This window comes from Ciconia boyciana, chromosome 21, assembly GCF_034638445.1.
Source record: "Ciconia boyciana chromosome 21, ASM3463844v1, whole genome shotgun sequence".
In the NCBI taxonomy this organism is placed as follows: Eukaryota; Metazoa; Chordata; class Aves; order Ciconiiformes; family Ciconiidae; genus Ciconia; species Ciconia boyciana.
Genome location: NC_132954.1, coordinates 3,922,592 through 3,983,539, shown reverse-complemented (window position 1 = coordinate 3,983,539; position 60,948 = coordinate 3,922,592). Strand labels below are relative to the sequence as shown.

The 60,948-nt window shown below is 56.7% G+C and overlaps 6 protein-coding genes and 1 long non-coding RNA gene across 13 annotated transcripts; 3 read left to right on the top strand and 4 right to left on the bottom strand.

The window, feature by feature from the left end:
- Positions 1-224: 224 nt before the first annotated feature.
- Positions 225-6,168, bottom strand: GPN2 (GPN-loop GTPase 2). 4 transcript variants are annotated; one of them, XR_012046006.1, is made up of 7 exons: positions 5,997-6,087; positions 4,597-5,042; positions 2,883-3,039; positions 2,522-2,682; positions 1,706-1,836; positions 643-1,210; positions 225-555 (listed from the first exon to the last, which is right to left on the bottom strand). XR_012046006.1 is itself a non-coding variant. In XM_072885293.1 (6 exons), exons 2-6 carry the CDS (start codon positions 5,011-5,013, stop codon positions 1,138-1,140), a joined length of 939 nt encoding a protein of 312 aa, XP_072741394.1. In that variant the 5' UTR covers positions 5,014-5,042; positions 6,050-6,168; the 3' UTR covers positions 225-1,137. The 4 variants fall into 4 exon arrangements, 2 of the variants coding, with proteins under 2 accessions (XP_072741394.1, XP_072741392.1); XR_012046007.1 differs by having other exon boundaries at positions 225-463; XM_072885293.1 differs by having other exon boundaries at positions 225-1,210; positions 6,050-6,168.
- A 763-nt stretch (positions 6,169-6,931) lies between these two features.
- On the bottom strand, positions 6,932-11,573 carry GPATCH3 (G-patch domain containing 3). The gene is made up of 7 exons (XM_072885239.1): positions 11,196-11,573; positions 10,489-10,907; positions 9,000-9,174; positions 8,575-8,634; positions 8,163-8,284; positions 7,852-7,979; positions 6,932-7,273 (listed from the first exon to the last, which is right to left on the bottom strand). The coding sequence occupies exons 1-7, from the start codon at positions 11,545-11,547 to the stop codon at positions 7,054-7,056; spliced, it is 1,476 nt and encodes a 491-aa protein (XP_072741340.1). The 5' UTR covers positions 11,548-11,573; the 3' UTR covers positions 6,932-7,053.
- LOC140662143 (uncharacterized) lies at positions 10,823-16,634 on the top strand. 2 transcript variants are annotated; one of them, XR_012045985.1, is made up of 3 exons: positions 10,823-10,961; positions 13,376-13,529; positions 13,992-16,634. It is a non-coding gene; the product is annotated as an uncharacterized lncRNA (long non-coding RNA). The 2 variants fall into 2 exon arrangements; XR_012045986.1 differs by lacking the exon at positions 10,823-10,961 and adding an exon at positions 12,643-12,917.
- On the bottom strand, positions 13,965-15,655 carry NR0B2 (nuclear receptor subfamily 0 group B member 2). Its single transcript, XM_072885240.1, has 2 exons — positions 15,048-15,655; positions 13,965-14,573 (listed from the first exon to the last, which is right to left on the bottom strand). Exons 1-2 carry the CDS (start codon positions 15,589-15,591, stop codon positions 14,293-14,295), a joined length of 825 nt encoding a protein of 274 aa, XP_072741341.1. The 5' UTR covers positions 15,592-15,655; the 3' UTR covers positions 13,965-14,292.
- A 1,056-nt stretch (positions 16,635-17,690) lies between the features above and the next one.
- Positions 17,691-27,220, top strand: NUDC (nuclear distribution C, dynein complex regulator). The gene is made up of 9 exons (XM_072885250.1): positions 17,691-17,859; positions 19,178-19,255; positions 21,541-21,741; positions 22,217-22,300; positions 22,647-22,760; positions 23,216-23,410; positions 24,033-24,116; positions 24,436-24,554; positions 26,274-27,220. Exons 1-9 carry the CDS (start codon positions 17,764-17,766, stop codon positions 26,323-26,325), a joined length of 1,023 nt encoding a protein of 340 aa, XP_072741351.1. The 5' UTR covers positions 17,691-17,763; the 3' UTR covers positions 26,326-27,220.
- A 4,683-nt stretch (positions 27,221-31,903) lies between these two features.
- Positions 31,904-41,693, bottom strand: KDF1 (keratinocyte differentiation factor 1). 3 transcript variants are annotated; one of them, XR_012046011.1, is made up of 6 exons: positions 41,586-41,693; positions 39,172-39,345; positions 35,967-37,080; positions 34,936-35,010; positions 33,560-34,259; positions 31,904-33,353 (listed from the first exon to the last, which is right to left on the bottom strand). XR_012046011.1 is itself a non-coding variant. In XM_072885373.1 (5 exons), the coding sequence occupies exons 3-5, from the start codon at positions 37,060-37,062 to the stop codon at positions 34,177-34,179; spliced, it is 1,254 nt and encodes a 417-aa protein (XP_072741474.1). In that variant the 5' UTR covers positions 37,063-37,080; positions 39,172-39,345; positions 41,586-41,693; the 3' UTR covers positions 31,904-34,176. The 3 variants fall into 3 exon arrangements, 2 of the variants coding, with proteins under 2 accessions (XP_072741474.1, XP_072741475.1); XM_072885373.1 differs by having other exon boundaries at positions 31,904-34,259; XM_072885374.1 differs by lacking the exons at positions 39,172-39,345; positions 41,586-41,693 and adding an exon at positions 37,251-37,290 and having other exon boundaries at positions 31,904-34,259.
- Positions 41,694-45,040: 3,347 nt separating this feature from the next.
- On the top strand, positions 45,041-45,529 carry TRNP1 (TMF1 regulated nuclear protein 1). The gene has a single exon (XM_072885483.1). The coding sequence runs from the start codon at positions 45,041-45,043 to the stop codon at positions 45,527-45,529; it is 489 nt and encodes a 162-aa protein (XP_072741584.1).
- The last annotated feature ends 15,419 nt before the right edge of the window (positions 45,530-60,948 follow it).

Here is a 60,948-nt window from a genome sequence, read left to right as displayed (position 1 = left end):
TGCCTGCAGTGAGGATGCAGAAGGTGGCACGTGAGGCTGGGAGCTGCTGCCGTCACCATCAGGAGCTGCAGCCGGCTGGCGAGAGGGAATTACATGGGGAGGAGGGGAAGCCCCAGGATTTGGGATCTGGGAAAGCAAGCCCAGAAAAAGGAAAGTGGATGAGGGCAGACAAGCCAGCTGCTGAGAAAGGCCCTACATGCAAATGATGTCCTCCAACCTCTCGCTGAGTCACACAGGGTCTTTCTTAATCAAAAGCCTACAAAAGCCGAGCTTGCAGTTTGCGCGTTGCTGTCAGCACGCTGTGTGCACACCAGCCGCCAGCGTTCAGCCCCTGGATAAGCGCGCACGAGGAGTGACCTGCTTTCACGTCCCACAGTCGCTCTTCCTCGCTCCCTCCAGCAAAGTCTTCGTCTGTTCTCAGGTAGATCATAGAGGAGCACGACGTCGCAAACACGGAGCCTTTCTGCAAAGTACACAACACACCAGCTGCTGTGACGTTCCCACCAGCCTCAGGCTTTGTAGCACTCTTGGTTTTATTTATTCAGGTTCAGCAAACTCACAAGATGAAAGCGAGATGAAGGAGTGTTTTATTAAGAAAGAGTCCATCATTATTTAAAAAAAAAAAAAAAGAAAAACAACCACCTTTCTGTCCTCCTTGAGACAGACTGGAGGCTTCTTAGCCTGAATGCTCCTCCAGGTACGAGGCCCGTGCACACTCCTCCTATGCAGTAAACCAAGAACTTTTGTCTCAAGTCTCACTGTTCAAACTGATTTTTCTTTCTCTGGATCCATCTTGGTCACGATAGGGAGGAGGAGCCTTGGCAAAGGTCAGTCTCCTTTATCTTGTTTCTCCTCTCTTGCTAACCATGCCTTCACCTGGCCAAATCTCTCTTGTTCCTAAGGAAAGACCCGGCTTGCCTCGCACTCAGCCATCGCTTTTCTGCAAAAACACTGCTCTGTGCAGCGGGGCTGAAGCACAAGAGGTCAAACCCCTACAGAGAGGGAGTCCAGCAGCCAGACCTCTGCCTGGAAAGGCTTTCACTTGGTCTGAGTCACACGATGCAGAGATCCCTTAAGCTCCTGGTAGGAAAAGGAGAGGTGTCAAAACCGAGAGCAGCTGTGGAAGAGGTGGGTGTGTTACAGATCCATCACTTCTTCTTCCACGGCTTTGTCCTGAGATTGCACATACTTCTCCTGCACTGCAAGTGTGCTGATAACGCAGTAATTAAGGCAAACAAGGGGCTGGGCTCAAACACTCCCTTCTGCAAGGAGCTCTTAACGTTCTCAGCGAGGAACCAGCCCCACATTAGCCTGAAGGCTGGCAGGAAGACAGCAGTACTGGCAGCAGCATGCATCACCTGAGTTATTTCTGGCTCTGGCTGATCCCAGACCCGACAAGTACAGAAGAATCAACTGTATGGTTTGGATGAAGTGGAATGAACCAGTCCAAGTGAGAATGAGGGAGAGGAAAGTTGTCAAAAGATTCCTCCCACATTCACGGTATCAATTAGCAACAAATGTGGTGGCTTTGGTGTGGACAACCGTCTGCTAAGGTCTGGGCTGAGCCCTACTCGCTACCGAACAGCATCAGGTGATGTTAGTAACAACCTGGGCCTGCAAACTGCCAGCCCCACCTCCAGCCTCTCTTCCCCAGGGAAGGAGAAATTAAAACTCAACACAACAGAGGATCGGTGGAGAAGGATACGAAGTAAAGTGGAAATCGGCTCCCACTGCTGCCGACATCAGAGCTTCCAGGCTCCTGTGCTCCTGGTCTCCGAAGGAATAGCCGTTGGCTTTGTCCACCGCCTGCATCACCTGCCGCATGCTCTCCTTATCCTGCAAGGGAGGGAGATGACGCACAGGGAACATGGCCCTTCCCTGGAGGCAAGAGCTCACGCTGGGCTTTACCACGGATTTTCTCTGAGGCTCTGGGCCACCCACGCAGCACCCAACGCCCCGAGCACACTGCCGGCCTCCCTGAGCCCAGAGGGGCCACAGGACAACCAGGGGCACCCCCTGTGGAGCCCGAATACCTGATGGGCTGACACCCTCCACCCTCTCACTCCCTTTCATCACCTCTTGTCTCAGCCCATTTGCCTTTGTTGACGCTTCTGCAAACTACAAGATGAATGTTTTCAGCCCTTCCTCCCAAATGTATTCCTCCCAATCTTCTAATTATTCTGTGCTCCCTAATTTAACAACGTTTTAGGTAATACTTTACCCCGATTTGAAATGCAGGCACAGAAGAGCTGAATGAAGGTGGAGTCTTAATTCCCCACCCCAGGGCACAAGGCCCACATAGCCCCAAGCTCATTAGCCTTTTCTTTTCCTTTGGCTGCCACAGATCATTTACAAGTCTGGGTGCGTTCCACTGTCCTCCTCCGTCCCTGAGTCTCTTCACAGTTGAGCTTTTCAGCCCTCATGGCTCTAAGCAGAGGTAACCTAGCTGCTGCTACCAAACGCGCTGACTACGTATCCAACGCTCCCTGTTCTCCCTGCCCCACTCCTCCTGCTGCATCACCTGGACGTTGAGCGGAACGAAGGACACCAGGCTGTAGTCCTCGATCACCTCCACCAGCTTCTCATTGAGGCGGCGGTAATTTCTGAAGAAGGGGTCGGAAGCTAAATGGTCAACCAAGTATGAGAGGTCCAGGACCTCTGTGTAATAATCCAGGTTGAAAGCTGCAGGGAAACACCAAGAAGCTCTGAAAGCAATCTGTAAATATTGGGGCTTCTCTGGCCAGAGCATGCCACCGAGAAGCCGGTGAGATTTACACCAGTTCCCCCGCCGTCTCCCAGCCATACATCCCCGTACCCCAGCAGCTAATCTGCACCCAATTCCCCAGCCCAATTCCACGTGTCTCTCTCGCAAAGGCTCTTACCCAGCTTGCCGTACTGCTCGATCAGGTCCATCTTGGAGAGGATGTTGACATGGGGCAGTTCCACGTGCAGCATGGTGGAGAGCGAGGTGCAGAGAACAGAGATGAACTTGCCAGGGTCCGTGCAGTAGTGAGAATCCACCAAATGCACCGCAGCCAGCTGGAGAGCAAAGGCACAAAGGGACAGCGCAAGGTCAGGCCCGGTGATGAGTCCATCTGCTTGCTTTTGGGACACTCTGAGAAGTGGCTATAGGACAATCTGTTCAGACCTGACTATAAATGCACAGACTCCCACGTAGGGAAAGTTACCACCTACCTTCTAGCACCTGCATATAAAACATCCTCATATACGAGCACACACATATATACAGAAGTATATATCGCCACATTCACACCCATGGACCGCCTGGGGACTTCGGGACCCAGGGTGCTGGTGCGCAGAAAGGGCTGTGGGGAGGCTTAGAGGGGTGCTGAGCTCCACCAGCAGTACTGAAAGACACTTAAACCTGCAACTGCTCCCCCTTTTCTCAGGGCTTCTTTCTTTGCAGATGAAGTTTCCACGCTTGTCTGAACTCCGCAGGCTTTTTGGGGTGGGAGCTGGGGTTAACTCTCATTCTGAAGGACACGACTGCCTCCAGATTTCCACCTTCCCCACAGGAATGCTCACTCACAGCGTACACTCAGGAGCAGTAACTGTAGCACACCACGTTCTGCTGGGAGAACCAATTGTCGTGTGGTTTGAAATAATGATTAAAAATTAGATTAATGAGCAGTTTGAGTCCCTGTGTTTCATGCAGCTGTAACAATGTGGTTGAGATCTCTGTTCAGTTACTGCCTGTTACACAATATTACTCAAAGTCAGGGCTCTGTAGTCGAGCACGGTTGAGTCACAGCTATGCTTCTGCAGCAAAAAAGCCAGTTTAAAGCTCACAGGCAGGTGTAAGCACTCGAGTGAACGTGAAAACAGCCGTGTAACTATCTTTTTTTAGTAACTACAATTTCATGTATGTTTATTTGAACAAAAATAATTTCTAATGTGCAGATTCCCAGTGACATTCTCAAGCAAATGAACTTGCCCTTCTTGCTCACACCATACATGGTTTGCACATTCATGGTTTGGCCCAAATGCAAAACAAATGCAACGTAAGCAAGTTAGCTTGGTTATGGGACTCTTCTCACCTGCGCTTCCTCATTTGCATCTTCCATTGTGCAAGAAAGCACAGAGCACGTACTACAGCATGCAGAGCGATTCGGCTTGGCGGCAGGAGAGCCAGGCAGGGCCTGAGACGACGCCTGAATTTCTCACAGCGCAGCGCAAAGGGTCCCCCGCTTGCCCAGAGCGCACATCTACTGCCCCGCTCCGAAATACAGCACACACTCGGATAAAACACACAAGGTCTGTGGAGAGGACCCTGGAGCACAGCGAGAGTGCGTGAGGACAGAATCCTTATTTCTGTTCATGATAATCCCACTGCATTAAACGCCTTGAACAAGCCACTCTTTTGCCAATCCCTCTGAGCATAAAACGGGGCAAAATTCCCCTCCTTCCCTGATAAAGCTGTTTCACGTGAAAGGCCAAACAGGTTAGTAAAGAAAACAGTCATTAGTACCCACAATCAAAAGCTCTGACCACGCGGCGTACGGCTTCCGAGCCCCCGGCACAAGCACATGGGGTGCCAGGTGCTGATCCCAGCTCCCTGCAGAGCCCCAAACCTACCCTGAAATTCCACTTGGCCAACTGCGCGAAGACGTTCTTCAGGGCGTCGTGGTGGGTGTAGAGCTCCACCTGCCCTGGGCAGTCAAACAAGTAGTAGTGACCCCTGAACGCAGCCAGCTTCTCCTGCAGCCAGTCGAAGTTGGCCTCCAGGTACTCCATGCAGTAGATCAACCCCCCGTTGGGCCCCAGCTTCAAGTTCTCCATCACGTCGGGCAGGGTGATGAGCTCGGCGATGTCCACGGCACACTGGTAGGGCATCGCCTCGTTGGCGGGGTCCAGGTTCACCACCGTCACCTTGCGCCCGATCCTGCCCATGAACTCCTGCATGCCATGGCAGTAGGTCGTCTTCCCGGAGCCCGGGGGCCCGATTACCACCTGGCCGAAGGCCAGCGAGCTCCCCTTGCTGCCCTCAGACATGTCGGCTCATTTCTTTCTCTTTCTGCTGACTGAGAAAGGAAAAGCTCCCAGTTACCATTTTATTTGCATCTATACAAATGCGATCTGTTGGAATTCACACCCAGGGAGCGGGTGGAGAGGAAGGGAAAGTGCCATTGTGTCACTGCTGCCTCCCGTCACTCCTTGCACAGCTGAGCCCCACGCCGGGGCAGACGTTACCCTGTTACCCACAGCTGGTGATGCCGTGGCTGAAAACAGGCGCAAACCCCAACCAGACCCACAGGGCTGTGCCTGCGGGACGCAGATCCCTACTCCTGCCCGCGTGGGGGGTGAGTTTTACCCTAGCTGGGTGCCTCCTGATGTGGCAGCTCCCACACGTTCCCTCCTTCGCCCCAGCATGTCCCCATGTCCTCCCCTCCATTTCTCCATATCCCCATGTCCCTTTTCTCCTCCACATCCCCTCTCCTCCCCATGCAACCCCCATATTCCCACTCTCCACACATCCTTCTCCCCACGCCAGCCTCTGTCCCCTCTCCCACACGCTCCTTCCCCACCCCATATCCCTTCTCCCCGCCATATCCCCTCTCCCTCCATGTCCCACATCTCCCGTGTCTCCTCTTCCTGCCGTGTCCTATGTACTCTCTTCCTCCATCTCCTCTTAACCTGCATCTCCTCTTCTCCCCCACATCCCCCCACGTCCCCTCTTCTCCCCATGACCCCCCTTTCCCCATGTCCCCCTCTTCTCCCCACATCCCCCATGTCCCCCTCTTCTCCCCACATCCCCTCTTCTCCCCCACATCCCCTCTTCTCCCCATGACTCCCTTTCCCCATGTCCCCCAAGTCCCTTCTTCTCTCCCCTTTCCCCCACATCCCCCGCTGCCTGCACCCCCATATCCCTCCTTCCCCCCATGCCTCCCTTTCCCCACGTCCCCTCTTCTCCCCTACGACCCCCGTTCCCCCATGCTCCCCCTTCTCCCCCAGGTCCCTTCATCCCTCATACCCACCCATCTCCCTCCTCGCCCCGGTAGGCCGCCCTCGCTCCCGGTAGGCCGCTCACCGCCTGCCGCCGTCGGTGCCCCCGGCACTGGGTCCGGGTCGCCGCGGGCCCCGAGCGTCGCGTTCCGGGCTGAGGAACGGCCGCCGCCACCACGGCGCCCCCTGGCGGGCGGAGGGACGCGCAGCTCCTCCAATCGCCGGGACTCGAACCCGGGACCCGGACCCCGGAATCGGGGTCCGGGTCCCGGGTTCGAGTCCCGGCGCCGGCCCTTGTCCCTCCAGCACAACCGCATCCCCAGCTCTGTCTCCAAGAGAAGGGGAAATCACTCTCTGCACCCCCCCCGACACAGCAATAGCCTTAAGGAAGGCGCACAGGGCCAAGCCGGAGCCTGCCAGCAGAGCATTCACCAATTCACATTTAACCCTCCAGTACTGGGTCACTGGGACGAAGGCTCTCCCCCCTCCCCCCACAGAAGAGTGCCTGCGTCAGGAAAACGGGGCAGAGCACATCGGAGAGCCGTGAAAGGAAGCACCCGCTACGCCCGACCGCAGGGAAACGCCTCCCGCAGAATTCCTCCGGAGGCTGCCAGGACAAGTCTTTCATCCCGATGAGTTTCTCCCAGGAGTGTGGGATCGTCACGCCCAAGCAACGCGAAGCTGCGGGCCAGCAGCAAGCTTTCTGCAGGACAGTTACCGTGCCACGGCTGGCCCTGTCTGTACTTGTCCTTCCCTAGGTCTCAGGAAGCCATGAACTACAAGTTCTGGTTTTTTAGGCTGACCTAGCACACAAGCTCGGTTGATCCAGGCAGTAGTATCGGCTTTAAACCACCAGTCAGAAATGCAACACCCTTCCCCATTCCCACTGACCAAACAGGATCAGCACTATTTCCCCTCATTTCAATGGTTCAATGAGGGGAAAAAAAACCCACTGAGGCAATTTTTGTTACAAGTGTATATTTCTTCCAAAAATAAATATATGAACACCCTGCTCCAAACCCGAGATCAGGAGCCAGCCTGTGCTCGACAGGAGCAGAACCAGTACAAAGGCTCTGTGACAGTCTCTGCTCAGCGTGACTGGGCGCTGAAGCTCTCCACCGCACCGTGTGACGCCCGGACAAACGCCATGTCCTGCCTGTACTTCATGGCAGTGGGTGGCTGGCGCCTGAGCAGCTGGTCACCGCTGTCCTTTGGGTCAGGGTCATCATAGATGGTCGAGATGAGGATGGGAGTGTCCCGCCGGGGCTTTTTCACCTTGCTGAAAGTTGGCAGTTTCTCCCCGTGGTACCTAGAGGGAAGCAGGAAACGTTTGGTCCAACACTGCTGAGGCAGTCAGACATCCCTGTGCGTCCCAGCTCATTTCCTTCATGTGCTGCAGGGAAAAAGTGGACCAATACCGGGCAATAAGGATTCTTGTCCTATTCCTGGCTGCGAGACTGCTCTAGAACGAGAGCCAGCCCTCACAGTGAAACACCGCACCGCACAAAGCCTCCAGAAACCCCACAGAGAAGGTAGGGGTGAGGTGCACAGCTACAGCTCAGGTCACTTGGGCTTTCCCCCGTAGCAGAGGTGACCCTCAATCCTCAAGCACAGCTCTCCCTCTACTTGTGTGCTGCATGAACCTACAAATGGTTCCACTCCTACTCTAACACCACAAGCTCCTCTAAGGAGCGCTGGACCGTCAGGAAGAGCAGCGTATTTAGCTGCCCTGCCACCAGCTGCGCAGAGAAAGGCAGATCCCTAGGACGGCCTTAGGGTTCTGGTTCACGCTCCGCTCCTTTTGCGGCCAGTTAGCTGCTGCCTCAGCCCAGAGAGCTCGGGCAGAGGCTCTGAACACAGGCTGGCAGGGCAGGGCAGGGTACTTACCCCAGCCCCCTCTTGCATCTGGGGTTCTGACCCTCGTTGTCCAGAGCTTCGGCCATTCCAGAATTGCTGGTCCCCAGCCCCAGTCCCTCCGTCCAGCCCTGCTGCTCCAGCACCTTCCTGCCAAAGCCCTGGGAGAGGGGAAAAAAGGTCACAGAGTTGCTGGACAAAGCCCAATCTCATCTTCCCAGAACCCTCTGCCCCCTCCCCACATCCAAGACCTCTCCTCCCCCTAACCCACATCCTCTGAGCATCACCGCCACGGCCTTCCCTGTCCTGCCCCATCCTCTCCTGAGCACATATCCAGAGCTCACCTTGGTGTATCTCTCGAAGGTGCCAATCTGTTGCCCTGAAACAGATCCATCCTCCAAGCCGTCCCAGAGTCGCTGTTCCAGACACATCTGGACCAAGTCCCGAGCATCCTTATCACCTCCATCTAGGGAGAAAGAAGCAAGAGTCAGAGCAGCACAGCTCAGGAAAGCTGTTCACTACCGTCATTTCCCCCAGAGCACCACACAACAAGGAGGCAGAACCTGTTCTTTTTGGCAACTCTCGCTGCCAGACAAGAAAAACGTCGTTTCAAGTACACCGACACCTTGGACGCTTTCAAAGGATGACAGTGCCAAGGAGTTCCCCACTGCAGAAATTCTGCAGGGTCAGAATTTCCCAACCTCCCTGGTTTCCTGGGGGGAGGGGGGGGGGGGGGTGGGTGTTCAGCTCAGGTACCTTTGTCATAGTAGATGCTCATGTCCACATCCCAGTCATCCGCAGTCTGCTCATCGAAGTCTGCCAAGAGAAGAAAAGCACCAGTTTTGGTGATGGTTGTAGAAGTCTGACACAGAAGAGGTGTTTGCTGGTGGTCCAGCTCCCTATTTTCTCTAATAAAATGGGAAGGAAATGGTATTAGAAACTCCGCAAACAACAGCGCTTATACAACAGGCTGCCAGTAGGACACTGGGGTCTCTGGTGACTGGATTGAACCACTGCAGGTTCTGTGATCAAGGGAAGGTTTAAAAAGTGATGGCAAGATGCCCGTACCTGTAGCTGATCTGGAATGCTCAAATGGGGTTATACCTGATTTACCTGCAGGGCCAGGCCCCCCAGCTTGCGGTGGTTAGTTTGTGGCTCAGCGACACAAACACCAACGTTACCTCCATTCTTCTCCTGCCAGTACTGAGCGTCCGTGTAGAAGACAAGGCCAGAGCCGCCTTTCTCCCACTTCAGCTCAATCTCCTCTTCAAAGAGCCGCTCCTCCACACGGTCCTGCTTGGTCACGTCCTCGTGCAGAGCCTCGTGTCGCTCCCACTCCTCACAGGTATCGTTGTCCTGCAAAGGAGCCGGCGAAAGGTGGGCGACGCCAACGGCACACAGCCTCCTCCCTGTTTCCCTGACCCTCGCGGCCCATCGCAACGCCTTCCCTACGAAACAGCTTTGTCGACAGAGCTCGTCTCAGCCTGCTGTTTTCAGGCACTAACACGACCGGCACTGATGACCTCATTCCCCTGACTAATGCCATCTTCAGAGTCAGCAGACAGAAGTGGTGAAAAATACCACATCACACCCACTTCATGGCATGCTTTCAGCAGCGTACCCAATCTCTAACACAAAGATGCCCATTTAAGGAGCAGGTGTGTTGTACGTAAAGTCAGCACTAGCAACAAATTAATTCCACTCAAGTCGATCCCTAAAGAGATTGTGTCGGTTCCAGTGAAGCAGCTCGCTGGCACAGACACAGGTCAGACTGACAGCTTTACTGCTGCCTGCCCAGTTCTGGGCAGAGCCCTCCGAGGAAGACATTAACCCACTAAGAAACAGCCAAAAGAATGACTCGAGATCCAGGAAACAGAGCCTGTGAGAAACAGCTAGAGGAGTCTGTTTAGTCTGGAGAAGAAAAGACTGAATAAAAAGTTTGTAAAGGAGGGAACAAAGCTTCCTCTGTGTCCGCTGTTGCTAGGAGAACCTAATGGGATAAAATTGCAGCAAAGATTTGGCATCTGAGTTAACTCTGCTATAGCAAAGAACGGGAATGGCTTGCCTCGGGATTGTGCTGCCTCTGTAATGACAGAGGTTTGTGAGAACAGGCTAGACAGGTGTCTCAGCTGGAGGGAGCGAGATAGTCTCCAGAGAGCCTGTCCAGCCCAGTTTTCTAGGAGTCTTTGTCACGAAAGACACTTTTCTCAGAATGACTAACTTCAATCACAGGAGCATTCAAGGTCAACCATTTGTACAGCTCCGTGTGTCGTCTCCAGCACACAAACGTGCTCCCGGATCTCCGGTCACCTCATTTACAAGCAACAGCAGAGCCGGGCCAATCCTCCATGCAGCAGGGCAGAGATCTGCTCCCGCAGCACCAGCCTCCACCTGCGCTCGCTCCTCAGGACCAAACCCTTTGGGCTTAACCCCTACAACCGGCTTGATTTGGACAAGCAGTTTTGGAGGCGTTAATGCCCACACCGTTCACGCGCCAAGGGGCTCAGCGCACCAAGACGTGAACAACCGTATTTTAACGCCATTTTTAGACAAACGATTTATACAATACAATTAAAAGATTAAAAATGAGCTCTGGGAGAGTTATAGAGGCCATCCTAGCTTCACAGCTACAATAGCTAACCTTGGACGGTGCTAGAAAAATCCACTTACGTCATCTGAATGCGACTCCTCTTTCTCCTTCTCCTGCCCCTCCTCATCTTCCTCAGCACCGGCTGGGTGAGTCACCTCAGATCTTGCCACAGGCCCCTCTTCCTCTGTGATCTCATCCCCCGTAGCAGTGTAAACTCTTTCTTCTTCTATAACTGTCTCAGTGTCCTGGTATTCAAAAGGCACATTCCCATACCTACGGGATGAGCCTGTCTTTGGAAAATCCAGCTGCAACTTCTTGATAATCCGGGGAGGCAGCCTGCAGGCCCGGATCAGCTCCAGAAAAACTTTCAAGGGGGTGCCCACGTTCCCGTAAGGCATGAAAGAAGGGGGGTTGAACTCAGGCAGCCGCTTCAAGTCTACCTCTGCGACAGATTCGCCTGCGGCCGTCTTGTCGCTGCTGTAGGGAAACGTCTCCGTGCCTGGAGGAGAGAAGGAATGGCTTTGTGGGGGAACACACCCTCCACCAGGGAAGGGTAAATCAGGGCCCCCCCGGGCGGGAGAGGGATGGGCACACCCCAAACCGACTCTTTTTGCCTCAGAATGGATTTAAAGCATTAAGGAAACTCCCTGAGGGGTTTTAACCACCCGGTGCCCTCAGGTTGCCTGCTGGGACCCGCAGACGTGGGAGCCGGTGCCCAACGGGCCCTCCGGACCCTTCCAGGCCCGCGAAGGGAGGCCCGGCCCGGCCCCCCGGTGCCCGCTCGTACCTGTCCCGGGGCCGAGGCGGACCCTGCGGATGAGGCAGCGGCCGGGCAGCGAGGCGCCGCCGGGCCCGACCCAGCGCTTGCCCGAGTACATGCGGACGAGGCGGCGGGCGCGGCCGGGCTGCACGGCCACCAGGCAGGAGCAAGTGCGCGGCGCCGCGGCCTCCTCGCCGCCGCCCGCCGGCGGGCGCTCGGGGCGGTGACGGTAGTGGAAGCAGAGGAAGCCGCCGGCCTCCACGAACTGGCTGAAGTAGGCGCGGAGCTGGGCAGAGCGCAGCGCGGCCGGGATGCCGCTCACCAGGCAGTAGCGGGCGGCGGCGCCGCCATTACCGGCGCTACAGCTAGGCGCCGCCATCTTGCCCCACCGGGCCGTCGCGTCACGGCAGCTGAGCGCGCGGTGATGACGTCGCTCCCGAAGCGCGGGGTGGGCGCCGCCTGGCGGCGGGGGAGCGCCCTGCAGCGGGGCGGGGTGGCCGGGGCCCGGGGGGTCACAGGCCCTGGGGTGGCCAGGCCCCGATGGGGGTCACAGGCCCTGGGGACACAGCCAGGCCCCAGTGGAGGTGACAGGCCTTTGGGGTGTCCAGGCCCCAGGGGGGGTCACGGGCCCTGGGGGTGGCCAGGCCCCGATGGGGGTCACAGGCCCTGGGGACACAGCCAGGCCCCAGTGGAGGTGACAGGCCTTTGGGGTGTCCAGGCCCCAGGGGGGGTCACAGGCCCTGCAGGTGGCAGGGGGCTGAGGGTGGCCAGGCCCCAATGGAGGTGACAGGCCCTGGGGGTGGCCAGGCCCCAGTGGGGTTCGTGAGCCCTGGGGACAGCCAGGCCCTGATGGGGGTCACAGGCCTTGGGGGTGGCCAGGCCCCAGCAGGGGTCACAGGCCCTGGAGGTGGCCAGGTCTCAAGGCGGGTCACAGGCCTTGGGGGTGGCAGAGGGTGGCCAGGCCCTGAGGGCGATCACAGGCCTTGGAGGTGGCCAGGCCGCAGTGGGGTTCACGAGCCCTGGGGACAGCCAGGCCCCGATGGGGGTCACACACCCTGAGGGTGTCAGGGTGCTGGGGGCGTCCAGGCTCCCCCTGCCATGCAGCGCAACCCCGTGTGAGGGGTCCTGGCCTCGCCCTCTTGGTAAAGTCCCAGCGCTGTGTGTCCCACAATGGACGGGTGGCCCTGTGGTGTCAGACCTGCCTCATGGGAAGCGACACGGGCGGGTGCCACGCCGGACGGGGGAGCCCACGGTGATCCCCTGTCCCCAGGGGCTGGTGGGACCGGTGGCAGGATGGAGGGTCCAGGGGCTCTCCCCTGGGCCGAAGTGTCTGCGTGCCCGGTTTGGGGTAAGTCTGGCAGCGGGGCTGTTTGGCATCCCATGTGCCGTGACTCACGCACGCGTCACTGGGCTGCGTGGCTCAGGGCTGCCCGTGGCTGGCGTGGGTCTGCGGAAATCATCTGGTGACTCACGCGCTCCCTTCCCCGTGGAAAACGGCTGCCACGGGGCTGAGATCACCTTGGAAGCCGTCCGTCACCGTTCGGCAGCAGCGGTGAGAGGCGGAGGGACAGACTGACAAAGCAATCCTTCCTCCCACCGGGCTGCTGGCTAAAATTCGAGGTGTTTCCATGCGTAGGAGGGTGATGGGGCATAGGGAGGCTTCATGCGGCTTTACCTGACACCTCGGCTGGGTCGGGCACAGCAAACGGGATGGTGGTTGTGCCTGTTGGCAGCTGCGTGCGTGTCCAGGTGAGTCAGAGCATCCACCTCCGACATCACCGCTGGGCCGGGAGCCCTCGGGGCGAGGCTCAACGCCTGGAGAAGGGCACAACGTGGGGACAAGCTGCGATTCCGCTGCCGCTGCAAATTTCTGTCTCCTGGGCGCACTGAGGGTTTTTGTGCTGCGGGGCTGTTCAGCAGACGGCTCCCGCTGGCGGTGATCGACGTGTGTCCTTATCGCAATGCTCCCTCGCCGTGGCGAGGTAGATGGATTTTTATGGAAAGCCCCTTTTCATTCGAGTGTCCTTTCCACACCGGGCCTACAGCCGGTTTTCCTAACCCCCCCCCCGAAATTTAACACTGTCTCTAAAAATTCACCACCATGTTCCAAAATGTAAAACATTTTATTAAAAAAATAATATACTGCATCTTATATACAAACCGCAAGAATGTTCACTTATTAAATACTGACATTTAACTTGTTGCAGAAGCTGCAGGCAGGAGGAGCAAGTTTCCCAGGCATGCTACGCGTGCACCCGGCTGTAACTCCAGGGAGGGATGTTTGGTTCTACCACTAAACCAGCTCCGCTCGTCTCCGCAGCGTTCACAGCTCGGGGGGTCACTTATTGTCGCACAAACAAGGTAAGCCCACAGCCTGAGATGATGCGCAATAGGTTTAGGCGCTTTTAGGTAACCCATTGCTCTGCGAGCAGTTCTGTTGGGTTTCATGGCGTTACGGAGAAAAGATACAATCTAAGAAAAGGTAGGAGGGGTGAATCTGTACCCCCTGTAAGATTTAATACTCTGGCTTTTTTCCTTTTGGTGCCTGAGGAAGATCCTTCAGCAATATTTCTAAGATTTCAAGCACAATAGACAGACCAAGACGTCACCCAGACCTAATTCCATAAGGTTTGCGCTCAGTAAGCGATCCCACCAAAGACGTGTTACTCAGCGTGCCTCAACGCTGCAGAATCAAGCTGTTAGTTGAGGACAAACCTCATCTCTTGGAGTTACAGCAAAATGCACATTGATTTCAACAGGACCAAGGATTGATTAAAAACTGGGACTGGGCTCTAACCAAACTGCTCTGTGGTCTGTTCACAGGCAGCTGAGCAGCTCCGGCTACACAACGGGGAAAGAAACCCGTCACCCGCACACACGCTACCTGAAACGGAGACCGGCACGGGCGGAGCAGGAGCTGCTGTAAACATCTGCTGAACCGGAGGCGTTTCTCCGTGCGCTCTGCTGCAGCCTGGCTCAATCCTCCGGCCTCAGCCCTACCGAAATGCGCAGTTCCCCGCAGAGTCCAGAGCGCCTGTCTGGCTAAATTCCCGCTCCCAGATTCGCTTTGCTGCCCGGCGAGGCGTGGGGAGCATCCACGGGGCCGGTGGCCGAGCGCGGCTGCTCAGCATGCCACGCGTGCCGCGGGAGCCAGCTGCCTGCCGGTTATTTCGTACAGCATTTCCGCGATGAGCTCGACGATGTCCGCATTGCCGATGACGGGTCGGAAGAAGAGATCCGTGATGAGGGCGGGAGGGATCGATTTTAAGGTGGAGGCGATCAGCAAAATGCGGGCAAAGCGGCCCTGGTCCTCGGGGTGCAGGGGCTGCAGGACCTCCTGAAGCGCTCTCTGGGCTTCCCGCTGGAGGCTCTCGATGTACAGGGAGGCCCTCAGCCCGGGGACATCTGCCGAGGGAGAGGAGGACAAGCCGGTGATGAGGGAGGCTGGAAAACAGCCTCAGGTTTCTCCCATTCCCACCCTTCCCCTTTCCCATTTCTCAGAAAGGATCTCCGAGGCACGCTAACGAGATGTACGCAACACTACTGAGACGTAGCGATGCCAGGGCTGCCGTTTTGAGGGAGCAAAATTAGTTAACTGGGCAAACTCGTGCTTTACAAACAAAATCCCGGGGTCCTTTCTTGTCTGCGGGGCAGGCAAAGGTCTCTCTGGCTCCGACCACTATGTTGGACATCCCTCCTCCCCGCTTGCCGGTGCATTTTGTAACGCTCGGTGATAAGGATAAGGTAACCAGCCCTCCCCGCTCTCACGCCTGCCCGCGCTCTGAATGTCTACAAGCCAAGGGGTGCACGTTCAGATGCTGAGGTGTGCGGGACGTGCTCTCCCGCCGGCAGGCAGAGCCGCGAGGGCTGGGCACTCACCGGGATTGAAGAGAATGGCTCCCTTCAGGTAGGCATATTCCTTGGGGCTCAGGTCCAGGCTCCAAAAGGCGTTCAGGCAGCACTGCAGCCGCTGCACGGCAGCCAGCGTGGGCTGCGTCCGCTCGGGCTCCTGATGTTTGCTTTGGCCGTCGAGGAGGATCTTCTTGAGCATGCTGGGGGCCGGGGTCTCCATCACCTCGAAGGTCACCATCTCCTGGACCAGCCCCAGGAGGAAAAGGGGAACCCAGCAGCTGTTCAGCAGCAGGAGTTGATCCTCTCGCGGCAGCAGGTGGAAGGAAGGGAGGTTTTTCATGAAGCTGATGGTTTTTACCAGCACGTTGGAGGCCGCCTGGCAGGTGACGTGGGGTGTGCGGAGGCAGACGGTCCGGCGCTGGTGGCAGAGGCAGCGCTGGTGGGCTGGGCTGCGGCCGCCCCGGCCGTGGTTGAGGTTCTGGCTGAGGAGGGTGTAGAGGATGGCGGTGCGCTTGTCTTCGCCGTGGCACTGGCACCTCTCACAATCCACGTCCATGCCGCTGGTGGTCATAGCTGAGCCGGGCGGCCGGATCCTCAGGGAAACTCAGCTCCTGCTACAGCAGACGGGAGAGAGATGTAAAATCCCTCCCAAACCCTCTGTCACAGGCTGGATTCTCCCCGTCCTCCCAACTCTGCCAGCTCACAGCTGCTCGAACCAGCTCTTATAAGGCTGGGTCACCAGTGAAACACCCCTCCACAGCCTTGACCGCTCTGTGATTAAGCGGTCCTCATTAAAAAAAAAAACAAACCAACCAGCCGTCCCTGGGCTGATTGGCTGGGGCAAACGAGTTCTCCGCGTGGCATCAACGGCCGTTTTCTCAATGAAGCGCCAGCAGCGCAGGGAGGGGGACAGCGGGTTGGGCATCCTTATCGCGATTACCCAAAGAGTATAAACAAAGTCATTAACCCAGCCTGTACCATGGCACCAAGGCCCCGCGCTGTCATCGGGCAGTGCTATGTGGCAGGTGTCGCTGCCAGGAGGTTCACACACGGGGCACTCGTCTGGGCCCTGCGTTCAACGGCCTGGGTGCTCCGGCCTTGGAAAGAGCAACCTGGAAGTTGTTTTATCAGCGGCCGTTTGCCTAACCTTGCTGACAGGAGACTCGTGTTGTTACGGTCGAGGAAGAGCCGATGGACGGTAGTATTCAATCCCGGGCAGGGCCCAGCGGTTTGTGTCTCTCAGAGGAAACGCAGGGCAGGGGAAGGGGAAATTCTTGTATTTTCACCTTGAATTACCAGGGATGAGGTTCAGCAAGGCTCAGTGCCGGGTCCTGCACTTGGGCCACAACAACCCCATGCAACGCTACAGGCTTGGGGAAGAGTGGCTGGAAAGCTGCCTGGCGGAAAAGGACCTGGGGGTGTTGGTTGACAGCTGCCTGAATGTGAGCCAGCAGTGTGCCCAGGTGGCCAAGAAAGCCGATGGCATCCTGGCTTGTATCAGGAATAGCGTGGCCAGCAGGACTAGGGCAGTGATCGTCCCCCTGCACTCGGCACTGGTGAGGCCGCACCTTGAATGCTGTGTTCAGTGTTGGGCCCCTCACCACAAGAGAGACATGGAGGGGCTGGAGCGTGTCCAGAGAAGGGCAACAAAGGTGGTGAAGGGTCTGGAGCACAAGGCTGATGGGGAGCGGCTGAGGGACCTGGGGTTGTTCAGCCTCGAGAAGAGGAGGCTGAGGGGAGACCTCATCGCTCTCTACAACTGCCTGAAAGGAGGGTGTAGAGAGGTGGGGTCGGTCTCTTCTCCCAAGTGACAAGCCATAGGACGAGAAGAAATGGCCTCCAGTTGCGCCAGGGGAGGTTTAGACTGGATATGAGGAAATTTTACTTCACCAAAAGGGTTGTCCAGCACTGGCACAGGCTGCCCAGGGCAGTGGTGGAGTCGCCATCCCTGGAGGTATTTAAAAGCCGTTTGGATGAGGTGCTCAGGGACATGGTGTGGTGGTGGGCTTGGCAGTGTCAGGTTTACGGTTGGACTCGATGATCTTAAAGGTCTTTTCCAACCTATACGATTCTGTGATTCTGTATTTTTATCCATTAACCGGCAGAAATTGAGACAGGAATCGAGGACTTTCTAGTCACTGATTCCAGGAGCTGGCGGCAGGGTGAGGGATGCCTGCGGCAGAGAGGGAGAACCGTCCCCCCCGGGGATGGCGGGGGCTCAGCGGGGACAGGCCGGCTGCAGGCCGTGGCGCGCCAAGGTGGGCGCAGAGGGGCGGGCAGGGCTGACGGAGCGCGGGGCGGCACCGCGGCAGCTCCCGCAGCCGCGTCCCGTCACCGCAGCTGGTGGCCGGGGCCGCCCGGGCCCGCGGCCCCGGGAGGGCAGAGCAGGGCCCGGCCGGGACACGGGGCCGCGCCCGCGGCCTCTGCTCCCCCCCACCTCGCCCCGACCCCGCGCTCTGCACTTTGACCCCCGACCCCCCGGGGTCACGGGCCGCCGCCGAGCTTTCTGGAAGGGCCTGGACAGGCCGTCGCTATAGCAACGGGACTCCGCGCCTCGCGTCCCGCCTCCCTCCGGCGGATTGGAAGCGGCCGCGGCCAATCCGCGAAGAGAGCGGCGAGGACGAGCGCTGGGATTGGCGGGTGCAGCAGGCGCGCGCGCGCGCCCTTCCGCTCGCGCCGCTTCCGGTTCCGGGCGCCGGCGTGAGGGGCTGAGGCGGCCGGTGCGGCGGTGGCGGCGGGCAGGATGGGGCTGAGCGCGGAGGAGGCGGCGGAGCAGGAGGACCGCTTCGATGGCATGCTCCTCGCCATGGCCCAGCAGCACCAGGGCGGCGTGCGCGAGGTAGCGCCGCCGGGCCCGGGATGGGGCGGCGGAAGCTTTTCCGTATTCCCGGGGGGGGGGGGGAGAGGGCGGGGCGAGCCGAGCTGAGCCCGGGAGGAGCGAGCGGAGGTGGGGGCGGCCCGGCCCCCCCCGGGTCCCGGCACCCCCCGGGTCCCGGCACCCCGGGTCCCGGCCTCCCCGGGCGGTACGGGAGACACGTGTCCTTCCCCCCGTGATCGAGGTTCCGCTTCCCTCCGGGAGCGGGATAACGGCCCAGGCCTGCGCCAACCCCGGGAGCGCGGAAGACACGATAATTAATTAGCGTGATGCTAACGAGGGGCTGAGGAGCTCCGGCCTGCGCCCCCACCGCCGCCTTGCACCCCGGCTCCTGCCAGCTCCGGGCTTCCTGCGCTCGGTCAGGCCGACGCCGCTGCCCCGCCGGCGGTTCCGGTGTGCGCAGGCAGCGCCTGTGCCGGGTCAGAGCAAAGCAAAACGCTGCAGGGGGGGGATCGAGCCCCGCTGTCCCACTTCCCCAGCACAGCCACCTGGTAGCGGCCCCCCGAGAGCTGACGGGCTCAGGCTGCGACCACGAAGCGTGCTTGAACGCGGACGCGGTTCCCCTCCTCGTGGCTGGGGCTCTGCTGACGCACCTCCCGCTTCCCGCCGTGCTGACTCTTGTGGGGGCTCGGGGGGTTTGGGGAAATAGTGCTAGTAACAGCTCCTCGTGCTGGAGCGAAACCTCTGATGGAAATACTGCCAGGACAGAATTCCTGGGAAATAAAGATAAGCCAAGTCCGCTGAGAGTATGGATTTCCATAGGGGTGTTTTGGGGATGCCAGCTTATAACTGCTAAGTTATTGGCCATATCTGGCAGACAGCGAGTAGTTATTTTGTAAAAATAAACAGGACACGGGGGAGGGTGGGTTTGCACACTTTAAGAGTTTAGGTGTGCAGAGAAGCAAAATATGGTATGCGTGTATGTATGCATGCATACATACATACCCGCCCAAATTCCTGCCCCAGATAACAGCTTGGGGTACCGGAGTAGGTGTACCTGCAAGGTGACCTGAAAATAAACTGCTTGCCCTTTCTTCATGTGAACCACACAAATGCCTCGCCTGAAAACTGGGAATCCAGGAGCTGGATCTCCACCGAAGCCACTGGACGCTTCCTCTGGGAAACAGTCATGGGGCTGATTTCAGTACGATCCTGGCACAGACACAGATAGGGAGTACAAAGAATAAAGGCTGCTCAAGAGTCACAAGGTGTTTGGAGTGATCTGGTCTCATTGCTCTTTTTTTTTTTTCTCTCTACCCCCCTTCCCTGTTTCCTCTGCCAGCTTGTGAACACGTTCTTTAGTTTCCTGAGGCGTAAAACAGATTTCTTCACCGGTGGAGAAGACGGAGTAGCAGAGAAGGTAACAAACCAAAATCCTCAGGCTTTTATGTCTTCTAACTTACCCGCCACCCATGTCTGTGCCATGCTAAGACTTCCCTGCCTGAACAACTCGGAGCATTACAACTCAAAAGATAATTCATCAGCATTAGATGCTGATGAAACATCACTGAAACAAGGTAATAACGAGCTGCGCCTATCTGAGGTGAGGCACCCACGATTGCTCGTTCGAGTGGTACCGACGGTGCGGGTCAGTACCACTTTTTTGCCACGCTCTGGCCAAAGGCTTGTTTGGAAAGCAAATCTGCCAGACGTGCTGACTTAACGGTGACAGACACCACAGTGTCCATAACCCCAGGTTACCTTGTTTGTTCATCTCAGAAAAAGCACAAAGTCCACATCTCTGCACATGCGGCTGCACCTTTGTCTCGGGGCTGCAGTACCTGTACGGAGCGAGCGTGGGGAGCCAGCCTTAGGGGTTGGGGCGGCCTCATTGGCAGCCTGAGCATCTCCTATCCAGCAGGTATTCCCCACCCAGCTCAAGAGCTGAAAAACTAAATTGTTTCACTGTAGGGAAGTAAGAACCAGAGCCTTCAAACATGAACTGAAGGTTTTGTGTTTGTACTTCCCAGTAGAGCAGCTGTTCCCCTTCCTGGACTACTGGAACTCCACCAGCAAAGCAGGTGCTGCTGCCATGTTGAATGCGTTAGGGCAGATGTTAATTACTAACGCAGAGCGTAACGTACTCTGTCTAGTCTCCACAGTGGCAAAACTAAGGCAGGTAAGGGATGGGAAAGAGGATGGTTTCAAAGTAAGAAAGATGAAGCCTACTGCTGTTTTTTCGTAGACTAGAGAGCAAATCTCCCCAAGTTCCCAGGGACTGTGTGCTCCCAGGCAGTGAAACCCTGAGTAGCATTTCAGAGATGAGCACTGGCTGGTGCTTTTGGAGGTCCTGGCTACTGCTGCTGGCAATTCCATAGCAAATCCGTGTCTGTGCCTGTAAAAGAAAAGTGTTCGTGTCCTTGGGTGGTATCTGCTAAAATGCTTTATGGTTTTCTGAAAAGGTGCTCATTACAGAGTCTCTGACACCGTAGTTACCACAACAAAAATGGAAGAAGCTGCTTCCCCAGTCCTGCTCGCCCTTTGGCATCAAAGAGAAAGAGGAGAGGATGGGAAGGTGGTTGTCTTTTATGGGGTGGCATTTGAGAAGCCCTTGTGTAGAGTGAGGGGGGTGCGGTGAGAGAAGTGCGGTGTGTGCACACGGACAAGCTCGGGCAATGTAAATAGCTTGCTCACCATGGATCATCGTGCGGTTAGGAACAGGGACTGGGAGATGCACGTCTTGAATTCGGTATCCTAGGAGACGCTGGAATCGCGTTGTGTAAATAAGTCTTGCTTTCCCCTTTAAAACAAAGCAGAAATACTTGGGGGTTGGTTACAAAACTACAAGGCGTGGACACTGAGTTGCTCTGGAAAGGTGCTGAATCCCCCCCGAAGTTTCTGGGAGATATATATATATAAACCAGTACCTGAAACCCCTGTCTGAGAAATCTCTCCACTCCAATTCCTTTTCTCAGATTCTGTCTATATTGTTTTCTGGAGCATACTTCAGTTCCCATACGTGCCGCTTTGCACAGCGCTGTGGTGTTATCGACCACGGGGCAATTGCTCTGGCTTCCCGCCTGTGTACTCAGCTTTCCCTCTGAGCCGTACAGCCGTTTGCATCAGAGACCTTGAGATTTTGCTTTCCGTAGTCACAATGGCATGAGAATTTGGGGTGAGGTTTGAGGCAAAGATTTATGTAGGAACTTGCCCCTAAATGTAAAACACCGAGCTTTTCAAATGTTTCTCCTCTAAATCATGATGCTGAATCTCCATCTAGTGCCCGGGGAAAAACCCGGTCGTGGGAAAAGTCAGAAGCAGGTAAAAAAACCTTGGGTCCAGGGTCTCCATTCTTCCAGCTGTCCTAGATGCATGGAGTAGCTGTCACATGGCTGGGTTCATCCTGCTGGATTTGCACAAAGGCCAAAACAAATGGAGAATCTTTATTTTTCTGTTATCTCCATGGAAATACGCTCACTGTATAAGGAAGAACTAGGAAGCACTACATTTAAATATTTTGAGTTTTCCCTTACTCTAGTTTTCAGTCAAAAGACTAGAGTGAAAATGAAGGGAAAAGTCACAACGTCTGTCTGTATGACTAACAAATGTTCTCGTGCTCCTCAGTAGACAATGAGCTGGCTTCATTTGGGCTTGAAAAAGTGGTGATTTTTAAAAAACCCTTTGATATGTGTTCCTGTCTTTCAGCTGATCACAGATACCTTCAACCATCACAACAAACTAGCTCAGAAGGAGCGGAAAGAGAAGAAGGCTCGTCAAGAGGCAGAGCGGCGTGAAAAGGCAGAGAGAGCTGCGAAACTTGCTAAAGAAAAGCAAGAAGCAAACGAGCCGAGGATTAAGGAACTTACGGACGAGGAAGCAGAAAGGCTGCAGCTGGAAATCGACCAGGTGAGAGCAGTGTCTGGTGCCTGCAGGTGCCATCTAGGTCATCTCCTCCGTTGGCCTGCGTGTAGCTCAGGTAGCAGTGAGTGCTGAAAATGGCTCGAGGCTTGTTCCTTTGCAGTGTCTGGACCACCAGACTGGTGTGCTTCGAAATTAAATTAGCCGAGGCCAAACCGTTGCATTTTCATGTGGGTTCTCCCATAACTCACTTTGCCTTTCTGCCTTCAGCAAGCTCTCTGATTGTAGCAACACCCTCTGCTACAGTCATCAAGGTGTGAGGACCGAGGGAGTCTTCCCCTCGGCAGTACCGCTTTCCTGTGACACTGTTCTAAGGGCTGAAAATTCCCCGTCAGTCTTGGGTGCTGTTCTGAGTCCTGCTCTTTCGTTTCAGTTGAGGAGGCTGAGGCCACCTAGTGTCAGATCCGCAAGTAACACAAAGTGCCAACACTTGTCTGAGCATGTTCATTCTCTTTTTAAACAGAAAAAAGAGGCACAAGGACAGATTAACAGTGTCCCCGTGAAGCCCTCGGAGGATGAAGGTGAATCTTCGGATTCTAACAAACAGGTAAAGCTCATCTAGGGACTTTATTTTATTCTGAGAGAAGTAGGTTTCTGGACAACCATGAGAACTCCTGTAAGTGTGAGGGAATATGCTGAGAATACACACTTAATTCCCAAAGATTTCAATGGGGGTTTTTTCGTGTTTTGTTTTGTGTTCCTTTTTTGTAATTATGTTTTAACAGAAACACCTATACCTTTCAGGCTAAATTTATGTGAATATCAAATATTCACATAAATTATATCCACACCTGACCTGAAATTCTCATAAAAACCAAGAACTACTGTTACAAGTGAAAGATAAATGGAAACTTGAAAAGCTTCTTTCTTTACACTTTAAATTGGTTACTTAGGAAACAGATGACGAAGAGGAAGATGAGAAAGATAAAGGAAAACTTAAACCCAACTCTGGCAATGGAGCTGACCTTCCAAATTATAGATGGACACAGACTCTTTCAGAACTGGATGTGAGTATTGCCTTATTGCCGGGACCTGAGGAATCTGAGATAGGGAATAAGAGCAAGTGCTGGTAAGAACGGTGGAGCTGATGCCCTGTATCTCAGTTGCCTGTGGAAGGTTGTTAGCTGTACTTAACAGCACCATTTCAATAGCTGGGAGAGAGCTTGGTAACTAAATAAAATGCCCAGAAGCTGCAGTTAACTTTGCCAAACCTTGGTCTTGTTTAAACAAGACATTAAAATCTGCTTCCCTTTTTATGGTCCCTTTGAGGTATTTGCCATCCTGTTGCCAAACTTATTCTTGTATCCTTTCACCTCCCACTCGCTCAGTACCCCAAGGAAAATATTGCGTTGCTCTGTCTTAGTCTGGTGAAACCAAGGCAAAAAGCCTTAAGAGTAGCAGCACAAGAGGGTAAGGAGGCTTCACTGCTCAGCTCCTCAAATCTGATCTTTGTCCGGTCCAGCTGGCCATCTCTTTCAAGGTGAACTTCAGGTTGAAGGGGAAGGACGTGGTGGTGGATATCCAGAGACGGCGCCTCAAAGTTGGCCTGAAGGGCCATTCGCCTGTCATTGACGGAGAGCTTTTCAATGAAGTGAAGGTGGAGGAGAGCTCCTGGCTGATTGAAGATGGTAAAACAGTCACCGTGCACCTGGAGAAGGTAAAGCAGAATGAATCAGGGAGGATTCAGACATGTCTGCCTCTTCCCTGGTGAAACCTGTGAAAGCCCTGGGCTTTGTCAGCTGAAACAGAAGAACCACGCTTATCCTTGGTACAATGTCAGTGATGTTATTGGAAGGCGGGGTATTGCAGGTTCCCCCTGTCTTCAGCCTAACTTCATGCTAATCCAGGATACCCAATTGATTGCTCAGCAGTTCAGGAAAAGCTGGAAGGAAATTGGTCATTTTAAAGTTGTTCCTTAATGGAATAACGCCATGTTTTGACATCTGTTAGTGACACGAAAATCTAGGGACAGACCTTATTGCTTATGGTGTCCTTTATTGTGTCCCTTCTGGGCCTCTCCAGGTGATTTGTTTGTAATCCCATTTATGTCATGTCAAATGTGACATCTGACATGCTCTCAGATTTCCCAGTTGGGGAAATTCGGGCTACCTAAAGTGGTTCGGAATGAAAGTAGTACCCTTTATCCCTTCAGATTTTACTGACATTTAGAAAACTGTCAAATGAAGTTTGATTCCAGCAGCTTTTTCCTGTGACTGAGACATAAAATTCCTAGAGCAAGTCCAGGAAAAATAAAATATTTTTGCTTCTTCATCCTTCAGATCAACAAGATGGAATGGTGGAACAAACTAGTCTCCACAGACCCAGAAATCAACACCAAGAAAATTAATCCAGAGAACTCAAAGGTAAGATCTCCCCCTGTTATACTGAGTGGAGCCTTCTCATAAATGTGCTCGCACTCGGCTCACGTTCAACTTCTATGTCTCTTTTTTACCAGCGTAAAAACTGGGAGTACTGCTGCATATGATGCTATCATATAACATAAGCGCCCCCAAAACTTCCAATGAATGAAGCTGAGCCTATAGATTAGTCTCTGTATAAGTATTTCTGCAGCCTGTGCGCACAGCATAGCGTAACCTCAATGTATTAATGTTCCCTGCAAGCAGGGTGTATGTATGGGTCGAGACAAGTTCTTCCAGTTTTGATAGAAGTCCTTGCTTTTAGTTGTCAGACCTGGACAGCGAAACTCGCAGTATGGTGGAGAAAATGATGTATGATCAGCGACAGAAATCCATGGGCCTCCCCACATCTGATGAACAGAAGAAGCAAGACATTTTGAAAAAGTGCGTAGACCTCATTTATTTGTGGGTATTTGCTTTCCCGAGCCCCTCTCCTCTTCCTCTTTGACACAAATACGTGAGCAGAAAACAGGTTGGCCTTCAATCCTACCTGGGTTCACGTCTGCAGTTACGTAGTCACTGAATTGTTGGCTAACCACCAGTGTCTATAAAAGCCCATGGGGGTAAAAGCATAACGGGAAATTCTGGGTATAACCTAGCTCTGGAATTGTCTTAATCTGCTGATTTCAAGTCCAGAAAGCATGTTTGGGACTGGAGGTACCATCTCTGCTGAACTTTAACATGGTCTTGATTGTTTTCTAATCTCCCTCTACTCAGTAGCCCAGATAATCGCCCCTCCCTACACACCTGCCACCAGACAGCTGTCTCCAAGCCAATAGCACTTTTATGTCTTTATTGCCCTGTTTGGCATAAACGCACCTTGGCAGGCAAATTACTCACGGAGCTCCCAAGGCCGTTTGGAAAGGCGTGGAGGCAATTCTGGGTCATGCAGCTTCTTCAGCAAGTGCAAACCCACATCTTATCTCAGGATTGGAAGGAGGATTTAGTGTAGAAGGCCTGACTCCTTCCTTAGCTTATCTGTAGCAGCAGAAGCTTCACTCTGATCAGCGCGCCGAGTACGGCGTAGGGTGCAGCTGTTTTAGAGCAGAGACCAGACTTCGTTAGTGCCTGTCTGTTGAGTTAGTAGAATGGGAAGTAGCCCTCTCCTCCTGGGAAGTCCACATACAGGATACCTCGTTGGCAAGGCCACTCGTTCAGTGCTCTGGAAGTTTGACTTGTGCGCAGATTGGCTGGTAAAGAATGGCTAGGAAGTTTAGACTTTGTTCAGGCCAAAGTAGACTCGGTGACACCCAGGTGGGTCCTAATCTCTGCCAGTGAAGCCCTCCTGGCTGCTAAACAAGGACACTGTTCTCGCAGCGCGTATTTCCGTGGAAATGGAAAGTGGAAACGCTGTGGTGGTGTTTCAGGGAAAACCATGAGACGAGAGCACGGAGGAAGACAGAGGCCTGCCCTTACTTGCACTTTGCGCGTGAATCCTCCACATGGTTATGTGTTGTATCCCTTGGTGAGCTGCAGGGCAGAGGAGGAAGCCAGGAGCTTCTGCGTGCACTAATCACTCCTGGTCACTCACAGGCACAGCGTATTGTTCTCAGAACTTTCTGATGTAGCAACGGGAGTCCAAATAGTCCTATCTGCTGGGATTGCAGTACATTTGAAATCAGGTTGCACCTAGTCTGAAACCAGATTTCTCTGGTCACGTCCTTCATGAGTTTTCACTGTCGCAGCACTGGAGATATTCCCCACGTCCCCAGTAATGCTTAAGCTAACAAGTTTGAGCTTAAATCGTAATCTGCCCTCACAATCTTCCCTCTGCCCCACAATCAGTGTTATAGCTGCTACGTGTCCGTCCGAGAGGTAACAGTTAAAGGGTGTGTGTCTGATAATTAATAACTCTCATGTGTCTGGACTTGCTGACCTTGATGGCTGGTAGGATTGCTGATACCACTGACCCGAGGAAAAAGCGTTTGTAGTATGGGGAGTGTGTCCCAAGGAGCTCAGCAAAACAGTCCCTGCTGTGGAGGGCGTGGGGAGGAAGCAAACTTGATAGTGCGGGAAGTAGGGATGCCTTACGCCCCCCAAACAGAGCTGTGCTGTGGCTCCTGCTGACTCATACCCAAGCTCTTGTCTTTGTTTTCCTTGCAGGTTCATGGAACAGCATCCAGAAATGGACTTTTCAAAGGCTAAGTTCAACTGAGCCCTCCCCTTCTCCCCCCTCTTTCAGTCAGCCCGTCGAATGGGGCAGGATATGTATTACCGGATATCCCTTACCTTGGGCAAGTAAACACCTCCAGCATCCCCACCCGAGCTTGCTGTGGAGGCAGCTTCATGAAGTCGTCCTCAGTTGTCCTGTGTCGAGCAGAACGCAAGGCCACAGAAGCGGCCTGCAGCAGCTCCAGCCGGAGCCATCTGCGACACTTCCCAAGCGGCAGTTAGGAGAGAAGGAGGGGTTAGAGCAAAAAGGGTGTTAGGGTTACAAGAGCCAGACTTGAGGTTTTGGGACATATCCTTAACGTATCGCTTAGCTTCATCTCCTGGCTCTTCAGAGCCGCTAATCCACTCTTTGCCATTTCAGTTTGGCAGCAGGTACTCCTGAGTTTTCAATCCCTTCCCCTCGGCTTTCCTGGTCTCCTGTGAAAACAAGGGCCAGTTTATTTTGTAAAATAATTCTCCTTCTGCCTCCTTGGGAAGGGAAAACACCAGTCTAAAAAACTAGTTATTGCAGTAGAGACAGACTCTGCTCCTCCTTGCTGCTGCTTCTATTCTTGCCAGAAGTGGAACAGACTGAGCCCCGCAGGGCTCCAGGGAGGGCTCCCGTCCCAGCTGGAGAGGTTGACCTGCTGTCCTACGGCAAGGGAAGGCTGGAGAGTCTGCGGTGGTGGGCAAGGGAGAGGATGTGGGGGGTCTTTGGGGGTGCTCTTCTTGCTGGGAGTGTGTCTCCTGCCTCTTTTCCAAGAGCCTCTCTCCCTGCTGACTACTGACAGGCATCGCTGCGTTCTCTTCTGAGCTCCCGCTGACAAGTGGCGTTACTCTGCATGTTCGTATCTTTGTTAAAACTGCAGTGCAACATAAAGAAAAAAAAAGTGGCATATTTCCAGGTAGAGCGTGTGATTTCTCCCGCAGAAGGGATCCAGGCTGCCTGCGCAGGCTGGGATGTGAGCTGGGAGGAGGCAGCGCCTGTGAACGAGGGTGCTGGGGGGGCTGCCTGGCAGGGGCTGGGGGTCCTGCTCTCTGCAGCTGCCTGTAAATACCTCTTGGGCTCCCTGCTCTGGACTGACGTTCGCTCCCCGGCTAAGGAGAGCCACGCGTGTCTCGCTCAGGAGTGCCGATGAACTCCGTGCCCAGCTTAAACACTAAGGGATGACCAAGGCTCATTGCTCCAGGCTCCGCTCTCCACGTAGCAGCGCGTGACTGTGCTGAGGAAGCCACCCTTGCCCCGGGTCTGCTGTATGACGAGTTAATGAGGAAAGTGTCACGAAAGCCCGGGCTCCTGTCAGTCCGTTACAGGCTACCCCAGATCCCTGCTGCTGTGGCTCTTGCCTCTGCCTCCCCAAAACGTTTTCACCTCCTACCAGAGGGAGTGGGCACAAACAGCTGAAAAATACCCGCTTGGGCAAAGTCCAGCCTGGCATTGCACCTGGCCTGTTTGGTTTTTTGTTTGTTTGGGGTTTTTTTGAGTAGTAGGATGTTGTTTGCATTTAGTTCTCCCAGTTTTATAGGCTGTTGGGGTCAAAAACCAGCACCCACCCAGCTGAGCAGTGACCTTGTGGGCGAGCAAGGAGCCAGGTCGGGGCAGCTGCCTCTGGGCTGCTGGATCCTCCTGCCTGTTTGTCTTGCAGTTCACCCCGCACACCTTCGCCTGTCTGTGCTTTGGCCCCGATAAACCACCGCGGTCTCCTGCTCCTGTGAAAAAAGCCAGACTGTGCTGGTTTCATGGGCCCTTGGCCCTGCAGCGAGCGTACCTGCCAGCATCTGCGCTTAACCATGGTGCGTGGGGAAGGTTTGCTGGGGGCGGGGGGGGCTGAGCTGTTCTGGGGTGTGATGAGCTTCACCCTGTTCTCAGCCGTGTGTCAGCACTGCTGCTGCTCCCTGGAGATGCCAGCGACTGGGGGAGGCAGCTGGACTCTGCACCTGCAGCAGGATCCGCAGCCAGCCCCTCCTAAGGAGCAAGCACAGGCAGGCACTGGGGCAGCAAACAGGGACTGTGCGTGGTTCACGGCACCACCCCAAACCCAACCCGTAGCTTTGTTATTTCCCCTTACCACCTCAGCTCTGTAGCCGACACCAGAAACCCCAAGTTTTTTTTAAAACTGCCTGTTATAAGTGCCCAGCTCCCTCGAGTGTTACCAAAACCACAATCTCAGCGGTTGTTCCTGTCCTCAGCCCCTGCAGGGTCGTGCCTTGTGTGAGCCGGGACAGCAGTTGGGATAATCATGACTGTGAAACTCCCAAATTTTCCAGTTCAGGCTGGCACCGGTCTTGGATCTGGTTGGTGTCACTTGCAGGAGGCAGGCTGGGTAGCGGCTGAGAGAATACAGAGAAAAGGCAGCGGCAGGAACCCCAGAGGAAGCTGGGGGGGAGATTTTTTTGGGGGTGAAGGAGTGTCATTTTGCCTTTCAGGCAGGTGAAGGGAAAAGGCAAACAGTCCCGGGAGAACGGGGCTGTAACTGCAGCTCTGAACCCTGCAGCAGGTGAATGTCCGGGGCTGTGTTTGTGCACAACGATTGATCCCAGCACTACCCCTGGACTTCAACCCGTCCGGCCAGCGGAACAGAAGGTGTTTCTCCTGACGGCCTTGTCCTCTGCAAACACCCAGCTGCCACCGACCTTCTGCAAGGCTGAGCTGAAGGCCATTGTTTTGCTTCCAAAAAGGTAGTTTCCTCTGGAATAAATCATACCAGGGCAGGACAGCTCTGGTCCGACCAGCTGCAGAAGCGGCTTAAAGAATGCAAATCTCCACCCCAGTCCGAGTTACTGGAGACCACGGACTGTGGCCTCATCCTTGTGACCACGGCATGAAACGCCGGACACCATGAGGGACGCTGGGAACCAAACCCTACAAATACATCCTTGTCTTGACTCCCAGCAGAGCAGGGAGGGCCGTGCTGGAAGGTGGCAGGCGATGAAGGTCCCTTCAGGCGATGAAGGTCCCTTTGGCTTTCCACGCCCGTGTCAAGTCACCTGCAGAAGCCGTTTCGGTGCTGCCACCCGCCGGAGCCGTGGCTGCCAGCACAGCCTGGAGCTCCTCCATGCCCCTGGCCGTGGCTCCCTCGCTGCTGGGCCCCTTCTCACGTCCTTAAAAGCAAAACCTTGAGGGCATACCGGCTCTGCAGAGGGCTTTCCATCTGGTAAAAGTTTCCCCTGTCTTTTTTTCCCCTAACAGCAGCTCTTGGCTTAGCTTTTATTAATGAATATTGCAGCTCAGACCATTTGGGAAGCAGCCCAGACTGCAGGACTGCTTTGGAAAGAGCAATGAAACAGCAAAACCCCAAAGAGGGAAACAGAGGCACTGAGTATTCAACGTTACCGCTTACTTTGAGGAGAAACCACAGCTCCTCTCTTACTGCTAAGGACCAGGCTGTAAAGAATTAGGGTCAATCCATCCACTTTCTAACTTGTAAGCCCCTCTGAAATAAATCCTTCAGTAGTTCAGGGTGTGGATGGGGAAGATAAATTTCTTTAACACTCAAAGCCTCGTGCATCCATCCCCAGCGGAGTGACCGATCTTCCTTAACCCGAACCCGAGGAACCACTGGCTGGGGCTGTGCAGTACATTGGATCCTACTGAAGTCACTGGACTTCAGAGCACGCTCTTGCGGCACGGCAAGGACCCACGCACAGTGTGAGTCTCTGGAGACTCTCCTGGCAAAACCAAGCCCAATAAAAATCAAGCAATGTCTTCAGGAAAAGAAAGGTGCTGAGTCAGGTTCCCAAAAGGAAGTACCTGCACAAAAAGAGCATGTTTACATGCGTGCGGCCAGGTAAAGGGCTCTCGTGTTTGTAAGATCTCCACTTGGGCAACCAGCTCTTTCTGCCAGATCACTCAGCAGAACACTCGACACTAACGCTCAGAGCAAAAGCCACTACAGCAACAGCCAAGACAGCTTGATGGACAGCAAACAACCTTCACCAGACAAAAAAAACCCCTGTGGATTCACAGAATCACACAGAATCACAGATTCATTCCACATGCAGCTGTGAGTAAGGAAACCCATGATCCATGCAGCGAACTCAAAAGCAGGAGAGTTGCTGCGCACAGGACTGACAGTAGAGACAGACTGACTATGGCATCATAGTTTTAAATGCAAAGTTTTCAAATCTTTCCAGAAATTGCAGTGATCTTGCAGCAGCATTTTTGGAGCGGCCAGCTAGTTAGGAAGCAGCGCTTTGGGGCAGGGGATGAGCTCCCATGTTGTGCACCCAGCAGAGCCGCACTGAGCAGTGATCGGACCCGAAGCCTCCAGAAACAGTCTTTCCCCAGGGATTCAATGTGCTCAAGAGAAGCAGAAGCAATACTGCGTGTTCCAGCCACTCGGTCATGCCAGCTGCTTGAGTGAGTGCTGAGGGAAGACGAACCTCTTCCAGGAAAAGCACTGGAGAAATGTAGAGAGGAAGGGTAGGCAGAGGGCAGAAAAATGTGGCCCAGACTTGCAGGGGGAACTTGCAGGGCAGCTTAGGAGCAGGTGGGGACAGCGGAGACAGCAGTGACACAGCCACGTCCCCGCACAGGCTGCCGGAGGTTGGCCAGCAAGCCTTTGCTCCATTTCCCTGTGGCCCCAACCAGCTGGTTCGAGGGCTCCAGACACAAAAACACCTCTGGAGACCCTTCCCAGCCGAGAGAAGGCAGCTTTTACCTGTCCACAGCTTTAAAAATCCTTCCAGGAAACACATCTCTCACACAACTGCAGTGGACTCTGCCTGCTGCCGACGCGCGGCCGGCCAGGTTGAACTCCGTTTAACAAAATCAGGACAGAACAGGCAGGGAACCGTGCACGGAAGGACTCGCGTTTGGGCTCAGTCTTCTGCCCGTCTGCACGAACTAAAAAAGAACCACGAGTCCTTAACAGACCAAACTTAAGGAAAAAAAAAAAAAAGGAGGGGTTAGTGCAGATCCTTCACACCATCCACCCTCTTACCTCACAGGGGTGCCGGGAGAGTTGGTCCACGACCACCTCCCTGCCGTCCTCTGCCCAGGGAGGGCGAGGGAAGGCCAGCGGCAGGGAACGGAGCTCTGCAGGTTATCGGCTGAGTTTTTGCAGTGAAATCAGAAAGTGCAAAACTGGTCCTTCGAGTCACGGAGCCTGAGCCAGCCTCCTTCCCCGAGCAGATCCTGCCCCGCCATCAGGGACAGCAGCTGCTCCGGAGCAATTCTTGCACTTTCTAGCAACAACTGTCTACACCACAGGGAACGAGCTGGAAATCCTCCCCCCAGGCGCAGTTTTTCCAGAGCTCAGTTCCAGCATCACCCCTCAGGGAAGATCCAGGTTTCCCTGCATGCAAACAGGCTCTTCCCCAGAGGCTCCTTTATTTGCACCCAGCTTCCCCGTGTCCCATGCACCAGCCCGGCGTTCAGCCATCTGCACAATTCCCCGGGACATGGGCAAGCGCTGCCAAATGGATGAAAATATCTTTGTCCATGTGCTGCTGGGACAGCAGGGATCAGCAACCCCCTGCGGAACCCCCCCGCCTGGCCCAGGCTCCCTCCGCTGAGGGATGCTTTCCCCGAACTGATGCAAGCAGGAACGTAAAAGACACAGCGCAGGTAAAGAGCACATCTTTTGCTTTATAAAAAAAGACTGAATCAGATGTTTAAGGCCAAGGAGTGCAAAAGAATCCCGTAAGACACCACAGGTGCACCAGCTTCAGGGACCACTGAGTTGCAGTCTTCCTCTTAGTAAGTTTTTGGGGTTTTTTTTGGTTTTGGGTTTTTTTTCGCAAGCTTAATCCATACACATTCGCTCTTCGTACACAGACTAAACGTTAAAAATGTGCTGTTGCATCTGTAATAGTGATCGGCAGCTCTTTGCAAGTCCATCCTCACCCCTCGCCTCCAAAGCTCCAGCGCACAGACCACAGAGCTACGTGTCAGCGTGACCCATGCTGACGCCTCAGTGCACAGGTTTAAGTAAACTTGTCCAAATATGTATGTACAAATCCATTCAGAAGCAGGAAGCCAAATGGGTCCATCAGTAGATGTGGCATTCGGAAGGAGGAGACCAAACACAGCTCCTCTGGGAGTCCCGGGCTGGCCTTGCTTCAAGTCTCTTTCTTGCATAAACAGGGTTTTTCACAAACCGACAGCTTTAAAAACAAAGCAGGGAGGGGAAGCCAAATCCAAGTCTCAGTCTCTCCCCTTTATTTGCAAAATCTCTCTCCGTCACTGTCTCAAGGTGTGGTCTCAGTAATGTCCGTGATTTATGAAAGCATGCTCTGAAATGCGAGCAGTTTACAAAAACAGGCTCTGACATGGACTTGAACTGTACATTTCAAAGGGCTTTGGCTGGTTAAATAAGCCTGACTGCTCATGTGAGGAATGAAATCCTTTCCCCCCTACCCAACCTTTTGAAGAGTAATCACAGGCTATGAAATAAAGGCACATTTCAGTTCAATTAAGGCACAAAAACATGGTCCACACCAAAGCACGGGGCCTATTTTGGTTTCCCTCTCCCCAAAAAACAGCGGGTGTGTTTATTCTATGGCTGGTAAATTCAACTAAGCGTTTTCTATTCACGTCCAAGGGCACCCGAATGTATAAACAAGTCCCATGGCTTCACGTGTTTACTTTATGATAAACAACCAAGTGGCAACATCAGTAAGATACAGCTTCCTCCTGCGGCAATGCTGCAGCCCTCAAGGTCGCCTGGTGCCGTGCCCTCAGGGTAGCGATACCACATCTCCTGCTTCTGACTGGCTGTTAGAGAGGAGCAAAGGGAAGGAGAAGGCACTCAGTGCCCCCAGGGGAAAGGCAGGACCAAGCAGTTCCTCACAGACCCTCTGGAGATGCTCTCAGGGGAGGCTTTCCTTTTGAAGCAAGGCACTTTTAAGGGAGTTTCTAGCAGAAGAGTCAAACAGCCCAATTCTTAATTACAAAAACTTAAAAATGAACCGACTATTTCACTCACCTGCCATAACCCGCTTTCAAGGCTCGCCCGTGAGCTTGTCAGCATGACACCAAGTGTGACGGGGAAACGCAGAGGGCTTGGCAGATGAGTGAGGAAGAACTGACTGGTATGCAAGTCACAGGTCAACGCATGCAACTGGTAACACCTCACGCCCGCAGTTCACATCAGCCTGGCAGCGACTGCAAAGCTGATCCCTACAGTCTGCTCAGGAGATGAGAGTGGGGCAGCTGTCCAGGCATCCCACCCCTCTGCAATGGCACTGTCTCAGGAGACACGCCAAGAGGCCAAAGATTAAACGAACCACATTACCTGAACCTTCTCCTTACAAGGCAGCAGGAGATGACACCACTAAGGGGCAGCAAGAAGGCGGCAGATCTGGCTACTGCAAACACCATGGATAGAGGAGTTATGTTTTTGGGACCAACCCAGCCACTTCAAATAGAGATTTGGGTCCCTAGAGAGCAGGTGCTTGGCCTTCACCTCAGCATCGGCACAAACACAGAGACGCCATCCAGTTATTCCCTACCCAAGTTAACTTATGCAATGCCAGAAAGCAAGAACTGTACAACAGATCCTCAAAGCAGGGAAAGGGCTGGGCCACTGAGGTTGTTGAAGCTAAACGTGAAGTATGGAAATCATAAGAGGCACAAGTTATCGGATACTTCCTTGTTCATCTTCTCCTCCCTGGGCACACATTCCACCTCCCAAGTTCATTAGCTCCACAGTTCACTTCCTTGATGTTCTATATTGTCCAAAAAAAAAAAAGTCCAGTGAAATTCAGACAGCAGGAGAAATTTGGCTTCAACAAAGGATCAGGGTAGACTGGGGGGAAAAAAAAAGTGGCATAGCACACTCCATATTGAAAGAGGAGAAATCTGATTGCAGGAAAGCCTTGGAACGCCTGCCTGCTGCTTGGGTCCTTTTCCTTAACAATACACCTGAAGCAGAGGTGCCCCAGAGGAGTCAGTCTCTGTGTCTTGGAAAGAGGAATCTCTGCTTGTTGGAGAGCCTTGGAGAGGAAAGAGAAGAGATGGTGACATTAGACAACGTGAAGTAGAGCAGCCGAGCGCCTGGCAGTTAGGCAAGCAACTGCCACAAAAGGCTTTGTGTATCATGAGGGAGGAGAAAGCCACACAAAGCCCACAGGCAGGGAACAACCCTGCCCGTATTGTAGCCATCTTCTAGGACAGATCTATTATTATACAGGAGAAAACTTGTCTTTTAGCCCTGGGCTGCTCTTTGGAGTGGAGCATGCATGCCACGAGGATCAGAGCTCAGGGGACAGCCCGTCACTCTCCCCTGCTTCCCTTTTGCACAGTTCCTTTTGTTCCCGGTATAACCCAGCTGTGACCTCAGCTGGTTACACCCCAAATACAGCCCCAAACTTTGTCAGGATACCCGGAAACTGAAAGCTCTCGGGCCAAGTACTGTGCATGGCCAGAGAGCACTCCATAGTGGGGTTTCGTTCTTTTTCAGAAGGACGCACCAACCCAGGCAGTCTTCTGAGCCCCCTTCGCTCCCAAAGCTCAAGAGAACTACACGCCTTACAGTACCCTAAGAGGCAGGTGTCAGCTCAGCCTTTGCAGATGATGAAAACTGAAGGCATACGTGATATGAGAGGTTCAGGGCATTCCCCTCGCTCCTGTGATGCCTCTGCAGCTAAGACCCCCGGCCAGGTACGTTACCTGCGCTGCTGTGCCGCCTCATATTCCTGGCTATCACATCTGCTGGTGTTTCTTCCGATATTTGCACGGCCAAATCTGGAATGAAAACCAAGAGGGCCTGAGACAGGAAAGGATGGGCAGCTACGACTCAAGAGTGAAGATCCCTGTCAGGGAATGCACAGGGCTCTCCTTCAGAAGGCACCACCCTCAGGTAATAGGAGAGGTAGAGCCTGATTCTTCAGATTGCTTCCACCATTGTCTTGATAATCTGAGCTTTATAGACCTTAAATACCAGGAAGCAACAGCAGCCTTACTGCTACGCTGGGAAGCACAACAGCCATGCGGTTTCCTCCGTTACTTCTGGATGTCTCCTTGCCCCAGATACTCAGCTTTTCAAGGTCTTTCTACAAAAAAACTCTCTTAGAACCTGTTCTGGAGGTCTCAGTCACTTCAGGCTGCTCCAGACAAGGAGGACGGCATCCCTGGAAGAGCCATGAGGTCCTTGCGCTGTGGCAGCAGCCCTGCCCTTCCCTCCCCTTTGCAGGGATATTTACTGGCTGCTCCTCACCCCACTGCGTAGAGGAAGTCTCAGCTCCAAGGAGGCACTCTGTCACAGTAGTCTACGGGTGGCATTAGCAAAGAGCGCTGGTAGGACACGAGGGAGAGAGCCAGCTTAGTAACTGGACATCCTCTGGCACAAGCCAGCTCGTCTGGTCATACCAGTTAAGTTTGACTCATGGTCTTTCTGCCTAGCTTAGAGGTGTGGAGGAAAGCCAGAATCATTGCAGTAGCAGCAGAATAAGCCCTTACATTGCTCAGCGCAAACTTCACTGACAGTGAAAGATCCTATCAAGAAAGCCACAACACAGTGACGAGTGAGAAGCAGAGGTCTCCAGTAATACATAAGGCCCTCCATTCACACATCCCAGGAAAATAAGCCCAGCCTGAAGACAGACATCAGCTTTCAACCCTGCTCTGCTGCCACATCTCCATGGCTTCGATAAAATAACCCTCTCGTGTTGAAGCGGTGATACCAAGGAACCCGCACGTACCGTCTTGGCTGATGACCATGGACTCTAGCATCGTTTCATTACCGCTGTCTGGTGCGTTGCCTCTGCTGGACTTCTCCTCGTGGCTCTGGCTGGCTGGGATAGAAATATGGGGCCGGACCCTGCTTTTCCGGGTGCTGATGCGTATGATGCCTCGGACCAGCCTGCATTCAGCATCCTGCTCGTCCAGGTTGTAGTCCTGAGTTATGCTATTGATGAGGTCCGAGATCTTGTTGGTCTTCTCCAGGAAGACAGTGTCTGACGTGCACTTGGCCAGCTCATCGATCTGGTGGACGCTGAAGAGCTCCGTCAGTTTCTTGAAGATCAGGACGTCGATCTCCCTGCTGGACATGGAGCCGTTCAGCTCGCTGATGTCCAGGTCGGACTCGTGGAAGGAATAATACTCCTCCGAACTCCGGTGGCTGCTGGGGAGCGGTGGCTTTTCTATGCTGTTCCTGAAGGGCTTCTCTGGCAGCAGATCTTTGCAGCATGAATCCGATTCCAGGTGGTGGCTGGGGCTCCTGTTTTGATAGACAGGAATGCCCTTCAGTTTCACATCTGGGTAACTGAAACTGCTACCCATGCTGGACTTTTTGATCTGGTTCCCGTTCTTCTCGGTGGGAGAGACGTTGGCGGGGCTGTTTGGCAGTCGCCCATTATAATCTCCGTTCTTTCCATCATCAGTGGAGGTCTCGGTGGGCCCTGGATAGGGGATACAGACACTGCAGTCCTGAAAGCAGCTCCCGCAGGTCACTATACAACAGAAAACAGCCTTGTATGTGTTCCAGGCCTGAGACAGAGAGGAACAGCAGAAGCTCTGGTTTGGGGGAGCCTCTGCTGTACCAGAAATAAAGGTAATTGTTTCTGCCTCTCTCCCGTTAGAGTCTTTGAGGTCAGCTTTGCGACCTTTCCTATCCCGCATCTGCTGGGCTCGGCTGCGGCTCTGTTTGATTTCAGGTGTAGAGCCGCTGAACACCTCCAAACTGACATCCGTCTCCTTGGATGGTCTGGTCCGCAGGGGCACAGCCTCCTGGCAGGACTGGTTCAGCTGGCGGTGGCTGTTCAGGTCGTGGGGGAGTCCTGTTTTCCGGCCCAGCATGGCTCACCGCTCAGGCACCTGGAGAACAAGAAAGTCTCAAGTCAAGCATTTGTCACCAGTCTCACCTTTAGCGAGCTGTTGATCAACAGAGAAGGAAGTGACATTCCAATTCAGTGATTCCCAAGCTCAAATTCAATACTCTAATTATTTACAGAAATATTTTGCATTAGGACTCATGTTGTTCTCACTTGTGACATAGGGAATTCAGCCTGCGTTTCAGGGTTCTCCGAGTACTCTAGCTTTGCTGCTTCCTTTCGGTAGATGCTTGAATGAGAAGAGATATGTTTTAAAAGGACTATTTTTAAGACATCAAAATCCCTGTAACCTTCAGAAGAGGTTTCCTCAACGCGGGCTCCAGAGCCATTGCTCCAGAGCAATAAACGAGCAGCACAGCCGTAGGTGGAGCCAGCTGACAGGCTCCAAAGGGAAAGTATCTTCTTTTAAACAACTTCCTCTTTGTCTTTCATTCCTCAGGATTAAGCTGGGCCCTGACAGCACTTATCCCTTTCAAAACACACTGTTGCTCAGGAGGAGGTGACAAGCGATCAATCATTATGCAGGCTGCCAATTCAGACTCCAGATTATTCAATGCTATTCAAATTTAGAGGATTTAGCAACGACGGTGTTACTAACACTGATGGTTTTTGCTAGTCATGCTAAGGCCATGTTACGTTAAAGACTTTCCGAGGAAAACCGATGTCTTCATCTGGATTAAAGAAAAGATCTTGTCAACAAGTCGGCCTCAAATCATGCCTCATGGGAGCAAAACCTTTACAAAGCCCTACTACAGAAATCCTACAGCAGACTATCTGCTCAACTGTTTTTCTCGTTGCCGCTGTACTAACACAACTGCCCCAGGTCTGCACACGGGAGTAAACTGTTTTTACAGGGTACTATGTCACACTTTAGCTCCACAGATCCAACACGCAGAGTTTGGCCCATTAAATCTCCCCGTTATGAAGAAAGCTTGGCACTGGGCGATGGCGAGGAAAGTCAGGTCAAGGCTGCCACTCTCCCCTTCTACTGCTGCCGCTTTTATCCCAGACTACGGTGGGCCCCTAAATTGTCCACGGTTTCTAAGCTTCTTGGCTAACGCTGCTTTCACCCCCAAGAGATCCTTTTAAATACTAATTAGGCTAATTAATAAGCAGTGAGAGGCCAGCCATAGCTTAAGCATTTTTGGACTGTCCCTGCTGCTCTACTATATACTTTCTATAGGGCACCTCAAGCATGAATAAATAAATCTGTTCTACTTTGTTAGAGCGTTGCCTTTTTTTCCCTTTTTTTAAAAACAAATAGTAATGTTTCCCCCACAAAGAAACAGGCGCAGACTGAAAACCAGGCAGTTACAGCGGACCACTGCTTTCCAGGAATATTTTGGCTCCATTAGCTTATAAAAATTCGTAAGTAGTGCAGGTCCCAGGAGCTCCCTTTGCACATTCCTGGACAATATGTTAAATATAAAAGCCCCAGACGCTCCAATTTCAGTGCTGAGCAGGCAGAGCTCCCTCGACTCAGCATCAGTGATGAGTTTTGATTGCTTTCACTTCAGAACAACAGGGTTTTTTTCCTCAGTTTCGTCATTTTGGTAATGCAGTTCAAAATTTAAAAACAAACTGAAAACATTTGAGCTGATGTAAGCACAGAACTGCTTACTGGGATGTTTCTCTTAATACTGAGGCCTCATCAAGAGATCTAACGTATGCATTGCACAGTAACAATCATTTATATAACAATATATAACATTCTGAAGTTTCAGAGCATTTTTGACATAGGGAAGGGCATTATCTCAGCTCTACAGAAAAAGACTTGCAGGCTCAGAGATTAAACCACTTGCCTGACATTGCACAAACCCCCAGCTGCATCAGGTGTCAGAGACACCTCCGGCCCTGAACACTGAGCTCGGCCCCTTCCCATCACAGCTCACGTCTCTGCGACCACCGGATCACGCGTCTGAAGAGTTCCCCGGGAGCACACACAAGACACAGCTCCTCGATCCAGCGGCTTCTCTGGCACAAGCAATGGACTGGACTGAAACCCGCAGCCAGCTGCTTAACACAACCATAAACAAAAGGTCGGACTAAAATGCACAGCCGAGTTGATACTCACAAGATCGTTGGGAGCTTTCTCTGTTCTTGCACAGGCACCGTGTGTGAATAGAGAAGATCCTTCTAAAGAACTTCAGCATCTGCTTCAGAAGAGCGAGGAGGGATTCACGAACAGTTTGCGCATCTAAGAGTTAGCCGGGGTCTAAGATCTTCATTGTTCAGAGGACAGGACTTCCTTTGAAAGTTTTAAAAAAGCTCAATTAAGTTGTGAATCTACTTAATAAAGTCACATTGGGTTTGCCAATAACCATATCGCCACTGTTGTTAGAAGCTAGGGAAGTCAAAGCATTAACTTAAAAAGGGGCCAGAGGACCTAAATTCAGGATACAAGATTTACACAGAGATACAACTTCTCTTAAATATACGGAAACATCAATAACTTAAGTTTTCTAAGCAACCCTGCCAGGAGCTGAAAGCCGCCCCATAAAGCTCCCAGACTCCTGATCTCCCGGGCAGTGATAGAGACCCTGGCCCAGCATAACACGGATCCGGCCTCTTCTCGGTGCTCCTGTATCCTCTCCTGTATCCTCTCTCTCCCCCACTTGGGATATAAACAACCCGGCCAAGGAACTGCCTGTTGCCAAACGCTTCCCTGTCCCCCTGGCCCAAAACACCCCCGTTCCGGCTGACAACCAGGACCCCCCCAAGGTGCAGGTACACAAAATCTGCCCTTTCCTTCTCACAAACGAAGCGCTGCAAGGGGCTTGGAGACCCGCCTGGGCACCAAGCAGAGGCCCCTCTGCCTACCCTGGGCCCACGGACGCCCTCGAGACGGCGGATTTTCGGGAGAAGGGAAGCTGGCAGCAGGGAACAGCCGGTTTCCAGAGGAGCCACTGAGCCGTCCCGGCAAGGCCTGCCCCTTCCCGCACGGGCTCCCCGCCGCGCTCCCCCCTTAGCTTTTCAGCCCTCGAAAGCCAGGCCGACCCCAGCAGGGACCAGGGAGGCCCGAACCCCCCCGGGAGAGCTCCTACCGGCACCAGCCCCCCCCCGGGCGAGGGCAGGGACGGTCCCAGAGCGGCGGGAGGGGGTCGAGCGGGGGGAACAACGGCGGCACGGGGAGAGCTGGCGGCGGGGGGGGCTCTCCCCAGCCCTGGCCGGGGGCCGGGCACACGCCTGTCTCGGGGGAGGCCCGGGGCGCACGGAGAGGGAGAAGCCGGTCTTGGCGGGGAAACGGCACCCGGGGCACCCCGGTCCCGGGGGGGACCGTGGGGATCCCCGGTGTAGGGGGGGCAGCGCCCGCTCGCCCGCCCCTCCCGCCGTCCCTCCCTCCCTCCCTCCCTCCCTCCCTCCCTGTCGCGGCCTGCTGCTGCCCCCGGGCCCGGGACGGGCGGCCCCGCCGGGGGAAGCGCCGAGCGGCGGCGGCGGGCGCTGCCGGCGGGCCGGGACTGAGGCCGGGGCTGGGGTCGGGTCGGGTCGGGGCCGGGCTCCCCTCAAGGCGGCGTCGCGGCCCCCCCGCCCCGGCGTTACCTGCGAGCCAGGGAACGGCGTCCGGCCCCGCCTCACCTGGGCCAGGTGAGCCACGTGACCCGGCCCGACGGGCCGCCGCGAGGGACAGCAGAGCGCGGCGGGCGAAGCCGCTCCCGCCCGCGCTGCCCGCGCCCCGGGGTCCCCGTCCCCGAGGGACCCCTGTCCCCACGGACCCCTGTCCCCGAGGACTCTGTCTCAAAGCGTCCCTCAAAGCCCGAGGATCCTCATCCCCAAGGGCCTGTGTCGCAAACCATCCCCATCGCCGAGGGTCCTCGTCCCCAAGGATCCCTGGCACTGAGGATCGCCTTCCCCGAGGATGCTTGTCCCCAAGGTCCCCACCCTTAAGGTCTCCATCCCCAAGGGTCTCACTCCCTAGGGATCCCTGTCCCGAAGGATCCCTATCCCAATGGATCCTCATCCCCAAGGATCCTGTCCCAAACGATCCCTGCCCTCAAGGATCCCCATTGCTGAGGATCCCTGCCCCAAACGATCTCCACCTCCAGGGATCTCTGTCCCCAAGGATCCCCATCCTTGTGGATTCAGGTCACTGAGGATCCCTGCCCCAGTAGATCCCTGTCCCCAAGGGTCTCCATCCCGAGGATCTCCCCGATCTGCCCTGCACCATTCCTCCTCATTTTAAGTCCCCTGCAGACAACCTCCCCCCATGCTGCCTGCGTGGGCAGCACCTCCCAGCCGAGGGCCATAAAGTGGCAGGCGTGGGGTGGCCACGCGTGTCCCCTGGGGTCCCACGGGACCCGCGCCTCGGGGACAGCATCTCACCTGTGCCTCCCCAGGTCTGCCTGCGGTTTTGGGTGCCTCACTCTGGAGTCGGGAGCCCATCCACCCCAGGATGAACCTCCACCCAGGCCGTGCCCAAAGCCTTTGGCCACCCCTCCTGCCACCCAGCCCTGCTCTCCTGCCCGGCCGCAGCCACGGCGGGACCCGCACCCTTCGTGGGGGGTGATTTCACCCTCTCTGCTTGGCATCCTGCGAAGCAACAGCGTCGTCCATCCCTTCCGCTGGGAGAGGTTGTTCTTCCCCCTGGGGACAGCGGTGGCATGGGGGGACATGTGCTGCGGGGACGTCCAGTGCTCCCCGGGCACCGCGACTGCCGGGCTCAGCCTGTCCTGTTTGCTGCCACTCGGTGACTCAGTGGTTCTCTCCAAAAAGCTGGTGATTCACTCTCGGGGCGGTCGGCTCCATCCCTGAAGGTTTAGGGGAAAGGAAGGAAACCGGGGGGGGGGGGAAGTGGGCAGCAGGGCAGGCAGGGAAGGAGCCCGGCAGAACCACAGCCGTGCACCGAGGCTGCAGCCGGAGCGGCAGCCACTCGGGTCAGATGCACCAGACGGTTTCCGAGAGGAACGAGGAGAGAGAGAAATCAAGTTAAAGGATGGTGCCAGTGCCAAGAAGCTCATTCCTTCTCTAAAGGGCACAAAGACTGTGTTTATTTATTCAAGCCTCTGGCACAGGAACACCGTACTTAATTCCAGCCGGTGTCATTTCTCTGGCCAGGCTTTCGTTTGTGTATAACTCAAAAGCACTGCTTGGAAATGCGTCGTCTCCTTCTCTGCCAGGTGCCTTGAGCACAGATCCCGGCCACGAAACCTCTCGTGGCACTGCCCCATCGAGCCTGGTGCTGCCAGGATGAGCCGAGCAGCACGGTGCGGCCCCCCGAGCCCAGCACCGCGCTGCTTAATGCCCTTCGGCTCCTGCATTTTCCCCGTGCCCCATCACCTCCCAGCTGAGCTGCCACCGTGCGCCAGGGCTCCGGTCCCAAACCACTGCTGCCAGTGGTGTTGGTTCCAGGACGGCGGGGCAGGGAGCTGGGTCGACCCAGGAGATCTGGGGCTTAAACCTGAAATCCTGATGCAGGATTCCTTCCCTTAAACTGGACCAGGATGAGGGAGCAGCGCCTGGGTGTCCCCCCCGCCCCAGTAACTGGGACACCTGGGGAAAAACCTGCAGAGAGACTGGGAGAAATGGCACTAACGTTAATTATTTACTGCCTATAATAAGGCTTTGCTTTTCTGGAGCACATCCCAACGTGGGGCTTTAAAGAGGCTGGAGATAAGAGGCCAGCGCACAGCCCTCGGCTACATCCTCCTGCAGGGCTGCCCTACCCCGGGCAGAGCGCGGCCGACGTGGGGCTGGGTGCCCGAATCCCTGGGGGAACACTGGGGACGGGCACGGGATGCAGCGTGGTGCCCGATCCCGGCGGTCGGTGACTCCGTGTGCGGCTGCGGGGTGCGGAGGGTCGCTGCCGGGGAAGGGAGAACAATGCTCTCAACCGGGCTTTTGCATCAAAGAGGTTTATTCTGAGCGCTGCTAATTTCAGACTCCTCTGCTAAATCATTAATAGCTCGTCAGCCCAGGCAGAGATCCCGCAGCAGCACGAGAAGGTTTCTGGGACTCAGGCAGTGACTTACCCTGAGGAGCAGGGGCATTTCTGGTATTTTTCTATTATTTGTCTTTACCAGCCTCTGTCTGCTCATCTACCGGGATGTGCTATGGCCGGCTGGGACAGCCTGGGGACACAGCTGCTGTGGGGGGCTCAGCGACACCCTCAGCCTCACTGGCCGACATCCCCAGCCCATCTGGCCCCTTCTTATTTCTTAAACTCACGTCCAGGCACAGCTGCTCCCTGATTGCATTTCCTTTTCTCACCCCAGACCAGGGACTGGAGCTGGGAAGGAGACGAGCAGCACAGACCTGGGGGGTGACCCAAAAAAGCAGTTATTTTATGAGCAGGTGACTGATGGAGCAGGCACCTCCAGAGGTCCCTCCAAGGTCGGCGATTCTGAGGTTTCACTTTGGGGGAGCGGGGGAAGTTCACTGCAAGACAGACCCCAGCCCTTTCCCCCTTTGGGGGTACCCTTGGGGGTCCAGGTTCCACCGAAGCAGAGCAAAAAATCAGAGAAGGATGTTCTGTTTCATACCTGCCTGTCCCCACAGTTTCTTTGGGTTGGAGGCAGAGGGAGCAAGAGCAGAGCTTTGACCCTGACCCTGTGATGGAGCAGCACCCCTCAAATCCCCAAACCCCATTTTATAGCAGCATTTGCATCGGATACATGAAGACGGCTCAACCTGGACTTCAGCATTCCTACAGCCTGAAATGCAGCCTGCAGAGCCTAAGCAAATGTCGTGGCCATGTCTCCGACAGCAGGCAGCGGAGATGCAGTGGGAGCCGGTGGACGGGCAGGGAAGGGACGAGCAGGCAGCGGGGGCCGGGAGCAGTGACGCAGCAGCCTCTGACGCTGCTCCGGTGTCTGGCAGACGTGTGGCAGGGCTGGCAAGAGCAGGAATGCGACGCAAAGCACAAGGGATGGGGTTTTTTTTCCCCCTAAGGTAAGGAAAGCAAAGCTGCCACCAGCCCACGTGGGGCAGGGGTGACATCCACCGCAGGCCTGGACGTGACTCTCCCTGGAACAGATTTAGGCTGGGTTTTTTTTTTTTGGCTTAGGCTTTTGCTCCTGTCTGGGGGTGGGATGAGACCTCGGCACCTGGTTCCTATCATCCCTTTTATTCTCTCCGCTGTTCTGATGCGAAACACAAGCAGGCATTACCCCACGCACCTACCTGAAGATGCAGCCACTGACGCTGACGCTGAGCTGAGCAGCCGCTGAGTGACATCCCGGCAGGAGGAACCCCAAAAACCAGGCTCCTTGGGGGGAGCAAGGTGGCAGCAGCACCCTCCTGCTCCAGCCCCCTCCCCGTGCCATCTCGGCCCACTCTCAGCAAAATTAATGCCGTCTTAAACGATAATGACGTTGGCAGGGACGTTGCTGTGACAGTCATGCAACCAAGGACACGCTGTCCTGGTGCCACGTCCCCTGCACCCCAAGGCTGGGACACCCCAGCCCTGGTGGAGGGGGAGAATGGGGGCTGCCCCCCACCCTTCTCCCTGCCCCAGCCTGGCAACCCCTTCCCAGTCCAGCCTTTCCCAGTGACCCCCCAGTAACCCTCCCAGCCTTTCCCATCACCCCCCCCCCCCAGCTCCGCATTTCCCAGTGCCCCCCAACAAGGGAGGGCGGTTTTCCAGCGCCCCGAACCCCTAAAGCTGCCGTGCCGGTGCCGTACCGTACTGAACCGTACCGAGCCCGGTGCCGTACCGGGCCATACCGACCCCGGGGCCGTGCCGGCGCCGGGGCCGTGCCGTACCGAGCCCCAGCACCCTCCGCCGGGGCTGTACCGTACCGTATCGGGCCGGGGCCGTGCCGTACCGAGCCCGAGCATCCCCCGCCGGGGCTGCACCGTACCGGGCCGGGGTCGCGTCCTTCCCCCCCCCCCGCCGTGCCGGTGCGGAGCCGGTGCCGCCCCCGGCGGGGCCGAGCCGCACGGAGCCGGCGCCGCCCCCGGGCTATATATCCTCGCCGCGGCGCTGCCCCGCTCCCGTTCCCGTTCCCATGGCGGCGGCGGCGGCGGATCCGGGTCCGGCTGCGGGCGGCGAGCAGCGCCCGGATCGCGGCGGCACCGGCAGCGGCAGCAACAGCGGCACCGGCAGCGGCAGCAGCCCCGGGTCGGTGGAGCTGGCGGCGGCGCGGCGGCGGCTGGTGGCGGCGGAGGGTCGCCGTCGGGCGGCGGCGGAGCTGGAGGGCCGGGTCCGGCAGGTTCACTGCGCCCTGCGGCACGCCGAGCTCCGCCTGGCCGCCCGCGCCGAGGCCCTGGGCCGGCTGGGCGCCGGCGTGGCCCAGGCCCAGCTGGCGCTGGCGGCGCAGAGCCAGCGGCTGCAGAAGGGGCTGCGCCGCCGGCCCCGGCCCCGGCCCGGGGCCCTCCTGGCCGCCGCCCGCGCCCTCCGCAGCTGCGTCCCCTGGGCCCCCGCCCGCCCCCGCGGCACCGCCGCGCCCGCCGCCGCCGCCCGCCGCCTGCCCGCCGGGCCCCGCCGCCCGGCCTAGGGGGGGGCCGGGGAGCTGGGGGGGGGGGTCCTGGGGAGTCCGATGGGTTGGGACGCTGTGGGGCTTGGGGGATGCTGTGGGGTGGGGGACTCAGCGGGGTCCATACTCCAGGAGGGGTCCTGGGGAGCCTGGTGGGTTGGGACCCTGCGGGGTTTGGGGATGCTGTGGGGTGGGGGACTCTGCAGGGTCCGGGGTCCTCGAGGGGGTCCTGGGGAGCCTGGTGGGTTGGGACCCTGCGGGGTTTGGGGATGCTGTGGGGTGGGGGACTCAGCAGGGTCCATACTCCAGGAGGGGTCCTGGGGAGCCTGGTGGGTTGGGACCCTGCGGGATTTGGGGGATGCTGTGGGGTGGGGGGACTCAGCGGGGTCCAGAGTCCAGGAGGGGGTCCTGGGGAGTCTGATGGGTTGGGATGGTGTGGGGTGGGGGGACTTGGCAGGGTCCGGGGTCCTTGAGGGGGTCCTGGGGAGTCTGGTGGGTTGGGACCCTGCGGGATTTGGGGGATGCTGTGGGGTGGGGGACTCAGCGGGGTCCAGAGTCCAGGAGGGGGTCCTGGGGAGTCTGATGGGTTGGGATGGTGTGGGGTGGGGGACTCGGCAGGGTCCGGGGTCCTTGAGGGGGTCCTGGGGAGTCTGATGGGTTGGGACGCTGTGGGGTTTGGGGGATGCTGTGGGGTGGGGGGACTCAGCAGGGTCCAGACTCCAGGAGGGGTCCTGGGGAGTCTGGTGGGTTGGGACCTGGTGGGTCGGGAGGGTTTGTGGGTCCCCAGGGGACCCTGTGGGTTTGGGGGCTGTGGGGGACCTTGAGGGGGTCCTGGAGAGTCTGATGGGTCGGGACACAGTGGGTTGGGAGGGTTTGGGGGTTCTGAGGGGATCCTGCAGGGTGAGGGGGGTCTAGGGGACCCTATGGGGTGAGGGGACCCAGTAGGGTCTGGGGACCTTGGGGGTGGCCTGATGGGCCGGGACCTGGTGGATCAGGAGGGTTTGGGGTCCCAGGGGATCCTGCAGGGCATGGGGGGGCTGGGAGACCCAGCGAGGTCTGGGGACCTTGGCAGTGGCCTGAGGGGTCTGATGGGGGGAGACCTTGTGGGGTCTGGGGTGTCTGGGGTTCCCTGAGGGACCCTGTGGGATTGGGGCACTCAAGGGACCCAGCAGGGTCTGGGGACCTTGGGGTGCCCTGAGGAATCTGGGTGGGGGGGTCCCTGGGGGACCCAGTGGTTTGGGGTGCTTGAAGGACCCTGCAGGGTCAGGGGTCCAGGGGTGTGCAGTGAGCTGGCAGATTGAGGGGGGGCAGTGATGTTGGGGGACCCAGCAGGGTCTGGGAACCCCTGTGGGGTTGGGAGACCCTGGAGGGTCTGGGGTCCCTGGAGGATCTTGCCGGATCTGGGGGTGTTTATAGGGGAATCTGCTGTCAGCACCCCCAGCCCAGTCTGGGGTCACCTCCCCCCCAAAGGCAGCAGGTTCAGGGCAGCCACTATGGGGCAGGGCCCCTTCCCTGTCTGAGCCCCACTGCCCCCCCGGGAGGGGTCCCCAAGACCCTGGGCCAGCAGGACGCCGGTGGGACCGTGCCTCACGCTGGGGCTCAGGTGCAGCCTTCACCTGCCCCCGTGCAAGCCTCAGTGGGGGAATCGAGCGGGCTCGGGGTTGCCCCACTTCCACCGTCCCTGGACAGTGGTTTCAGCTCCAGACTGTGCACCCCCGCGGGGGCAGACAGCAGAAGAGAACTGGTCTTCACGATGGCACCGGCACCGTTTGCCTCCCACCAAGCTGGATTTTTTGGGACTCTTGATGACTGACCAAGCAGGTGACACTTGAAGCCTCCCCGTGCTTCCAGCAAGAGTCCTTGGGCACCCCCAATGTCACCCTGCAGCAGAGCCTGTCGCTGCGGGCTCTGGAGGGGCAACGAGGCATGAGGAGGTAGAGGTGGGCTCAGGACGAAGCACCCCTCTCCGGGCAGAAGGCTTGTGCAGGGCCCTGGCGTCGCTGTCCCCATCGCTGTCCCCATCTCTGCCCCACCAGCCCTGAGCCGGCCTCGGGACGGAGGGCTCGGACCCGACAGCATCATCCCTTCCCTGCCGGGAACTACAGCGGTTCAGCCAGCAAAGCCCTCTGCCAGCCCGCTCCTTCGCCAGACACAGCCGCAGCGTTCACCGTCCCCCGGCTAACGGCATCTCTCGGCTGGACCACCGAGACGGGGTCTCGCTTTGCTGCGCCAAGCTTTCGCAGTGGCTTTCCCCGGAGGCTGCATGAATCCCTGCCTCCTGCTGGAAAACCATAACTCAACCCCCTTATTTTTTTTTTTAATTAAAAAAAAAAATCCCACTTGATTTGGGCTGGGGAGGGGGGATTTCACTGACTCATGAATGTGCTGCGACTACCTTGGTGTGAGACAGCAGGTCTGTTGTGTAATCCTCGCTTCTCGCCTCTGCGCCGGCTGGTGCTGCTGCCGGACTCCTGCCTGCACGGTGCTGCCTGCACTGCGCTGCCCATGTGGTGCTGCCTGTGCTCCGCAGCCAGGCATGAGCAGAAGTAAACTTTGATATATTTTATTCATTACATGTGGTGTGCTTAGGTGCCGGCTGAAATATAACCGAGCGGGTGATTAGAACGGGGATTAGCGAATAAGCCCCGGTAATGGCATGTAATTAATACCAGAGTGGATTTCTCTGATTATTGACTTCTTCCCTCCTCCGGGTATGTGGGGACATGGAAAATGTGTTAGCTGCCTGCAGCAGAGTGCCACTGCGAGCATCCAGGGTCTCTGCCAGGCACCGCAGATGTACACATATATATATATATATATATATAAATATATAATACACACACACACAGACATAGTCTGTCCTGAAAAATTAGTCTAAGGTCACAAATAAGGTACAACTTGCACAAGAATGTGTGCAGAAAATGGGTGGCAGAGAAATATTTGAGCTACCAGCGTGACTTTACGGTCATGCACTGGGGGGAGTGTGTGTGTGTGTGTCTTTCTCCTATTAATCCCTGTTTTCAGACAATTATTTTTGGTTTTGTGCTACCCTACGTGGAGCTCACAGATGCTCTGACACCCCGTATCTCCTCGACACTCCCTAACTTCTGCCCTTTCACTAAATCGCTGCCCGCTGGAGGTTTTCCCATGCGTGCAGAGCCGTAATCCCAACCAGGAGGTGATTCCCTGAGCCGGGTGGGGAGTTTGCTGCTAATAGCAGCTTACAGGTCTCAGCCAGGAGAAGGGACACATAATCTCTCCCAGGCTTTCAATTAATAGTATGAAATGCACAGCTTGGGCTTAAATCCCTCGATTTTTTTTTCCCTCCCTGGTGATTATTTGCAAATCAGCTTTTGACCTGATTAGAGCAGAACCTACTTAAAGGAATTGCAGGGAAAGACCTTAAAAAAAAAAAATCAACTCCATTAAACCAGTAAGACGAAAATAATTCAAAAATCCTTTGATGCAACGGTTCCTCCCCACCCTTTGGTCTCAGTAAGGTTACAGTCTCATCACACTTCGTGTTCCTGCAGTATCTGTAGCTGGAACATGACATTTGTTACAATTCACACGTTTATTCCCATTTTCCTGCCGGATGGGGGAGGCTGATGCGGTTAGCGAGGATGGGAGGGTTGGTGGAAGGGCAAAAATGGGATCCCGGGTGTCCTCGCAGCTCCACCCTGCAAATAAGCGCGCATTTAGCTGAAATGAGGATATCCGTCTGCTCCGCGTGCCCAGGGAAAGCCAGACTTGGGATTTCAAAGGATGGGGAAAGGCAGTTGGGGTCCCCTCCGTCTCCCGGGGCGGGGGGATGGATGTCCCCCCGCTTGGCAGGAAAAGCAGTGAGTGCAGTTAAACCGCGCAGGGAGGTGATGTCGTGGCCTCATCCGAGACCTGGTTTTCAGAGTGGAGGAATAACAGCAGCTCCCCGGGCTGATGCTGGAGCAAGACACGATACCTGTTTCAGGAAAAAGAATAAAAAGAAAACAAAAAACTAACCCCAGAGTCCTATTACACGGCGGCTGCTCATGGCCGGGATAACACACCCCTGGGTTGCCTCTGCTGCGTGGGAGCAGCCATCACCTCCTGCATCCTCACAAGTCCCTGGGCCGCGGTTTTCGGGCAATGTCTCTGCAGGTAAAGCCTCATCCAGTGACTTCTGCAGCAGCTCCTGCAAGACACGACGGGTCCCCAGCCTGCTGGGGCTCCCCGAAGCCATGCTGCGGGGTGCACCAAGCCCCGTCCCCATGCCCCAGACATGGCTGTGCTGGCACCCCTGCATCCAGGTTTGCTCTCTGGATGGACAAGGCTGGTCCAGCCACCAGCCAGGAGCCTCCCACAACGCCAGCCAGGGATTGTCCTGGTTTTGTTTTGGGGGTGATCTGGTCCGTGAGCCTCCTGTGCCCCGTACAGCGCAGGAGCCCTGTGCCACCCCCAGAAAGCTCCAGCTGACACCATCACACACGATGGGGACAGTGGCAAAGTCCTGCTGGAGGGTCCTGGACCTGTTTGGGGCACAGATTTGGGGGAGAAAACCCACGCCACCTCCAGCACAAGGTCAGAGGGAAAACACAGAGCAGAAGCCTGATCCGTTGGTGCCTGCCTCCGGGAGCATCCCCTACCCCCGGAGCGCAGGGCTTTACATAACCCCGCTCGCTTTTCTGCCCTCCTGCCAGTAATAATGTTACATAAATAGCACCAACACTTGTTGGTTTTATGAGATTATTTTGTTACAGACTTTCTGGGAAAAATAAAATTAATGTGGCATGTTAATACCTAAGCCCAGCTTCTCTCCTGCCGTTAATTCCTTTGGGCTAGTCCTGATGAAGTGTGTTGGCGTGAGGTGGGTGCCAGGGAGGGTGGCGGGGGCACAGGCACCGACGGGCAGGGACGGAAACTCCCCAGAGCTGAAATGCCTCCGAGAGGCTGGAGTGAGAGTGACGGAGGGGGGACAGGGATGATGCAAGGGTGATGGAAGGGGGACAGGGACGGTGCGAGAGTGATGGAGAGCAGGAAGAGTTGGTATGAGAGCAACGGAGGGGAGGAGAGGGACAGTGGGAGGGTGATGGAGGGGGACGGGGATGGGGTGAGAGTGATGGGGGACGGAGAGGGGCTGATGGGGGATGACAGGGAGAGAGCGATGGGGGGACAGGGACGGGGCGAGAGTGATGGAGGGGGGACAGGGTGAGAGCGATGGGGGGGACAGGGACGGGGTGAGAGCGATGGGGGGGACAGGGATGGGGCGAGAGCAATGGAGGGGGGACAGGGAGAGAGTGATGGAGGGGGACAGGGACAGGGTGAGAGCGATGGGGGGAGACAGGGTGAGAGCAATGGGGGGGACAGGGATGGGATGAGAGCGATGGAGGGGGACAGGGACGGGGTGAGAGCGATGGGGGGGACAGGGACGGGGCGAGAGCGATGGGGGGGGACAGGGATGGGATGAGAGCGATGGAAGGGGGACAGGGACAGGGTGAGAGCGATGGGAGGGGACAGGGGGAGAGTGATGGGGGGGCAGGGATGGGGTGAGAGCGATGGAGGGGGGGACAGGGATGGGGCGATGGGGGGGACGACAGGGAGAGAGCGACGGGGGGGGACAGGGACAGGACGAGGGCGATGGAGAGGGTCGGAAAGGGCCGGAGCCAGAGCGATGGGGATGGGGGACATAGGTCTACCCCCCCGAAGGTCCCGGGCCGGGTCCCAGGGACCGAGAGGCCACCGAGGCCACCAGAGCCCCTCCGGACGCCGTCGCAAGAGGGCACTGCAGGAGCCGCGCGCCGGGCCCCGCGCTGCCCGCGGGACACGGGGGGGACCCGGCCCCCTCCGGCCCCGGCGCTGGGCGGGTCCCCACGCGGGGGTGCCCAGCCACGGCTGGCCTCGGCCCCGCAGCACCCCCAGCTCTGCCCTCAGCACCCTCTGCTCTCCCCTCTCCCCGCAGCACCCCAAGCTCGCCCCTCTCCCCAGCACCCCCAGCCCTTCCCCTCAGCACCCCCGGCTCTCCCTCTCCCCAGCACCCCCAGCTCTTCCCCTCAGCACCCCCCTGCTCCCCTCTCCCCAGCACCCCCAGCTCTCCCCTCTCCCCAGCACCCCCAGCACTTCCCCTCAGCACCCCCTGCTCCCCTCTCCCGCAGCACCCCCAGCCCTTCCCCTCAGCACCCCCCAGCTCCCCTCTCCCCACAGCACCCCTCAGCTCTCCCCTCTCCCCAGCACCCCCAGCCCTTCCCCTCAGCACCCCCTGCTCCCCTCTCCCCTCAGCACCCCCAAGCTCTCCCCTCTCCCCAGCACCCCCCAGCCCTTCCCCTCAGCACCCCCCAGCTCTCCCCTCTCCCCAGCACCCCCAGCCCTTCCCCTCAGCACCCCCCAGCTCTCCCCTCTCCCCAGCACCCCCAGCCCTTCCCCTCAGCACCCCCCAGCTCCCTCTCTCCCCTCAGCACCCCCAAGCTCTCCCCTCTCCCCAGCACCCCCCAGCTCTTCCCTAAGCACCCCCTGCTCCCCTCTCCCCTCAGCACCCCCAGCTCTCCCCTCCCCACAGCCCAGCCTTTCCCTGCACAGGGGCTGTATTAGCACCTAAAGGACATTTCCCCCAGCCCACTGCCCCCTCTTTCCTCCTGGGACCCCCAGTCTCCATTTCACGCCTTCTCCCCCCTCCAGCCTTTACTCCTCTAAGAGGCCGTTACAGCCCCAATTAGCCACAGAGGGTGGGAATTGCCTCCCTGGCCCCTCTTTTCCCCCTTCCAGCAGCTGAAGCCAGCCTGGGCTCCCCCCGAGCTTTTGGGGGGGGGGCTGTGGAAGTCGCCGCACAGGGACTTTGGCCTCTTTCTGTCCCATGGCCAGAGCAGCCAGTGCCGGGGGCGTCTGCAGGGGCTGGGTGTGTGACCCAGGGCTGGGGACACACCTGGGCATGGCTTTGGCTCCTTTTGAGCCCATGGGTATTTTTATCTTCCCTCCCACCAGCCCCCGGGATGGGCACCCTTGTGCTTCAACCCCCAGTTCAGATGTGCTGAGAAATGCTGATAAATCCCCTCTTTTCAGTTCGGTCACCCCATACCTGCCCAGACCCCCCCCACTGAGGACCTGAGACCCCCCTAGGCCCAAGGGACAGGGGGTCACTGTGGGTTTGCAGCTGCCCCGTCCCCTGGGTGAAGAGCGGTGGAACTGGGCGATGCTGCCCAGGGCCATTCGGGTGACGAGGGTGGGAGCAGGCACTCCTTGTCCCCACCACCCCATCTCCCCCTGCTCCACCCACTGCAGCCTGTCCCCATGTCCCCATCCAGGGTCTTGCCCTGGCTCTGGTGGGCTTCCAGGTCTCAGGACCCCGTTCCTGCCGCGCGTTGCTGCCGGGCTGGCTGCCCTGCGCTCGCCTTACTGTGCTAAGTGCGTCTTGGTCCAGTTCTCTCTTCCCCGCTAAAGCTCTTTAAGTCACTGATCTGGTTAAACCTTAGCAATTGGTTTGTTTTGCCCTGCAAGTTAATGTGCCTAATTCCTGCCCGGCTTACTCCTGACGCCCAGCCTGCAGAGTCCCCGTGCCCACGCAGGGCCGGGCACGGCCACCTCACACGTCTCCCCCTGCTCTTGTCCTGGGTGATTTTGACCACGGCAGCCCCACGCGGGGTGGGGTCCCGGGCAAATCCCTTGGTTGTCCCTGTCTCAGCCCAGGGGATGTGGCAGCGTGTGGCACGGGCAGGATGGTGCCCAGCGTCCCCAGCTCAGCGCAGGCAGGAGCAGCTCTGGCAGCAAGATGTAGCCATGGGTCGGGGATGCTGCAGAGCTGGGCAGCTTCGGAGCGGGGTGCAAAGCCATGCCATGGGGTCCATGCGAGCCTGATGGGTCCCCCAGCATGAGACTGACCTGCCACCTCTCGCGGGGTCCTGCCCCATGCACCCCACTCCCCGCAGAGCTCGGCTCGGCTCGGCTGCGGTGACCCTCCTCCTGGGCACGGCTGCCCCGCAGCGTCCCCCCTGCAGAGCTTCTGCTCTTGGGTGAAAAAGGGCAGCAGAAAGTGGCTTGTTCAGCCTCCTCCCCCTGCCCACACCCCTTCCAATTTTTTGGGTGTTGAGAAAGGTTTTCTCCAGGCATTTGAACCCTTTTTTAAGGGAATCGTTTAAGGGAAATGGAGTAATTAACCCTGCTACATGCAGGTTCAGGACTGTGGTTTCTCATGGCCTTTCTCCTTCCAGGAAGGCTGGGCTGGAGGAGGCCGATGGGCAACAGCCAGGACCGTCCAAGCTGTGATTTTCCAGGGTTCAAGTATCTCTGCTTCTCGCCTCCCACCCGGGCTTGGCTTAAGCACCCCGTGAGCCTCCCGTTGCGGAGCGGCGTCTCTATTTTCAGCCCCAGCTGCCCTAATCCGATCACACGCCTCTGCCTGCGCCGCAGCCAGCTCCTTCCCAAAGCCCACAGGTGCTTTACGTTACACGCTTGGTCAGAATCCAGCATCTTCTCCAAGGGCTGTGTCTGAGTTATTCTCCCGCTCCTCCCGGGAGCTGATCCCGAGCATCCCGGGACCTGCACAAGCCCCTTCCCTACAGCACCGGGGTTTCCCCACACCCCCAGCAACCAGATCCGCGGCAAGGCCTGGGAAGGGTGATGGAGAGAGGGCTGCACCCCAAAATAGCTGTAGAACACGTACGGCAAAGGGCAAGGTGCAGGTGAGTGGTGTCTGTCCCATGCTCACTGTCCCATGTCATGCACAGCAGTGCTGGGGGAGGTGGGAACAGACCCCCCCCGCAACCCCTAATATATATGTATATTAAAAAAATATATATAATTTTAAAAATATGTATGTATTAAAACCAACACTCCACCCTGCAGCAGGGACGTACAGAGCAGAGACACTCAGGGGCACAACTCCCCCCCCAGCACGTTTCGTTCGGCTGTCCCTGCTAATCCTCAGCAATCTGATGTGATGGGAGACCTGTAACCCGATCGTGGTTCATTAAGAGGTTTAAAGAGATTAATTGCCAAAAGTACCAGTTATTGCTTGCGGCTCTCCCCCCCCCCGCCTGCTGCCTCCCCCAGGAGGACCCGGAGGTGCCTGGGCTCTGCATGCCGGGGTGTCCATGAGGATCTCCTAAAATTGCAGTGCCATGATCTCCAGATCTCAAAAATAATGAGTTTGGGGTTTTGAGGTTCCCCTTCTAGAGAGGGGGGAGCAGAGGCAGCTCTGGGTTGTCACCTGCTAGATGACGGCACATCCCTGTTCCCATGCGTGTCACCTTCCCGCCGTGCTGGCACGTGTCTGTGAAATGGGTGGCACTCTGGCCTCAGCATCCCCCAGCCAGGGTTTGCACACTGACGTGACTCCGGGAGGTGGGGATTTAAGGAAAAAAAGCCCCAAACTTTTCCAACCCTTTGTTGTTTGAAGGCGGGTTTGTTCAACCAGCAAAGCTCATTTGGCAGAGCTAGAAACGGAGTGGGTTTGGGGGCTCAGCGGTCCCCGCGCAGGGGTACATGGTGCTGGTCCTGCTGCCCGGCTCCCATGAAGGACTGAGCTCCTGGAGCCCCGTGAGTGTGCGATGGCAGAGCCGAGCGGCTTTGCCATGTCATGAGCATGGAAGGAAGGAAGGAAGGAAGGAAGGAAGGAAAGAAGGAAGGAAGGAAAGGAGGAAGGAAGGAAGGAACGTAGAGAAAGAAAAGCAACCCACAGCCCTTCCTTCTCTTCCCTCTCTCATGCCCGCAGGTGTGGCGGACCACGCCGTCCCGTGGGATGGCTGACACCAGGATACCCAGCCTCTTCGGGTGGAAATAACCCCCGGGCAGGGCGCTGCACCCGCCGCCCTGCATGGGACCCCCGGGCACCACGCGGCATCGAGACCCAGTGACGTCCCCGGGGTGTGTCAGCCCAACGCCTGCCCGCCGGCCCCAGCACCGCTGATGCATGGCCGGGCTGACACCGGGGGCTATATTGGTTGGTGACAAGCAGGAATGGAATCCGCGGAGGGAAGCCAAGCGCAGGCTCCTCTCGGCTCTCCCCGTCGCCTCGCCTCTTATGGAGAGGAGCAGGAGGGAAGAGGGGCCAGGAGCAGCTCCCGTTATGGAGAAGCCCTGGGGAAGCCCTGGCTCGCACGGGCACCCAGCGGGGCCCCAGCAGCCTCCATCCACCCTGGCGGGACACGGGGGGGACAACGTGCTGAGAACATGCCATAATCCATGGGGACAGCCCTGAGACACAGCTCGAAGCTGCCCGGCCATGGTGGGACGGGGCGTCCTGCCCTTGCCCTGGCCGGCCAGGGGAGGTGGGTTTCCCCCGGGAGATGCACTAATTACCCCCAGGTTTTCGGAAGGTGCCGGGCACACCGGGAGCTCCCTGTGCTTGTGCAAGGGTCTCATTGCAATAAAGCACACAGTGATTTAAAAACCAGTGGGACCACGGGCAGGGCTGACACCTTTACAGTACAGCTGATGCCTCCTGGAGAGGAGGAGGAGAAGGAGGAGGAGGAAGAGCATTGGTGACTTGCCTGGGAGCAGCCAAGCCATTAACCTGGCCTCACCCTGGGGCTTTCTGCGTTCCTAATACCCAATTAGCGCTGACCCTCAATGCTTGGGGGTCAGCCAGCCTCTGCCAAGGCACGAGCAGAAGGACTGCCCACGGGTGCCCGGTGCTGCTGGGTGCCTGGTGCCGCTGGGTGCCCCGGTGGGTCGGGGCTGGTGCCGGTGCATCAGCCTTTGCCTCTGGCACGGGCTCACTGCCCAGTTCCCACATTGTTTCCAAGAAAACTGGGTGGATGGGGAGCACGCCCAGTGCCCAACGCAATGGCTGGGGTGAGGGAGCAGTGTCGGGCCCATGTCGCTGCCCTGGCAGCGTCGGGGCAGGAGGGATTTCTCCATCCTCAGCCGCAGTCTGAAGGCTGCAGGAGAGTCTCGCTTTAGAAGTGATAGAAAATGATGCTTTAAGGTACTGCAGCCACAGGGAAAAGCCTCAAGATGTGAACCCTAGAGAGACTAAATGGTAGATGGGAACCCCCCAAGCACAGCGTCACCACCGCGGGGGTGATGGGCCGGGGGTGTTTTGGGGTGGGCTGTGTGGCACGGCCACGTCGCAGCCAAAGGCACCAGCGAGGAAGGACAGACAGCGTCCGATGTGCAATGTCCCTCTGTGACAGCTCAGTGCTGCCACCGCGCAACGTTGCTCTACTTCATACACGGAAAGATTTTGGGGTAGATTTGGGGTCCTTGGGGACCGCAGGAACTTCGAGCATCTTCAGCACAGTGGCAGGGCAGAGCCCGGGGAAGGTGGGCACTGGTACAGCCCAGGTCCTCCCTGAACCCTCCTGCCCTGGTGCCCAGCGGGGTTTTCCAAGGCCAGCCGAGAGCGGTGCCCCTTTGCTGGGGTGCAGATTAAAAGCCTCTTTGTGCAAACCCGCAGAGCATAAAGAGGTTCGAAACCTGGGCAGCTCAGCACAGAGACAGGTCAGAGCATGGCCGAACCCCCCCGGGAACCTCCCCCCGGAGCCGGAGAAGCAAACACCCCTGCTCTTTCCCACGTGTTGTTGCACCGTGCAAATATTTGCTTTGGAAAGCGCTTGCCTTACCCCGAGCCCCACAGCCAAGGCCGGCCCTGGCAGGAAGGCTGCTCGCACCAGGCACTGAGGACGGATCCCGCTCAGATGCAAAACTGTGCTCTTTACCGAAGGGAAACAACCGGCCCGGAGCTGGCTGTGCTCCGGGGATGCTCCATGGGTATTCGGGACCTTCCTCAGAGCGGGGCAGGGAGATGCTGTCGCAGCCTGTGGAGCTTGTGGGCTCCGGTGAGGGGACCCTGCTCCTCCAGCCCCTCCTCGGCCACCTCCGCAGCTGGGAAATCACCCGGGGAAAGGGACAGCGGGGCCAGACGGGAGATCGGCACCCTGTCCCGCAACACCCTGGGGTGCTGGGAGCGTGGGAGAGGCAACGCGGGGTGCTCAGAGCCATCGGGTGTCCGCGCCAGGCTTGGAGCCCCCCAAAATCCAAGGACATGCCCTGGGGATACACCTGCAGAGGGAAGAGCCCTGGGAAGGGCTGGGAAGCTGCTTGAAGGTCTCGGAGGGAAATCCCAGCCATTTTTGTGCTATTTTTCAACCCCCCCTTTGCTCTTAGAAATGCACTTTTGGCTGGCGGGTTTGCTGTGGGAGCCAGGCACGGCTGGGGGGCTTCAGGGCAGGAATTTGGGGCAGGGGCCCCGGCAGTGGCGGCGTTTCTGGCTCTGCCCGCGCTCCCCAGCCCTGGCCTCCGCGCTGCCGGGAGCCGGACCAGCCCTCGGCGTCTGGGACACTGGCCTTTGTTTCGGAGAATAAAGTTAGCGCTGTTACTCAGCCTGTCGCTATTCCAGCAATTCCTGCCTCCACTTTCACTCGGCAGCGGGGAAACATTCCTGCCTGGGGGCTGCCAAGAAAAATACGCACCGGAGGGACACGCAGGGACGGGGACCGGCAGCACCATGGTGGCAGGGACGGCTGCGGGACCGCGGCTCCCCCGGGACAAGCATCGCACCCCACTTGCGGGGTGGTGCCGGTTTTCCATCCCATAAGAGCCCATTCCCAGCATGGGACACCAGTAACTCATCCCATCAACGTGACGGGTAGCTTGTGGTCCCTTGGGTCGCCAAACAGCAGCCGGAGGACACGGGGACAAGGTGTCTCACCTCTGGTGTGTCCCAAAGGTGAAGCGTTATCGCCGAGTGCCACCGATTTCCATGGAAAGTTTTGCTGATGCCAGCGGGGCTCCAATGGCCGCAGCCGCATGGAGCCGTGTTTTTTTTCCTGCCTGCTTTCTGCCCTTTACCTTGTGATAGGCAAAGCCAACAGCCTGTCCCCAGGGTCCCTCTGTCCCCAGGAACCTGCCATGTCCTCATGCTGCTCCCCCGCTATCGCCCCGAGTGGAAAAAAGGCAGCTGCCCTGATAACCCCTCTCTGAGGGATAAAACAACCACCTCAAGCAAAAGCTGTGGCCTCTGCCAGCTCCCACGTGCCGGCTACCGACCGGCTGCCCGTGGCTGCGGCAGGGGCTCGGCAAAGGCTGGAGACGATGCTGTGGTGGAGCCGTGGGGGTTGCAGTGAAATCACAGCCTGGCTTTGCTGGGAAAGAGGATGTGGGAGCTTCGGGAGATGAGGTCTGCCAGGCTGCGGGGACTCGGCCGCAGGCTGACTTGCCACGGCGGAGCACATCCAGCCTGTCTGCGGCAATTCCTCTTTCAGTTCTCGTCGGTACTGGTGGCAGGACGGACGGACGGAGACTTGAAACCAAAACCCCCCAGCAGTGGGTGGCATCAGCACCCTCTCCCTGCACCCATACCTTCCCCTGCACGGGCAAAGCCCTGATGGAGAGATTTGGGTGCTATCAGCCCCTGTCCTGGCCGGCACCTCCTGCCCACGCTGGACAGAGGCTCTAAGACACACAGAGCTGTGTGAGAGCCGAGAGCGGGTCCTGCTCCGTCATTTTTTGGGGGATGGTCCTCTCCCCTCCGCTCCCTCCCACGCCAGGGAGACGCTGGCATTGCATCCTCACCCCCCGCTCTGTAAAACCCCGGAGAACAGAGCCCCCACCACATCCATAGTCCTAAAACCCACTGAAAATCCTTGTGAGCACCAAGACCCAACAGCTTTAATCCGGCCGACCAAGGACTAAGCAGAAAGGCCGGGGCAGCACACCCGCGGCTGGGGCTCCGTGCTACCATGCCCAACCCGGGAACAAAGGGAGGTCGGAGGCCGGGAACGTCCCTTCCCAGCCCCAGGGACATTAAACAAACCCCAAGAGACCGTTCTCCCTTTGTCAGCCCCGCAGGTCACCCGAGGTTTGATCTACAGCCCAGCACGGCAGATGGAAAAATTTCCCGGTGAGGGTTTTGGATCAGGTCCCTGCCATTTTCTTCTGGCTGGGGAGTTGCCGGCAAAGCTGCCAGGATGCCGCTTGCTGTGGTGCGAGCCCCGAAAAGCCCTGCCTGTCCTTTCAAAGCTGCTCTGAGGTGGATCGTATGGCTGTATTTTCCCTGCTCCCCCTCTTTCTGAAAGGTTTTAAGTCCTTCCGACATCTGAGAATAAAAGTTTGAAGTACGGCAGGTGAACCACAGACGTGCCCATCAGCTCAAAGCCCGAAAACATCCAAAATTTAAGCCCAAGCTGCACCGTGGGTTCCCAGGGTCGCAACCTTCCAAGCCCCCATCACCAGCTCTGCTTTCAGCCCAGGATTTTAGCCCAAATCTCCCCTTGCTGCCAAAATTTCAGCCAAGGTGAAGCTGTATTTCCACTGGAGAAGAGCTGCTGAGGGCTCAGCCTGGCAGCACGGCACCCAGCCTGCGGTGCCCATGGGCCCGGCTGAGCCCGGGATGCACGGAAACCCATCTGGGGGGGAAAACAGCCACATTATTTTCCTCCTACCACCCTAGCCTGTTAAAGCAGGCACTAATATGCCCCAAAAAGCCAATTAAAAAGGTAGAAGGCTCGCTTGGCTTTGCACAGCTGCAAGGTTGGCCTACCCCGAGTGAATCAAAGAGCACAATATTCACACTCGCTGCGGCTTATGTGCTTTAGGAACCTGTCAATTTAGCCTTATAATTGCATTATAACCCAACGCTCTTTTAATGTTGCTATCTGCCTCTCCTAGGCTCTTCCGATAACCCCGAAGTTATGTACATAGATAATGCTACATGGCTGTAATCTCCCGTACTGCGCACAGAGCCCGCGCTGGGAGAAAGGGGCCAGGACACAAAGATTGCTGTAATCTTGAAATACCTGAAGAACAGGGCACAGCGAGGGGAATTTATTACCTGCTGTCTCGCTCTGCTCTGGCCAGGGCTTCCCGAGCTGCAGAGTTGCCAGGGAGAAATTCAAATAGTTCCACCAGGAGCAAATAACCCGGCCCCGCTGTGGCTTTTGGGATGTTTTGGTGCTGTGCCGGTGGTGCAGACGATGCTGCATTGCTGGGCTTGGGCTCAGAGAGACGGGAAAGGGATTTTCTGGGCTCATCTCACCCCATCATGCTTTGTGGGATGGAGCTGATGCTGGTAGCAGGGTCACCGGCACTGGGGACATGCACAGCAGACGCTGCGAGGCAGGATCCGATCTCTCCAGCACGCATAACCCAGCACGAGCCTCGCACGAGGTAGCCCCGGCACCGAGCCGTGCCATGCCGACGTGCCAGCCCGCGACAGACGTGTGGGGTGCGGTGATGGTGGGTACCCACGTCTCCTCCCTGTCTGCTGCACCACGTGCAGCCGGTGGACTCACACGGTACCGGAGCAGGATGCAGCCCACATGCCTGTCCCGGCGTGTCCCAGCACACACGTGTGCACCGGCGGGGGAGCTCAATGCAGCTGGAAAACTCATCCCCCCTCGCGGGAGGGGAAAGGCTGGATCAGACCCCCCAGCCCGGGGCCAAGGGAGCGGGCTGGAGCACAGCACGGGGTGCAGGGACAGCGGGGTCCTTATCTCCGCTGCGTATGCGTGTCGACCACCGCGCCGGGGACGGGC

Excerpts from the sequence above, each read along its gene's own strand:
- GPN2 (XM_072885293.1), bottom strand. The coding sequence starts at position 5,013 with ATGTCTGAGGGCAGCAAGGGGAGCTCGCTGGCCTTCGGCCAGGTGGTA. Across the intron at positions 2,683-2,882 it reads CGAGCAGTACGGCAAGCTGG|CTTTCAACCTGGATTATTAC; the intron begins GTAAGAGCCTTT and ends GTTTCCCTGCAG. Across the intron at positions 1,837-2,521 it reads TCGTTCCGCTCAACGTCCAG|GATAAGGAGAGCATGCGGCA; the intron begins GTGATGCAGCAG and ends CCTCCCTTGCAG.
- GPATCH3 (XM_072885239.1), bottom strand. The coding sequence starts at position 11,547 with ATGGCGGCGCCTAGCTGTAGCGCCGGTAATGGCGGCGCCGCCGCCCGC. Across the intron at positions 10,908-11,195 it reads CCGCCTCGGCCCCGGGACAG|GCACGGAGACGTTTCCCTAC; the intron begins GTACGAGCGGGC and ends TCTCTCCTCCAG. Across the intron at positions 8,285-8,574 it reads GAGCATCTACTATGACAAAG|ATGGAGGTGATAAGGATGCT; the intron begins GTACCTGAGCTG and ends CTTTCTCCCTAG.
- NR0B2 (XM_072885240.1), bottom strand. The coding sequence starts at position 15,591 with ATGACCACCAGCGGCATGGACGTGGATTGTGAGAGGTGCCAGTGCCAC. Across the intron at positions 14,574-15,047 it reads AGCCATTCTCTTCAATCCCG|ATGTCCCCGGGCTGAGGGCC; the intron begins GTGAGTGCCCAG and ends CTCCCTCGGCAG.
- NUDC (XM_072885250.1), top strand. The coding sequence starts at position 17,764 with ATGGGGCTGAGCGCGGAGGAGGCGGCGGAGCAGGAGGACCGCTTCGAT. Across the intron at positions 24,117-24,435 it reads TTAATCCAGAGAACTCAAAG|TTGTCAGACCTGGACAGCGA; the intron begins GTAAGATCTCCC and ends CCTTGCTTTTAG. Across the intron at positions 24,555-26,273 it reads AAGCAAGACATTTTGAAAAA|GTTCATGGAACAGCATCCAG; the intron begins GTGCGTAGACCT and ends TTTTCCTTGCAG.
- KDF1 (XM_072885373.1), bottom strand. The coding sequence starts at position 37,062 with ATGCTGGGCCGGAAAACAGGACTCCCCCACGACCTGAACAGCCACCGC. Across the intron at positions 35,011-35,966 it reads CATGGTCATCAGCCAAGACG|ATTTGGCCGTGCAAATATCG; the intron begins GTACGTGCGGGT and ends TTTTCATTCCAG. Across the intron at positions 34,260-34,935 it reads GAGGCGGCACAGCAGCGCAG|GCTCTCCAACAAGCAGAGAT; the intron begins GTAACGTACCTG and ends TTCCTCTCCAAG.
- TRNP1 (XM_072885483.1), top strand. The coding sequence starts at position 45,041 with ATGGCGGCGGCGGCGGCGGATCCGGGTCCGGCTGCGGGCGGCGAGCAG.